At 37.1% G+C, this 72,089-nt stretch overlaps 1 protein-coding gene across 4 annotated transcripts; it reads right to left on the reverse strand.

The window, feature by feature from the left end:
* Nucleotides 1–4,738: 4,738 nt before the first annotated feature.
* LOC106868301 (uncharacterized) lies at nucleotides 4,739–58,332 on the reverse strand. 4 transcript variants are annotated; one of them, XM_089345518.1, is made up of 7 exons: nucleotides 58,014–58,299; nucleotides 46,165–46,207; nucleotides 30,109–30,374; nucleotides 27,847–28,064; nucleotides 23,985–24,114; nucleotides 13,320–14,552; nucleotides 4,739–11,547 (listed from the first exon to the last, which is right to left on the reverse strand). In XM_089345518.1, the coding sequence occupies exons 3-7, from the start codon at nucleotides 30,332–30,334 to the stop codon at nucleotides 10,430–10,432; spliced, it is 2,925 nt and encodes a 974-aa protein (XP_089201644.1). In that variant the 5' UTR covers nucleotides 30,335–30,374; nucleotides 46,165–46,207; nucleotides 58,014–58,299; the 3' UTR covers nucleotides 4,739–10,429. The 4 variants fall into 4 exon arrangements, with proteins under 4 accessions (XP_089201644.1, XP_014768975.1, XP_014768977.1 ...); XM_014913489.3 differs by lacking the exon at nucleotides 46,165–46,207 and having other exon boundaries at nucleotides 58,014–58,332; XM_014913491.3 differs by lacking the exons at nucleotides 46,165–46,207; nucleotides 58,014–58,299 and adding an exon at nucleotides 57,065–57,451.
* Between the last annotated feature and the right edge of the window lie 13,757 nt (nucleotides 58,333–72,089).

Consider the following 72,089-nt stretch of genomic DNA (forward strand, 5'->3'; position numbering starts at 1 on the left):
TCCCCAGCAAACTCTCTTCTTTGAAAGCATAATCTATGTATATATTAAACAGAACAACAAAAGTTATAATAGATGGCAGGGTCGGTAGTTTTCACATTTTGGTAATTTTTCAGACCCGCACAATTACCTAACCCTAACCCTAAACGTAACCCTAAAGCCTAAAACCCTAACCCTGACCCTAAAACCATAACACTAACCCTAACCGTAACCCTCACCCTAACCTTAAAACCCTAACCCTGACCCTAACATCCTAGTGAAAATTGTGCGGGTGTTAATCTGAAAACTTACCCACATTTCTAATGAAGTTCACTGATTTGCAATGTGTTGTCCTGTCTACATAAGCTCTGTAGTTTGTATATTTACAAAACATTGACGAGCATTAGTCATGTAGTGAATGCTTGTGTGTACGCGCACGTGTATGCGTTTGAGAGAGCGAGAGAGAAGAGAGAGAGAGGGAGAGAAAGGAATAGAGAACGGAATGAATGAAGAGAGAGAAAGAGAGGAAGGGAGAATGGAAGACAGTTATAAAATAACATGCGTGCGCGTGTTTATATAAGAAACACACACAAAGTAAATCTTATATCTATAATGTTGATGTGTATGTTGTTGTCACAGATCACATATGTATGGTCATGTGTGTTTTTACGTTTGTATGTTATGAAAAATATGTAAAAAATACTAAGAGAAGACAAGGACGCTGAACATGCAGACAGACAATGGTCGAAGTAGAGAAATGGAGATAAGCCCCAGATGACCAAGTCACGTGGATAGTTAGAGGTAGAGGGATAGAAGAAAGCTATTTAAATGGGAGAGAGGAATAAGAACGAAGTAAGATAGAAGGAAAGAATAGTCTTAAAGCAAGTTAATCTATGACTTTGTATGTATCACTTTCTCTCTCTCTCTCTCTCTCTCTCTCTCCCTCCCTCCCTCCCTCTCTCTCTCCCTCCCTCTTTTACTCTTACTCTCTATATTATATATTGAGTGCATGATCGACATGTAAGAACGCCGGTACAGGTAGAATGGAAGAAATATAAAAGTTGCTAGAAACAACAGCCAAATCTCCCTTAAATCACACAAAGTAAACAGAATTTTAAAAATCTAATTACTGCACTGGAAAGTTCACATCGAGAAAATTCCATTGATGTATATTAAGATATATACATCATCATCATCATCATCATCTTCGTTTAACGTCCGCTTTCCATGCTAGCATGGGTTGGACGATTTGACTGAGGACTGGTGAAACCGGATGGCAACACCAGGCTCCAATCTAATTTGGCAGAGTTTCTACAGCTGGATGCCATTCCTAACGCCAACCACTCAGAGAGTGTAGTGGGTGCTTTTACGTGTTACCCGCACGAGGGCCAGTCAGGCGGTACTGGCAACGGCCACGCTCAAAATGGTGTCTTTTATGTGCCCCCTGCACAAGAGCCAGTCCAGGGGCACTGGCAATGATCTCGCTCGAAAATCCTATGAAGGCCAGTCAGGCGGTACTGGCAACGGCCACGCTCAGAATGGTGCATCTCATGTGCCACCCGCACAAGAGCCAGTCCAGGGGCACTGGCAACGATCTCACTTGGCTTGCCGGGTCTTCTCACACACAGCACATTTCCAAAGGTCTTGGTCAGTAGTCATCGCCTCGGTGAGGCCCAATGTTCAAAGGTCTTGCCTCACCACCTCAGCCCAGGTCTTCCTGGGCCTACCTCTTCCACGGGTTCCCTCAACTGTTAGGGTGTGGCACTTTTTCATGCAGCTATCCTCATCCATTCTCACCACATGTCCATACCAGTGCAATCGTCTCTCTTGCACACCACAACTGATGCTTCTTATGTTCAGCTTTTCTCTCAAGATACTTACACTCTGACGGGTATGCACACTGACATTACACATCCAATGGAGCATACTGGCTTCATTCCTTGCGAGCTTACGCATGTCCTCAGCAGTCACAGCCCATGTTTCACTGCCATGTAGCATGGCTGTTCGTACACACGCGTCATACAGTCTGCCTTTTACTCTGAGTGAGAGTCCCTTTGTCGCCAGCAGAGGTAAGAGCTCTCTAAACTTTGCCCAGGCTATTCTTATTCTAGCAGCTACACTTTCAGCGCACCCACCCCCACTACTAACTTGGTCACCCAGATAGCAGAAGCTATCGACTACCTCTAGTTTTTCTCCCTGGAATGACATAGAAGTTGTTTCCTGTTTGTTTACAGTGTTTATTGCACCTGAACATCTGCCACATACAAAAACTAACTTCCTAGTTAACCTGCCTTTGATAATGCTGCACCTCTTATGTGTCCATAGCTTGCACCGGGTACATCTTATAGAGTTACTACCTACTCCTTTTCTGCATACTGAGCAGGGCCATCTACCTGAAGGGGTTTGTGTTTTATCTACCTTCCTACTTATTAGGATTTTGGTTTTAGCTAGGTTGACTCTAAGGCCCTTCGATTCTAGTCCTTGCTTCCACACCTGAAACTTCTCCTCTAGTTCAGATAGTGACTCCGCAATTAGTGCAAGGTCACCACCATAGAGGAGCTTGCACTAATTGCGGAGTCACTATCAGAACTAGAGGAGATACATATATATGAATATATACTCTTTTACTTGTTTTAGTCATTTGACTGTGGCCATGCTGGAGCACCACCTTTAGTTGCGCAAATCGACCCCAGGACTGATTACCCCCAACAAATACCAGATAAACCAGCCACACCTAGATATGTCTCTGAAAACAATAACCCTCTGCTTGAATGGGCTACGGTTCCCCAGAGCTGACTGTATATCTCTTCCAGGTGGTGCTATTAAATTAGACATGGCCTGAGTCAACTTTGGCCGAAACTTATCTAAGTAATCTAATCTATTCTGTAACCATTTAATCAAAGCACGACAACGTGGGTAGAGGCTGTATCTTAACATTTCTGATGGTCTTAAGTATAAAAAAAAATTATGAAAGATTTGTATAGATCTACATTCAGAGTATGTCTATAAGCTATTGTGTTTAGATAGACCTGGTTTCTATCCTCGAACTCTTCCATTTTGTAGATGCAATTTTGTTTTTAATAAAGCATTCCGAAATTAGAAAAAATCAAAAAACTGCAACAATCTCGGTCTCATGAGTATCGGATAATGGATTTTCAACCGTGCAAAGAAACTGATTGTGGTGATTGCAGTTTTGACGTTGATTGTGGTGAAAGCAGAGACAGGGTTGATGATGACGATGGTCGAGATAAGTATGAGGGGAGGAAGATAAAATAGTATCTCTGTTATGTTTTTACCGGCGTTGGTTTGGGAAATTGGGCGATTTTCAGCATGTGCGGAAATAAACTGCTTGGCGGAGGCCTTTCTCTGAGTGCTTTTCTAGTTTCAAAATGTAACCACATTTGAATCGTTGGCGATTTTCTTCCTCTATCTTCTTTTCCATTGGAGTTTCCTCTGTTTCTGAAGAAGAGCGTTGCTTGAATTGTTAAACCATATTTCTTTCCTTCCCTCTGCATCTGCTAATACTTTACATGTACCATGTCTGTTCTTATTTTTCTGGATTTGCTATACAAAGATATAAATATATATATATATATATAGATACATAGGCGTAGGAGTGGCTGTGTGGTAAGTAGCTTGCTTACGAACCGCATGGTTCCGGGTTCAGTCCCACTGTGTGGCACCTTGGGCAAGTGTCTTCTACTATACCCTCGGGCCGACCAAAACCTTGTGATTGGATTTGGTAGATGGAAACTGAAAGAAGCCCGTCGTATATATATATATATATATATATATGTATATGTATGTATGTTTGTGTGTCTGTGTTTGTCCCCCCCAACATCACTTGACAACCAATGCTGCTGTGTTTACGTCCCTGTAACTTAGCGGTTCGACAAAAGATACCGATACAATAAGTACTTGGCTTACAAAGACTGAGTCCTAGGGTCAATTTGCTTGACTAAAGGCAGTGCTCCAGCATGGCCATAGTCAAATGACTGAAACAAGTAAAAGAAATAAAAGAGATATAAATACATATAATCATGTATACAAATACATAGTGAAACTAATATGTGTATGTAGATAGTGAAACTAATATGTGTATGCAGATAGTGAAACTAATATGTGTATGCAGATAGTGAAACTAATATGTGTATGCAGATAGTGAAACTAATATGTGTATGCAGATAGTGAAAGTAATTGAAATTGAAACCATATAACAGTGAAAGCATCATCTCACATTACAATATATTTATTGTTTCATTTTGACGCAGAATAGCAAAACTTTAGGCAAGACGTAGAAAAATTCTTTTTGATCCATGAACCCTAAGGAAGGCATGAATAAAAATTTGAATGAAGTCGGTTGGGTAGTTCTCAAGTTTTAGTGATGCAGACACACATTCTCAATAATACATATACACACACACACATTCTCAGTAATCTATCTATATATATATAAAATTGAGAATGTATGTCTGTGTGTGTGTGTGTGTGTGAATCCCTAAAACTCCAGAACTACACAACCAATTTCATTCAAATTTTACACATGCCTTACTTAGGGTCCCATTTGTGTTTTAGTCAAAAAAAAATTTTAACTTCTTGCATACTTCCAGCCCACAGCAACATCATATCTCCTCCACTATTTGAAACAAAAACACTCATGTCATTCGAACCGGAATCTCAAAAACATTGTTATTATTAAATTTATGCATTTCTAATCAATTTGGAGATATTTGCTATCGAGTTGCAGATTTTTAACAATGCATTTAGTGATTATTTGCTTTATTTCTTGGGCAAAATTTACAACTTAGAATAAAAGAATACAATTATTATTTCATTCCAAAATTGATGAGCTTTGTTTTTAGTGATGACTTGAAATGGTAAATATTTTTTCTAACTGTATTCGCTTGAAAAAACATACTTTTCTTTATATTAAGCAATTCAGTATAATTACTTTTACGATGTGCCTAAATAAAAATCATCGTTATAGATCCGCATTTCTCAACCTTTTTCGCGATTTGGCTTCCCTTGGACATTGATAAAAATTTATTTCAGCTCCCCTGTGTTGATGAACAAAAGCTTCCCATGTATCTGGGATAGACCGGCCAGCCCATGACAAAAGGGGGCACCCGCAGAACTACCAGCTCACGAACTGCATCTGAAAGTTGGCGCGCCAATCATGCTGCTAAGGAATTTAGATGCTCCGATAATGTGCAATGGTACGCGGATAATTATCAAAAAAGAGTGCTCCCGAGTTCTGTAGGCAACAATCTTGAATGAACCAGCCACTGGCTAAGACATACTTATAACTCCCATGTCTCTTACCCACAAGTTTAAACAGATGCAATTTCCCATCAAACTCTGCTTTCCGATGACAATCAACAAGGCACAGGGACAATCAGTGCAAGCGGTTGGTTTGAATCTGAGAGAGCAAGTATTCTCACATGCACAGTTGTACGTTGGCTGTCCCCATGTTCTTTCTATTTGTGCACCCGAGGGAAGGACGAAGAATGTTGTCTACCAAGAGGCACTCCAATGATAACAACGGCAACTTCAACTGCTCTAATTTCAACTCCGCAATTTTTTCATCGTCCTGCCAGCCAACGTAAGTCCAGTCTTGCTTTGCTCTCCTTACTAACTCACCATGACATTCTTTTTTTTTCTACCAAGATCCGTATCCACTTCTTCCTCTTTTTTATGTCTTCGTCTCTCTCTTCGTGTCGTTCTCTGACCGGGTGAAACCGGGCTCAGCTGCTAGTACATATATACACACACGTTTATCTTTCTTTTACTTGTTTCAGTCATTAGACTGGCCATGCTGGGGCACTGCCCTGGAAAATTTTTAGATGAATGAATTGAATCCCAGTACTTAAGTTTTTTTAAAGCCTAGTACTTATTTTGTCAGTGTCTTTTGCTGAACTGCTATGCTATGGAGACATAAACAGAGCAGCACTGGTTGTCAATTGGTGGCGTGGGGCAAACACACACAAAACCAAGGTATTTTAATAACAAAGACACCAAAGTAAAGTCAGATCCCTCTCGAGCCTAAGTCATTCTGTTTTAATGCCTTCTTAACACACTCACCGGTTTGCTGGAAATCGAACCGGTGAGTGTATTAATTAAAACACAATGACTCTCCCCAGACGAAATAGGATTCAACACATGAATTCACATAAAGAATCTTGCAAGTCAAATACAAAAATGAAATATATATATGATGGTCTTCTTTCACTGTCCATCTACCAAATCCACTCAGCTTGAGGCTATAGAAAACACTCGCCCACTTGGTGAATTCTGTTGCTTCTGTTCCAGTTGAACTTAGAGTAGCAAGCAAGTTCAGTGAGAGCTGAAACAGAATTAACCATGTAATCCAGTCCCTATGGAACAGGTCGCAGTCTCAAATGACTTATAAACACCTTCCACACTGCAACTGATTTTAGAATGTAATATAATACATAAGAAATAGAAGACACTACTTGTTTAACGATTAAAAACTTTATTCTTGTATGTGTTATATATATATGTGTGTGTGTGTGTGTGTGTGTGTGAGGAGGGTGTCAGAACTTTGATATGCATAGAGATAACTCTAGATATGTTTCTACATTATTAAATCTCCTCTCTGAATCACTGTCTTACTAGTATTGCCTTAACTTAAGGTTACTGAGAGATGTAGTATGCATATGCTGTGTGTGTGAATGAAAGAACAGGAGATACATTATGACTCATTAGCTTACAACTGTTTTGGCTACAAGGAAATCTACCCTCAGAATTGAGTGCTATTGTGACATCATAAAGCTTCTGACAACTGGATAATGGTCCTGCTATATCATTCGACCTAACTCATTGTAAAGCAAATTACCACCATGAGTGATATCCAAACTACAGTGGGAAAAGCAAGCCAATGGCTAGAAGAATATTGAGTGAAACCTAGTAACCAGTTGATCTAGCAAGCAAGGCCTCATTTCAGTGAGAGGAGGCCTGCATAAACTTGCTAGCATCCAGTATGTGGAGCTTTCAACTGGCAGCACTTGCATATGCAAATTGTTTGCAAAAAGGAGTGGCTATGTGGTAAGAAGCTTGCTTCCCAACCACATGGTTTTGGGTTCAGTCCCACTGTGTAGCACCTTGGGCAAGTGTCTTCTACTATAGCCTTCGGCTTACCAAAGCCTTGTGAATGGATTTGGTAGACGGAAACTGAAAGAAGCCCATTGTGTGTGTGTGTGTATGTGTGTGTATATATATATATATATATATATATATATATATATATATATAGGTGGAGGAGTGGCTGTGTGGTAAGTAGCTTACTTACTGCAGGCATGCAGAAGCACTGCCTTTAGTTGAAGAAATCAGCTACAAATCAACTTTGTAAGCCTAGTACTTATTCTATCAGTATCTTTTGCCAAACCGCTAAGTTACAGGGGCGTAAACACACCAACATTGTTTGTCAAAGGATGGTAGAGGGACAAACTCAGACACACACACATATATAAATATGACGGGCTTCTTTCAGTTTCCATCTACCAAATCCACTCACAAGGCTTTGGTCGGCCCGAGGCTATAGTAGAAGACACTTGCCCAAGGTGTCATGCAGTGGGACTGAACCCAGGGCCATGTGGCTGGGAAGCAAGCTCCTTACCACACAGCCACACCAGCACCTACATATATATAATATATACATACACACACACACACACACACATGTATGTGTGTGTATATATTATATATAATTATTGTATTTGGTGTGCAAGATTCTTGATGAGAAAACATGTATTGAAACATATTTTGATGTATTGGCATAATGACCCTCCCAAAATTCAAATACACACACACACACACACACATCCATGTGTGTGTGGTTGTGTGTTTGAAACTGTCATATGGTGGTCTGAGCACCCAAAAGTTTCAAGTTCAATCCCCACTGAAGGTGGCATTTAAATAACAGGAGGAAGATACTGCCTAGGTGGGCCCAGCTCCCTTAGGCTGAAACACTCGTTTGACAGTTCTTCCTCTGAAAATTTCTCCTGCAGTCCACCCACCCTGTAGCGAGTTTCCCCTCATTCTCTCCCTCTCAGACGTGTGTGTGTGTGTGTGTGTGTGTGTGTGCATGTAAGGCAAGGCGTAAGTAACCGTCATTACATATTTTTCTTTATTGTCGTAAATTTGACTTACAGCTGTTTCCATAGGTTTGTTATTGATAAGTTTATTCAATCAGTCCATTGATCAATTTCTTCAGAAACATTTCTATGACTCTGATGCAAGTAGCATTAATATTTTAGGTCATTCAATTCTTCTCGAGCAGTCAATGGGCCGATTGAGTAAACATATCCGTAATGAATCTAAAATGACTACTGGAAACAGCTGTAAGTCAAATTCATTACAATAAAGAAATTTATTTACGCCCTGTCTTGTGTATCATGCTCTGTAAAAAAACAGTAGAACTGGGACACAACCATGAATTTACAATACAGGATGGTGATGAACCTTGGACCCTGCCACAAGAATACGCAGAGTTCTTGACTAACCTGAACAATATTGTTAGCCTGAACTGAAAATCCCTCAGTAATAACTGTGTGATAAGAAGCTTGCTTCCAACCACATGGTTCCACTGCTTGGCTCCCTGGGTAAGCATCTTCTATCATAGCCTCAAGCCAACCAAAGCCTTGTGAGTGGATTTGGAAACTGAAAGAAGCTCATTGTGTGTGTGTGTGTGTGTATATATATATATATATATATATATATATATATATATGTGTGGGTGTGCGTGCGTCTTTATGTTTGTCCTCCCATCTTCACTTGACAACCCGTGTTGGTGTGTGTAACTTAGTGGTTCAGCAAAATAGAATAAGTACTAAGCTTAAAAAAAAAAGTTCTGGGGTCAATTTGTTTGACTAAAACCCTTTAAGGCGGTGCTCTGGCATAATAGAATAGGAGCTTTTATATGCATATTCAAAATGTTTCCTTTAAACAAACCTAAACGATATATATCATCATCATTGTTTAATGTCCATATATATATATATATATATATATATATATATATATATATATATATCAAATGTAATTTGTGTATGTATATATATATATATATATATATATATATATATATATATATCAAATGTAATTTGTGTATGTATATATATATATATATATATATATATATATCAAATGTAATTTGTGTATGTATATATATATATATATATATATATATCAAATGTAATTTGTGTATGTATATATATATATATGAGTCTAGGACATTTACCCCCCCCCCCCCCCACAAAGGACAATTACCCCTGAGGACAACAGATGATTTAAAACTTTGTAATATATTGGAGAGGAGATAATTAACTAAGGAGCGGGGCAGTAATTGTCTTAGGGGGTAGTTGTCATTGGGGGAATTGTCCTGATACAGTATATATGTGTGTGTGTGTGTGTGTGTAGGGATAAATTATCAAATTATCTCGATGGGTACCATAAGAGCTCTCAGGTATAGTCCAGGTTATGGCTAACCACATGTGGTAAGAAGCAACAAAGAATGCTTAAGGTGAGCAATCCCACCATAACTCTTCTGATAAGCAAATCCAGGTTCGGTTTGCTTCCCTGGATTATGAATATTTTCAGGAGTGTAAATCCAAAACAATTACAAGGAAACTTGTACATCATATTTTTTCTTTTCATTATACAGCATAATTAGTTAGTTAAAATGACTGAAATATGTTTCTGCTGCATAGAATATGTACAGTTGCATATGCAACCTGCAATATTCTGCTCTGCACCTTCATTCAGGGTCTTTCTACAACTGTGGTCTGATGCAAACTGAGTTTATGTACGGGTAGCTTATATATTTATTTTACTGTGATTTAAGATACAAAAGGAACGTGAAAAGGAGATATTGAAACCTGATATGGCTAGAAAACTTACTTTGTCTCCGACCTCAAGCTTGACCTTTGTTCCAGGATGAAATAGAGCTCTATACACTAAATTAGGTCAAAGTACATATGTTTTAATACACCTTCATCTATGTATTAAAAGAAATTAAATAAAAATAAGTTGATAATTGAGTTTTAGATAATATAGAAGTTAATGTGTCCTATGTCTTGCTATGGTTTATAAAAAAGATATTTTAAGCTGGTGAGAATATCTATAACTACTTAAAAGTTAAACCAAATATTGTCCTGTCATTTACTCCTTAAATTTAGGCACCTCCCATTTGTGTAGCAGATACTGTCCTTATATATATATATATTATTGAATGCATGTGTATGCACATGTACATGCACACACACACACACTATCAAGGAATTTTGTTTCAACTTTGCAAACATAGAAAAGTAGATGATAAAACAACAATGACATAAGATATATATATATATATATATATATATATATATATATATATATATATATATATATATATATATATATATATATATATATGAGTGTTTATACACATAGTTTATACAATGCTCTCTACATTTTGATGTGATGCAGAAGGCATTTGGTTATCAGCCAGTTCTGTAAGTGCATCCCACGAGGATTTCCGAGTGGGAAGTGTACCATAGTTGGGGTCCATGGTCATCGGTGGGTGTGACGAGAATGATATTTCAGACCCTACCAGAGATGAGGGAGTGTATCTTGCTGATGTAGGGGTCACGCTTGGATTTAGTGGTGTCACTGTAGTAGTAACAAAAGGGCTATGTGTTGAGGTCGCATTGTTGCCTGCAAGGGGTTGAGATGTCACAGGGGCAATGGTAGTGGTTTGGGCTGTATAAGGCCCGGGTGTCAACGACAGTGACATCAGCTGTGCAGAAGGGGCAGTGAAACGAAGATTGGGTTCAAGTCTGGGGCCAGGTGTTGAGACCCCAGATTCTGAAGGTGGAGATGTGTGTGTGTTAGTGTCTGTGAGTTCGCAGAGTAGTTCCCATGGTGACTTTGTTGACTTCAATGTCTCAGTTGGTGGGGGTGGAGGAAGACCAGGGTCAGTAACGTTAGTGTTGTTGTTGTAGGCTATGGGTTGGAAGTAAGATTTTGACAAGGCTGGTGGAAGCTTAACAGACTGAGAAGAGTGATCTGCACCTCCATTTCCAACGTTTCTGGGGGGCACTGATTTCACTGTTGATTTGAGCAAGGGTTTAGCAAGGGGTACAGGATGCACATGCTGTTGTTGGTTCATTGCTGCCCCCCTATCTGTCTGTGTACTCTTCTGGCCACTGGTCTGTGTTGACATTGAAGACTTGTGTGATGAAGTAGACTTCTTTGGTGTTTGTCTCCCATGTGACAAAGATGAGGTCCCAACAGATTTCTTTCGTGTTCGACCAGTTGAGTAGCTGGGATCACTGGTTGAAGTCTCTGCAGCAGTTGGTGCAATGATGCTGCCCAGTGACTTGAATGCACGGGCATCCTGCCTTGACATAGGCTGGGTCTGGGCCCCAGAATTGCATAGTGTGAGGTCATCCTGAGCATACGAGTCAAGTGAATCAGCGACAGAGGGCCGGCGTTCTTTCTTGCCACGTCGACTGTACAATGAGCTCCTTGATGCAAAGAGCGACTGTCTGGAGGCAGAGCGACGCAGAGCTGTGAGGAGAGAAATAGAAATGGCACACAGTTATCAATCAGAAATCTGTGCATATGTATATACATACACACATATATATATATGTTAATATCAAACAGTGAGACTGAATGCTCAACACTGCATCAGTGGATAAATGTTTTCTATTCGTGGGGTGGCCCAGAATATCATTGGTTTTATGTTGGGAGAGATATCTCTCAACAATTATTCAAGTTTGTACTTTGGGATGTTGGAGTTCGTTTCCATCTTAGATGAACACCAACATCCCAAGGTACAGACTTAAATAATTGTTGAGCGATATCTCTCCCAACATGAAACCAACAGTAGTCTAGTCACCCCATGAATAAACTATCTCTCTATTTATCTACATATATATTATAAAACAGTTTGATTCAGTTCCATGTGACTTAAAGTTTCACAGGCCTCAAGCAGAAGCCCATCTCTTTTAGGTTTTAGATACTGAATTTAGTAACCTAAAGTCTGAAAGAGATGGGCTTCTGTTAGAGGCCTGCAAAACTAAGTTGTATAGAACTGAATCAAACTGTCTTAAATAATACATATAACTCCTACTAAATGTACTGAGTGTCCTTTTCTTTCATTTGTTTACTCACTGGTGTGTATTTTTTTTTGTATATATATATATATATATATATATATATATATATATATATATGTGTGTGTGTGTGTGTGTTTGTGTGTATTTATGTGTGCATGTGTGTGTCTGTATATACATAAATACACACTATATATACACTGTAGTCTGGATCAATATGAAATAACTAGTGAGACAAGGCTGCAGAAGGTGGAATAATTATGTTGTTAAATACAGTTAATAGGATGAACAGTTTGCTACCTCAAGTTTCACCAAATGAATTGCATAATAATCTTATTCTAAGGAATTCCTGTTTAACAAGGAAACATTTCAGTAATTCTCTACAGTGGAACTGTAAACTTGGTAGAATATTTTAACTCTACCTGTGTACAACAGGCTCACACTCAGTGAGACCATCTCACGCTCTGCTTGCCTTCTATACTTCTAATAGCATTGTAAAAACATAGCATTTCAAGAATATCAAGTATATATATATATATATATATATATATATATAGTTTGGGTATATAGCCCAGATTACAGAATTCTGAGATATCATGTTGAACATGTACTATAAAAGACATCCTACATAACACATGAAAATTAATCATTAGTTGCCTGAATGGTTACGGTATTACACAAGATTGATTATGTTGAATAGTGATGAAACAATTGTAAATGAAGAATTAAAATGATTTGCTAGAGCCAGTCTTTGTTATTAGTCATTTCATACACACACACACACTTTGGGTTGTCACATGAATTCCTTTGTTTTTTTCCCATTTATTTTAATTCTTTTCAATGTTATTTGAATTAACATGAAAAATATCTTTATGTGCTATGTTTTATTTTGCTTTTGTTTTTGAAATCTTAATAAATTTTACCGATTTTCAAATATATGACAAAGGAGTACCATATATAAAAAACAAATTTATCTGATAACCCAATACACACACATATAGAGAGATACATTATATATACATACATATATATTTACACATATATATATATATATACATAAATATATATACATATACATACATATATATTTACACATATATATACACACACATATATATATACATAAATATATATACATATACATACATATATATATGTATATATATTTATTTATACATTTAAAATAAAGTCATATGACTTCAGGAAATCTAGTTTACTCACGTGGTAAGCTCTCCAGGTCGTCGGCCCTTGAAGACCTCACACCCATAACACTGAGTGGGGTATCGGCCCTCTGTTCATCATCATACACAGACCCTTCTTCAGCTTCTGACACAAGACGTCGGCCTTTTGTAGTGATACGAGGGGACTTTGGTCCTCGCTTGCGTAAGCTGCTAAGTCCTGCATCTTTGTTGCGAGATGCAGATCCTTGCTGTTGCTGGGCCTGGTGCTTTGATTTGCTTGCGGGACTGCGATGTCGATTGGGTCGGAGGGAGTGGACTGTGCTAGTACTAGAATTTGTACTTCTTATGAAAGGAGGAGGGTCATCATTTGTGAGATCAGTTCGGTCAAAGTCTTCAATCTCAACATCTGCTTTCGGTTTACTTGCCTGAATTTTGATTGGGACAACCTCTGTTGCCAACCCCCCAACCACATCTGGCTTCAGAACCTGGATTCCAGGATCACCGTCTTCATCTCGTACCTGACCCCCATGAAGCAGTTCCCTCTCCAATAGGTTGATGTCATCGGAGGTTGCAGACGTGCGTACAGGCACACGCCGTATTCCTGCATGGGTTGAGTTCATGGTTCGCATCTTGGGCACCGGTGCCGAGATGACTGGTAGTGGTGGTGGTGGAGTGGGAGGTGTGTCATCATTGCCACCACTCCCACCTCCACCATTGTTGGTGCTGGAGAGACGATGGGCTCGCTTCTCTGCCTCATTCTCTGTTGATTGATACGATGCCTGGAACTTCAGGTTACTCTGCAGAGCTTCAATCATAGGGGACCGAGGCTCATCTCCACTTCCTCCACCCCGGCTTTTGTTTGATGTATCAAAACTGAATTCACTTGATTTTGTTGGAGTCGTTGCAAAAGCATCAACGACCAATGGCTTCTCACCATTCCTGACCCCAAGCCCATCTCTGTTCTTCTCTTCCTTGCTGTCGCTGAACTTTTCGACAACATCGGTATAGCGCAGTGAAGGACTCATGCCAACCCCACCCACAGGGCTTCCATTCTTCTCCATGTTGTTGATATAGCACTTATCCATGTCGGAGGAGTCGCCATCTCGGAGGACCGGATCAGCGTGACCCCCTCTCAGATAGCTGTTCCGCTGGTAGCAACAGATGCCAATGACAGCCAGGAGGAGGATCAGCAGAATGACTCCACACACAGACCCAACAATGACGCCAATCAGGGCAGGGTTTGAAACCGAATCATCTCTTGGTCCTGGGTCATCTGTAAGAGAAGAAGAATTAGAAGACAATCATGTCTGGGTGAAATTTGGGGCAAACCAACATATTTTTTACTTCCTGTTTGTTCAAGTCATTAGACTGCAGTCATGCTGGAGCATCACCTTGAAGAATTTTTAGTTGAATGAATCAATTCCAGAACTTATTTTCTTTTTAAACCTGGTACTTATTCTACTGGGTTTTTTTAGCCACACCACTAGGTTACGGGGATGTAAACACAGCAACACTGGTTGTCTAGCAGTAGTGATGGAGACTAAGACAGACACAAAAGATACATACACATATCTATCTAGACATACATATATGATGGACTTCTTCCAGTTCCTGTCTCCCAAATCTACTTAAAAAGCTTTAATCAGCTCAAGGCTTATAGTAGAAAGATACTTGCTCAACGTGCCACACAGTGGAATCGAACCTAGAACCATGTGGTTATGAAGCAAGCTTCTTACTATGCAGTCATGCCTGTGAGGTGGATGATGATGATGATGATGAGTAATCCACTCCAACAGATTCAAATGCCATATATGCTAGTTGCATTTGCATGTGTCACAGGAAAGCAATTTCTCCCTTTTACATCAAGGAGTGTGTATGTGTGTGTGTTTATAATACAGTCTTGCTGGCGAGACATTTGTCAAAACACTACTATCGCAGAATTCCTTGCTCCAATATGAGTGTTTTGAACATGTTGTAAATGAGAGAAGCTGTCCTTTTGTGACCTACACACTAGCAACCAGCATATTTTGCATTTGGGTCTGCTGGAGCATATTAAGAATAAATATGTAAGATTAGGTTGAGGCATGGCTGTGTAGTAAGAAGCCTGTTTGAGTGGATTTGGTAGACAGAAACTGAAAGAAATTCATTGTGCGCGTGTGTGTGTGTGTCTGTGTTTGTTGCCCACCACTGCTTGACAACTGGTGTTGGTATGTTTATGTCCCTGTAACAGTGGTTCAGCAAAAGAGACCAATAGAATAAGTACTAGGCTTTAAAAAAAGTACTGGGGGTCGATTCATTGTAAAGTCCTGGTAAAAATGAACAAAACACAGGAAAAAAAGCTGCAGCTTATTCTGTCCATTAGTTTGCCTGCAATTATTACTCAAGCAGTATATGCAACTATTATTTTTGTTAAGCAAGCATTATTTTTGACAGAATAATGTGAATGCTAAAGAGTTACCAACAAGCAGTTTTATCAAGATCTACCCAAAGTGACTGAGAAGATACAGCAGAGAAGAATGAGAATTGTTGGTCATTGCATTAGGCACCCTGAAGAACCTCTGTGTCAACTGGTTTTATGGCCGTCAATTGAAGGAAGAATCAACAGGGGAAGAAGACGTCTAACCTATATGGACAACTTGCTTCTGGACAGTGGAATGGCAAATGTTGATGAATTAAAAATATACAGGGGCAGGGGACGGGCATGATGGATGGTGTGCTCACAGGCAATCATTGAAGCATCTGGGAGGACAACCAAACTAAACTATTTGCATATGGGGCATCTACTGCAGTGCTCCACACAATGGTGAAAAGCACATAGAAACATTAAACTTTTTTTTTTTTTTTTCCATATAGAAACATATAGACGCAGGTGTGGCTGTGTGATAAGAATGGGCACAGGTGTGACTGTGATAAGAACCACATGGCTCTGGGTTCAGTCCAACTGCGTGGCACCTTGGGGAAGTGTCTTTTACCTTACCTCAGATCGACCAAAGCCTTGTGAGTGAATTTGGTAGGTGGAAACTGAATGAAGCCTATTATGTATATACATGTGTATGTGTGTTACTGTCTGTGTTTATACCCCACCACTGCTTGACAACCAGAACTTAATAGAGTAAAAGGTGGACTTAAGAATTACATGGGTATTGTGTTCGTACTAATTTTTAATGTGTAATTGTTCTAGGAGTCATGTCTATTTAAAACACAATTAACAGGTAACAGTTAAGTGATGATATATATAACATAGAAAGATAGGTAACTTTCTCAATATAGATTAGTGTAAATGAGCTAGTTTTAAACTCCATATAAGAAGTAAGAATCAAGTGGGGTTGAAAATCCAAATAAGGGAGAACAGAATTTTTAAATACAGGAAACTGAAATTTATATTTGACCGTTAATAATCATTTCAGCTTTTTTTATAAATTAGAAAAAAATGTTTAAGAGCCCTCATAAATGGTTAGTGGTATATAAACTTTGTTTATGTAAATAATATGTCAGAAATATAGAAGGAGATAATTTAAATAGTTAAAGTAGTAAAAATTAGATACTAATAGGTGGTTAATATGACAATATAAGAAACGTATAAAAATTATAAGGGAAATAAATATATGAAGATTAGTGGGTATTTTACTTAGAATGTTCGCTGCTAAAACTATAAAACATCTATGGAATGGTATATAGAAAAAATATATCGAAAAGATTAGAGAATAATTTTAGAGAAAGTAAAAATTATTGAAATTTTACTAGTATAGGGCAGATAATAAATAAGGGTTAAAATGGTCTTGTTTATATTAGCTAGGAGATTGGAAAAAATTTAAATATTCACATTATATGGGTACTTTTACAAGTTTTAATTACAAAATAAATTTAATATCATATATACACAGTAAAATACATGTATACATGCATATATATACATATATGGATACACACACACACACACACACACATACATACATACATATATATATATATATATATATATATATACATATACATATATATATATATATATATATATATATTTATAAAAAAGAAGTTTGAAAACGCCAATATATAAAAAAATGAATTTTAATTAAAAATTTTGTCAGAGATATTTTTAACATGTTTTGGTTCTTGTAAAAACGAACCTTATCAAAAATACATATTTAAAAAAATGAAATTAAATGAAAAGTTCATAATTGTTTCTTACTGGTGTCAATAGTCCACGTGGGGGCATTTTTTGTAGTGGCTATGTTGGCAATGGTAAATGGCAGTGACTTCTGTACATGTCAGCAGCAGCAGTCAATTGACAAGGACAGAGGTCACTGCCATTTACCATTGCCAACATGGCCACTACTACTACTACTACTACTACAACCAACAAAAAATGCCCCCATGTGGACTATTGACACCAGTAAAGAACAATTATGAACTTTTCATTTAATTTCATTTTTTTAAATATGTATTTTTGGTAAGGTTCGTTTTTACAAGAACCGAAACATGTTAAAAATATCTCTGAGAAAATTTTAGAGTAAAATTCATTTTTTATAAATTGGCATTTTCAAACTTCTTTTTTATAAATATATACCCACTCGTATGCCACCTACACTTTTTTATCTATCTATATATATATATATATATATATATATATATATATATACACACACACACACACACACACACACACACACATGCACAACCACACATAAACATACAGATATATATATACCAGTACAAAAAAACTCATACACACGCCTAAGATTAAAATAACTTGATATATATACAGGTATGTATGGGTATATAATGATACGCTTATAATTAAAACTCGTAAATGTACCCATCCATGCTCAGATCTTCCGTAATTGATTACTTTTCACATATGTACAGAAGTATTCCAGTTTATGATCTTCTATATATATACATATAATCTTTTTTATATAATTTTTAAATTTAATTTTATATATATATAGATATTTTTTTAGCAACCTAGATTGGTAACTATTTTTACAACTATTTCTTATTTTGCTTTTTTATTTTTTATTCAAATGTTTATAATATATTTAAATAATTTTCAAATATTATAATTTTGATATATATTTTTCTATAATATATATTTGTTTTTTATACTCTAATAAGGTATGTTTATATCTACATTGCCATATAAATTCAGGCATATGTATAAAAGTTATTTGTTGCTACAAAGGTAAAGGTGATGCATTAGATACAAATAATTACAGAGGTATCAAGTTGTTGGATCAGGTAATGATGGTCATGGAGAGGGTCATAGCCCAACTAATTAGGGAGAGAGTCCGTCTGGATGAGATGCAGAAGTTCATGCCGGGGAAAAGCACCGCTGATGCTTTATTTCTGGTAACACAGCCGCAGGAGAAAGCTTTTGACAGGGTCCCCCGATCCCTTATCTGGTGGTCAATGAGGAAACTAGGGATAGATGAATGGTTAGTGAGAGCTGTACAAGCCATGTACAGGGACGCTGTCAGTAAGGTGAGGGTTGGCAACGAGTACAGTGAAGAATTCCAGGTAGGGGTCCACCAAGGATCAGTCCTCAGCTCCATCCTATTCATCATAGTCCTCCAGGCAATAACAGAGGAACTCAAGACAGGATGCCCCTGGGAGTTTCTCTATGCTGACGACCTTACTCTAATTGCTGAGTCACTATCAGAACTAGAGAAATTTCAGGTGTGGAAGCAAGGTCTAGAATTGAAGGGCCTTAGAGTCAATCTAGCAAAAACCAAAGTCTTAATAAGAAGGAAGGTAGATAAACCACAAATCTCTTAAGGTAAATGGCCCTCCGCAATCTGCAGAAAAGGTATAGGTAGAAACTCCATAAGATGTACCCAGTGAAAGCTGTGGACACATAAGAGGTGCAGCAATATCAAAGGAAGGCTAACTGGGAAGATAGTTTTTGTGTGTAGCAAACACTTGGGTAATAAACACTGAAAATGTGCAGAAAACAGCTTCCATCACATTCCAGGGGAAAAAACTACAAGTAGTTGATAGCTTCTGTTACCTAGGTGACCAAGTCAGTAACTGGGGTGGATGCTCTGAGAGTGTGGCTGCTGGAATAAGAATAGCCTGGGCAAAGTTCAGAGAGCTCCTACCTCTGCTGGTGACAAAGTGCCTTTCGCTCAGAGTAAAAGGTAGATTGTATGACGCATGTGTGCGAACAGCCATGCTACGTGGCAGTAAAACATGGGCCATGACTGCTGAGGACAGATATAAGCTTGCAAGGAATGAAACTAGTATGCTCCGCTGGATGTGTAATGTCAGTGTGCATACTCGACAGAGTGTAAGTACCTTGAGAGAAAAGTTGAACCTAAGAAGCATCAGATGTGGTGTGCAGAGAGACGATATGCTGGTATGGTCATGTGTCGCGTATGGATGAGGACAGCTGTGTGAAAGTGCATAAGAGGGAAGCTGTTGAAGAGGTAGACCCAGGAAGGCCTGGTATGAGGTGGTGAAGCACAATCTTCAAATGTTGGGCATCACCGATGCGAAGACAAGATATGCTGTGCTTTAGAGACTGTAACCATGGCCTATGCCAGTGCAGCATAACCATCCCATTTAAGAGGACCCTTCAATCATTGGGCAATAAACTGCACTTGTGAAGACCTGTTGAAGTAAGTGAAGTCGTTGTCATGACTGATGACAGTATCGCCTGAGTGGCATCGATGCCGGTGGCACGTAAAAAGTACCATTCGAGTGTGATTGTTGCCAGTGCCACCTGACTGGCTCCCATGCTGGTGGCATGTAAAAAGCACCATTTGAATGTGGTCGATGCCAGTGCTGCCTGACTGGCCTTTGTGCTGGTGGCATGTAAAAACCACCTACTACACTCTCGGAGTGGTTGGCATTAGGAAGGGCATCCAGCTGTAGAAACACTGTCAGATCGAATTGGAGACTGGTACAGCCTTTTGGCTTGCCAGCTCTCAGTGAAACCATCCAGCTCATGCCAGCATGGAAAGTGGATGTTAAACGACGACGACAACAATGATGATGCGTACATGGGTACAGGTGTATAAGAATGTCTCTTTGTTACCGTCGTCTATAGGGTGCATGTGTATTATATGTTTCGGTGTCTGATTACTTGTTTGTCCATAATTGTCAGTGTACACATTGTATATGGATATATACACTAGTATATACACGTAATTGTTGTTTTACCAGTTCAAAAATCGTGGTTTTTTTATATATGCATATATAGTTGTACCAGTATCTACATGCACAAACCTTTATATGTATAACTATACATGACACAACAAAAATTTTGTTTTGAGTAGGCATATACATATAATGTGAATATTTTTAATTGTTCCAATCTCCTAGCAAATATAAACTAGACCATTTTTCCCCTTATTTCAATAATTTTTATTCTCTAATCTTTTCGATATATTTTTTTCTATATACCATTCCATAGATGTTTTATAGTTTTAGCAGCGAACATTCTAAGTAAAATACCCCCTAATCTTCATATATTTATTTCCCTTATAATTTTTATACGTTTCTTATATTGTCATATTAACCACCTATTAGTATCTAATTTTTACTACTTTAACTATTTAAATTATCTCCTTCTATATTTCTGACATATTATTTACATAAACAAAGTTTATATACCACTAACCATTTATGAGGGCTCTTAAACATTTTTTCTAATTTATAAAAAAGCTGAAATGATTATTAACGGTCAAATATAAATTTCAGTTTCCTGTATTTAAAAATTCTGTTCTCCCTTATTTGGGTTTTCAACCCCACTTGATTCTTACTTCTTATATGGAGTTTAAAACTAGTTCATTTACACTAATCTATATTGAGAAAGTTACCTATCTTTCCATGTTATATATATCATCACTTAACTGTTACCTGTTAATTGTGTTTTAAATAGACATGACTCCTAGAACAATTACACATTAAAAATTAGTACGGACACAATACCCATGTAAATCTGAAGTCCACCTTTTTCTTTATTAAGTTCTTATTTTTTGTTATTGTGCTACCGATGAGTACTCTTTGACAACTCGGGTTCTTAGAATGAATTTATTGTCTTTCTGTACGAAATGATTGTCTAGCGAATTGAATAAATATTTTATCCCATATTAACATCTCCTCCATTTATGCAAAATATAATAGAATTTGTTGAACTTTGTTCTGTAACTTAAATGATATACTTAATATACTTATAAAACTTTTCATATCTACACCATTTTAAACCAGCAAATCCAAAGTAAAGTATGAAGAATCAATGTTAGAAATCTTTTGCAAACTACTCCAATTAAAGGATGAATCTTCATTCAACCGTTTTTTCATAATATATATATATATATATATATATATATATATACAGTAGATCCTGCTTTATAAATCCACTGATAATAAATCCACCCACTTAATATATCCAAAATGTGTTGGGGCAGTTTTTACACATAAAATCTCTCATTTAATAAATCCAATTGTCACTGCTCCTTCCTAAAGTTTCAACAAGTGGCAGCGAATGAATGAAGCGCTTCTTTTTTTCGCCCTTAAATACTGACAGGTAGGCTCCAGCAGCCATAGCCAAAAATTGATCAATAAATAGGTAGAGTCTATCACACAAACCTGTCATTCAAGCGAAAAAGTAGGCTCCGAAACAGCTTTTGTCAAAATTACATGCCCTTCTCATTCATTGGATGATGGTGTTTACCACGTGACAGCTGGTTGGTTGTGGTTGCTGGAGCCTACTGGTCAGTATTTAAGGGCGAAAGAAACACGTCATTCATCATTCGTGCAGAGAGGCAGACATACACACAAGTTGTTCAAAACATTCAAAATGAAAAGAGAGAGGTAGGATAAATCCATGGCAGTAAAGATTCAATTGTTAAAACGTTACAAAGCTCAGCGGGAAACAGCACAGAGTTTGGGAATTTCAAGAAGTCTCATCCAGAATTTCCTAAAGAATGAGGATGACCTTCATTCCAAAGAACATGATGGCTGTTCATCAAAGAGAAAGCGCCAACAAGAGGGAAATAACCAACAAATAGACTGTACTCTCTAAGACTGGTTTCAATTTATTTGCATGTGAAATGTCCCTGTCAATGGCCCGATCCTAATGCACAAAGTCAACACCATTGCTCAAGCTGCTGGACATGATTTTAAGGTTGGTTTTGCTGTTGGCAGAAAAGATATAGAATCTCTTTTACGGTTCTAAAAGGTAAGCGTTGTCGTTCACTAGTTGACATTTTTCTCTTTAGAGAACACAAACTAAACATTTGATACTTTGCAGGTGATGCAGCTGAAGCTGACATCAACGGAGCCCATCAATTTCATGAGACAACCATGCAGCTTCTGTTGAAATCATATCAGCCACAGGACATCTACAATGCTGATGCAACTGGGATCCACTTTTGTGTATTACCAGGAAATACATATATCAACGAGAGTTGCAAGAAGATTGTGAGAGGCTTTAAGATGGCAAAGGACTGTGTGACCTTGATTGTGGCTTGCAAACATGAATGGAGACAAAGAAGACTTGCTCTTAATCAGAAAGGATGGTTGACCAAGATGCTTCAAAAATGTCAAAACTTTTCCAATTTAGTATAACTTTTCAACCAACGCTTGGATGACAGAAAAAAAATCTATGGGAGATGGCTCAGATCTTGGGATCATCATTTGCAGGAATCTAGAAGACAAATGGTGATCCTACTTGACAATTGCTCTTCTCCTGTAGTCATCGACGATCTCAAGAATATCACTATAAAATTTCTTCCACCCAACACAATGTCAGTGCTGCAGCCCTGTGACACGGGGATAATCAACACCTTGAAAGCCTATTTCAGACATAAAATGTGTGAGAAGATCATTGATGAGATCGAAGACACTGAACGTGACATTTTTGCCCAAGAAGTTGCAAAGTGGATCACCATTTTGGATGCTATGTACATGTTAAGCGTAGCTTGGAAGAAGGTCTCTAGCCAGACAATCAAATATTGTTGGATCAAAGATGGTTTTGTTTCGGCTGAAGAATCAAATGAAGTCATAGATGTTAATGAAGATTTGATCCTGCCTTTACCGCCAACTGGATTGACCAAAAAGCATTTCAAGAACTTGTTGTCCGTAGATGATGGAGCTGTTGTTGCTCCAGAGATCATCATTGAAGAAGAAAAACTAGATGAGATCATTCATGACATTCAGCAATCTGAGAAGAAAACCGAAGGAGATGAAGATTCTGACTTTGATGTTGATGAAGAGTTCCGGAGCCTCAAACACCAGCTGAAATGAGACACTCTCTAACTCAATTAGAAAGTGGCCTCGAAAGTTTTGATTTCAGTGACATGAATCTTTTTATAACTTTTAAGGAAAAAAAATCAATGCAGAGTTGCGATCAATGTGTCCAGCAAAGTAAACCACACTTGACAAATTTTTCATTCAATGATACTGTATATAATGTTTCTATTTGTGTAATTGCATACGTATGTATTTTAATAAATACACAAGTTTAATCAATTGGAGAATTTTGTTCCCTCCGTTAATAAATCCCAAATAGGCAGTCCCAAGATGGGTTTATAAAGCAGGGTCCACTGTATATATATATATATATATATATATATATATGCTAACTTATATACATGTATACACACACAATCATACATATATGTTATACACACATACACTCACACATATACACATGCAATTACAAATACGACTTGAAAGGAAGATAAGTGAAGAGACATACTGCTTTGATATGTGGTTAATAAAATGGTTCCACCATAGTTTACAGCGTGCAAGGGTCGGCTGAGTTCAATGTCCACTTCTCGTGTTGAGAGCTTGGCATCATTTAGCTTAGCATTACACCGATAATTGTTCTGAAATCACAACAATAATAATAATAGTAATAGTTCTTTCTACTAAAGGCACTAGTCAATTACATCGACCCCCACTATTTCACTGATACTTAATTTATCAACCCTGGCAGAATTTGAACTCAGAATGTGAAGATGGATGAAATGGCGCTGAGCTAATGAATCTGCCAGCTTGCTGTCTTAATAATGATAAAAAGAATAGACAATCTGAAGACCGCAATGCAATTTGTAGTGCAGATTGTTTATTTAATGGATCGAGCAATATTTCAACAGATTGTCTATCTTCTTTGGGTTGAAAATGTAAATAGAGAAAAAACAGAAAAACACAGAAATTCAAAATGACATCAGTTTTCACTTTCATAACAGGTAACAATAATAATAATAATAAAAATGGTTTTAAATTTTGGTACAAAGCAGCAATTTCAGGGAGGGGTTAAGTTGATTACATTGACCCCAGCGTTCAACTGGTTCTTATTTTATCAACCCTGAAAGGATGAAAGGCAAAGTTAACCTCGATGGAATTTGAATGCAGAAGATAAGGATGGATGAAATGCCACTAAGCATTTTGTCCAGCACGCTAACAGTTTAGCCAGCTCACAACCTTAAATAATAATAATAATAATAATAATGATGATGATGGACTCTTTTGTCAAAGACAACATATGAGTGTTCAACTTTTGCTGAATGACCTGCACAAATGATTTGTTGATAGTGATTAAACGTATGCACCATACATTAGCTCACTCGCTCTATCAAATGGACATTGCCTGAACCGGTGCATGGTGTACCATGAATCAAGTGTGAAAGTAGAGCAACACGAAATGAGATGTTTTGCTCAAGAACACAATACACCACACAGGTAGAACCTAAAAACCACAATCTTGTGGTTGTGAGTGCAACACCCTAACCGCTAAGTCATGCACCCTCATGAATAATAATAATAATAATAATAATAATAATAATAATAATCCTTTTTACTATAGGCACAAGGCCTGAAATTTTGGGGCAGGGGGCTAGTCAATTACACCAACCCCAGTGCTTGGCTGGTATTTATTTCATCGACCCCAAAAGAGTGAAAGGCAAAGTCAACCTTGGCAGAATTTGAACTCAGACACAAAGACACACACACATATATATGTTAGGCTTCTTTCAGTTTCCCTCTACCAAATCCACTCACAAGGCTTTGGTTAGCCTCAGGCTACAGTAAAAGACGCTTGCCCAAGGTGTCACACAGTGGGACTGAACCCAGAACCATGTGGTTGGGAAGCAAGGTCCTTACCACATACCTAAGCTTGCACCTTTATACATTTAGTACCATGCAAAAGTCTTCGGCACATTAAACTATTGTGAATTTCTACTACTTGCCAACTTATAAGTGGATGTTTCGCTTTCTAATAAGCAAGAAACAATCCCTGTTACATGACGAAAACAGTGAAGTTTGGGGGTAAGAGTCTGATGCTTTGGTAGAAATTTACAATAGTTTAAAATGGCCAAAGACCTTTGCACAGTACTGTTTATATACAAAAAGTGATGGTAACTTGAATGAAGGTGAGATTTTTCAACATGACGGAGCTCCAAGCCATGGATCTCATGCAACACAACAGAGTATTGAATGATTGGCCAGCTCAGACTTAAATATCGAGCAAATATGGACAGGACTCAAAGAGAAGAGTTTCTCAGAAGAATCCACACACTCCTTGAAGAGTTGTGAGAGCTCAGCCACAGAGAATGGCATCTCATACCTGTGAAGTATGCATCTCTTCCCAGGTGCATTGAAGCAATTATTCAAGTTAAGGAAAGCCACATTATTAACAATAACTTCTTGAAATGAACATTATGTAATAAATTTTCATTATAGACATTTTTCTCTTTTAAAACACTGTATCTTGATTGGTTTATGTGAGGTGACCAAAAACTTTTGCATGGTCATTTTTGGTGCTTGTCTTGCATCCTCCTCTCTCATGCAGAACCCCGACTACAAAATATAATGATTAGGTATGGAAATGACTCAAACACGGTCAATGTGTCATCTGTAAAAAATGCAATGAAAAACATCCACTTATAAGTTGGCAATTACTAGAAATTTACGATAGTTTAAAATGGCCAAAGACTTTTGCACGGTACTGTGTGTGTGTGTGTATATATATATATATATATATATACACACACACACACACACACACACACACACACACACACACACACACACACACACACACACACAGAGTACCGTGCAAAAGTCTTTATTTATATATATACATACCAGGCTGAGTAAAATGTAAGCAATGTTTTGAAAGATGAAATTCATCACAATATATTTCAACAATGCAGAAATTTTATTCATCAAAGTAAGTACCTTTACAATGAACACATTTTTGCCAATGAGTTACAAGTTTGTTTATTCCAGTAACATAAAAATCTGGAGTTCTGCAGCTGACGAACTCTTTGAATGTAGTTTGAGTCTGATTTTTGAACTCCTTCTCTTGCAGGAATTCAAAGGTACTCGAAAAAGTGGTAGTCGGTAGGAGAAAGTTCTGGAGCATCATTAATGAAACGTGTGGTCAAGCATTGTCATGAAGTATGATTGACCCCCTTCTGTTGACCAGTCTGGGACGGAGGAGTAGCAGTTTTACGTTCACTTTGGCAATTTCATGGCAATATGTTTCTGCAGTAGTGGTTTACCTGGGTTTTAAGAAGTTATAGTTATTAAGCAGTACACCATCAAACAGTCACCATAACCTTCTTTTTGAAGAGCTTGGGTTTAGGGAAGGTTTTTAGTGCTTCATTTTGGTCCAACCACTGTGGAGAATGTTTTTTTTTTTATTATTGTACAGAATTCACTTTCCATCGTAAGTTACAATACAGTCGAGAACTGGATCAGTCTGGTTATGGAAAAGTGATGAGCAAATTTCATATCCATGCGTTTTCTGATTTTCATTCAAATTGTGTGGTACCCATTTGTCCAGCTTTTTTGATTTTCTGACTGCATGCAAATGGTTGCAGGAAGTTTTCTGACTAACTTGAAGCTTTTTTCCCAGTTCTTGAGTGGTTTTACGTCGATCTTTCTCAACGACGGTCTTTAATTGACTGTCATCAATGACAGATGGGCATCCACTATGCTCATGATCTCCACTGTGAAACCATTTAAACCATTTTCAAGCTGACCACTCACTGGTCATTTCTTCACCAAACATTTCGTTGATATTCAGTTTCAGCTGCTTTACATCCTTTTCTGAAGTTGAATAGCAAAATTGCTCGAATATTGCACTTTGAGAGTTCCATTTCAGATGAATGCAACAACAGTGAAATAAATATCAAAGTTAATTTATTGATGCATTTAGGCAAGTCTATGTCTGTATTATCAGACAATTGCAAAAAATGTTGAAAAAAAATTTTAAACTCTTCAAGAATCCAGTATAAATTCTTCATGGTTCAAAACATTGCTTACTTTTTACTCAACCTGATATATTATATATATATATATATATATTTCCATCTCCCAAATTCACTCACATGAAATTAGTCAACCTGGGACTGTATACTAGAACTGAACTCAAAACCACTTGGATGCAAAGCAAGCTTTTCATCCGCACAGCTCAGCCTGCACATTTAAAATACTTGACCACCACATATTCTGAGGTGGTCAAGGTGACAACATCATTAAAACTCAAGCAAACTGGCTCAAGATTGACCTAGGGCTAAACAGCGACAATCTCCCTCCATTGTTAAACTCACCAGATTCACTTTAAAAGATATTCCACAATCACGAATTTCAAATGCCTTGTACTCGATTCTGAGTAGCTCCTTGTCACTCTCTGTCCGGAAGCGCAAAGCACACTTTGTAAGAAGGCTTTTGGATGCACCAGGTTTTTTAAGATGAATGGTGATAGTCACTCCAGACGGAATGTCTATGTAGCCCGTCAGAGAACACACGCTGTAGTCATCCATGAAATCTGAAAATATTAATGAGGAGATTAACAAAGCATTTCATTTGGTAGCAGAGAACAACAACTACAAAACAGTCATCACATAGTATACTGTACAGTACATTACTTAGGGATAAACATACAAACATATATCAACTGGCACTCTGTTGGCCATTATAATGAGGGTTCCAGTTGATCTGGGGCCATGTTAGGACACACAAAAACTGGCATTCCATCAGTTCCAATGACAAGGGATCCAGTTGATCCAACCAACAGAATAGTCTGCTCATAAAATGTGCAAGTGGATGAGCACTCTGCAGACACACATACCCTTAATGTAGTTCCCAGTGAGATTCAGCATGACACAGAATGTAATAAGAGTGGCTCTTTGAAATATAAGTACAACTTATTTTTTGACAGGCTGGTGGACTGGGCCAATGTGAAATAAAGTATCTTGCTCAAGAATACAACATACCACCAGGGATTGAACTCATGACCTTACAATCACAAGCTGAAATCCCTAACCACTAGGTGCCTTCTAAATTCAAACCTACTGCTTCAAATATCCAAATCAAATGTTGTAAAATATCTGCTTCAACTTGGTTATGTCAACAGGCTTGAAGTTTGGGTCCCACATCGATTTGAACTCAGAAGATAAAGTAAGATCAAATATTGCTAAGCATTTTGCCCGGTGTGCTAATGATTCTGCCTTGATCCAAACAATTATTGATACACTACAAAGCTCAGGTGAGGCCCAACAAAGGATTATTGTGCTTACTTATAGAACTAGATCACATCCAGAAAAGAGTCCTCTGACTGACTGCCGTGATGTCCCTCACAGACACACTCATTCTTTCGCCTACAATGACACTGGCACCCATGTTGAGTGTAAAGATTAACTTTCAGTATTAATATTGCTTCTGCCATTAATAATTAATTTCTAATAAGCCTGCTGGCTATTTGTGCTGTATCGTAGCAGTGAGATTTAATTGTCATGCAGTGATCAGTGCTTCCCACTGATGAGTTCCAATAGAATGTGGTATGGGAATTCTAGTGACCATGAGGGACAAATTTTGTCTGCTACAATTTATGTGCTTTTAAGCAGATCTTAAGGATCTTCCAAGGCTAATAATGCAGCATTCGGTGTTTTGACAAGGCATCTATTTATGTTAAGTTGGATATTAATTGGTATTAATATTGTTTCTGTTACAAATAATTAATTTTTAATAAGCCTGCTGGCTATTTGAAACACCAGCATCTGAAAAGTGAGATTTGACTGACATACAGTGACTGACATGTGGGAATACTGGTTCCATCACTAATAATTAACTGTCTCCACTCTGTTAATTGTACTGCTACTGTAATATCTTCTGTTCCTTGGAACTGACTCAATTCACGTCGCCTCCACTCAAGCACTAATGTCTCACTCATCTCTTCTCCTCCCCTTTCAGTGTCCAATCCCATACCAAACTACACTAAATCACTATCCATAGTCCTTCCTTCCAAGAATGCCATCCCTTCAGTAATCCCTTTCAAGAGGAACTTTATTGGCATCAAAATCTAGACAGCGTTTTGCAACCCTTTTTATGCCTATGGACCCCTTTGATTCCTCTTTTACTCAGATGGACCCTGATAACCATTCACTGTCTAAATAAATCCTATTATATTTTTATAATTAAATATTATTAGAAATTGTTTGACAATAATTATGAAGATATTTTGTGTATTGCAGGAATATAACCAATTCATTGCATCTAAACTTTAAAAACAAAATCTTCTATGGACCCCCCCCCACCAAGGGTCATATAAATCTTTGTTGAGAACTGCTGGTCTATAGTGATTGCAAATGTCAACAACATTAATTGCCACTACCAATAGCAACATCAGCAACACCATCCCTACCAACAAGAACAACATCACCACCACCACCACCACTTCTACCACTAACAACTTTTCCTCCTCCTCCGCCGCCGCCACCACCACCACTTCTACCACTAACAACTTTTCCTCCTCCTCCGCCGCCACCACCACCACCACGAACAACAACAGCAGTATCTCCACCCAAACTTACACTCAGTCTTAGTTGCAGCTGCACCTGGTCGTGCACACATCAAAACAGCAACAGCAATAATAATAATAAAAATAATCTTCCTTGTCATCATCATTTCTAGCAGCCAGGGGATGGGCCGAGCATGGCCACCCTGTTTACATCCAAGTACAACTCCTGGCCTCTGCTGTCGTTCCTTTTGATGTATTGTAGCTGGGGCAATCATGTCAGCATAGGGGACGTCCAACATCACTCTGGGCTATAGAGATGTGCTGAGACAGCAGGAAACCCTGTAATGATAAAAGGGAACAGAAGTTACAAGTTAAGAAAAACAAAAGTGACTGGTAGATGCTCCCTAAAAGGAGTTTGTAGGTATTTATTATGTAGGTCATAACTCTGGCCGTGTGAGTAAGATATTTGCCTCCCAACCACACTGCACCTTGGGCACGTGTCTTCTACTATAGACCCGGGTCAAGCAAGGCTTGCTGAGTGGATCTGGTAGATAGAAATTGATATATATAAAATTTTCAGGATCTGATAGAATCGTGTATTTAAATAGCAAAAGCACCAAGATAGAGTCAAGGGTAGTGCTCCAGTGCACAGACAATGGTTACTGACATTTACATATTTACATATTTACATATACATATACATATTTACAAAAGTAAACACAAATTTGTCATTCCAGTTATTCATACATTCACAAGTATTGACAGAATATGCACAAATAGATATATCTATAGACACACATTTCCAAACACAAATATAGATGAGACATCATGCATACATTCACAATATAAACCAATCATCTATACTTTCACATTACATCTGATTCCACTTATGCTCTATTTTTTTCCTCCAAGCATCTGTCCATCCCATTTTCTAGTGAGAATGTTACTACGTTCTACCCACCAAATTGATATCTGACCAGGTGACTGACTGGTTTCTGACCAAAAGGTAATTTACATCACAGAATTCCAAAGAACCTTGTTAGCTTGTCATTTATGGGACTCTGTCTATCGTTTTCTTTATTGTGAGGCTGAACATCTTGAGATCAGTCTCCACTACTTCGTCCCATACCTTCTTCACTCCCCTCTTCCACATGTTCCATCCACATTTAGCAATCGGCACTTCTTTATAAAACTGTTCTTATCTGTATGCTTTACATTGCCACAGTCTTCTCCCTTTCACACCACATCTGATTCCCCCTAGGCCTTATTCTTTCCTCAAAGCATCAGTCCATCCCATTTTCTGGCGAGAATGTAGTCAATATGGCTTGTGTACCCACAAGAAACCAGCCAGTCACCTGACAGATGATCAGGTAATTGACTGATTTCTTGAAGTTAGACCAGAAGGTAACTTACATCACGGGATTTCAAGAGCTTTGTTCACTCTTCATTTGTTGGACTCTAGCCTCTATGTACACCTTGGGATACATTGGGTTCCTGCTCAACATGTCTTTTGATGCCACCATTCATCATCAAGGTGAGGGCTTCATAACATCAGTCCTTTTGTTCATCTGCCAGGCCACATTGCAGAACATATGTAAAGATAAATATTGCTGTTGTATTTTCCCAGACTAGTTTAAGCTAAATTATCATATCACACACTCTAACTACCTTGATCACTTTAGTTTATCTTTTATTTGTTTCATTCATTAAACTGCAGCCATGCCTTGATGAACTTTTTAGTCAAATGAATTGAGCTCAGTACTTATTTTTTAAGTCTCTTTCTACCAAATCCACAGACAAGGCTTTGATCAACCTGAGGATACAGTAGAAGACATATGATGAAGATGCCATGCAGTAGAACTGAACCGGGAACCATGTGAGTGGGAACCTTCTTATCATGCAGCCACATCTGCACCTATTTACCCATTTCTCAGCCTAAAGTATGCACACACCCACTACATCACGACTGCCTACCTAAAAGAATTTCTATCTTTGTTTATGGCCAACAAGGAGTCCAGCTGAAGCTCCCCTCCATCTTACCTCTTACACACTTCCATTCTAACATTCCAACTATCTCACCAGACCTGCTTTTCATTGTCTCTACATTGATTATGTGTGTGTGTGTGTGTGTGTGTGTGTGTGCGCTATTGAGTAAAATATCTGACAGGCAGGCTGTCTACTAGTTTTAATATAAATGAGAGAACTTTGTAAATAGTGAAACAAGTCGGCAGCCATTATGATGCTGTTATCAATAACATATATTTACATTCTAAATGTATTCAGTGGCTTTCTTTCAAAAATTGTAGAATGCTTAATCACAGGATAAATATATCTAATATACACTTACACACATATACATACAATGTGTGTGTGTATACATATTTGAAAAAGGAAAAAAATGACTTCACTGGTAGTTTTAATCAATTTAACTTTTAACAATATTACAGTTTGGTTTGTAAATCTTAAGTTCTTTAACTTTGGTGGAGAGATTTTTTTGGAGAAAGTGCAGCAAGGTTTGTATGCATAATGCTTGGGACTTCAGAATGGTCTGCACATAACCATCTGTCATTTCTTCTGTTGACTTTTTGATCTTGGTCAAAGTTTTTCTCGTTTGAGCAAAACCAAATCAAATCTTCTGCTGGAATTTTTAGTTTGTTTAAGAGCCTTTTAGACCTGATGTAGTGATTTTCTTTTGCCTTTTCTGACATAAATTGACCTTTCTTCATCATACAAGACTTATATCTGATGTCTTCATGGACAACATTTCTGATTGTTCCTTCTGACACATGGAAACCTTTTGCAATTGACCTCATGGATTTTCTGGGAATGTAATTGATGGTCTGTTGAACTTGCTGGATACATTCAGTTGTTCTGATGAGTTCAGAGCATTTAGAATGCTTTTTACACTTTGATACTGGTTACTGTGCCATAAAAGTACACCAATAATGTGATGCAGAATGGTTGGTTGTCTAGTCAACTGCTGTCCCCCTCCACCCCTCGCCAGCCACCTAGTTGACTACCTTTTATCCGCAACAGCATATTTAACAATGTGAAACTAAGTACATTTAGTTTTGTATCATTACAACATCCCCCATTCACTTGAAGCAATTCACAGACTAATAAAACTGACAAATGAAAATAGGGTTTCTTCTCACTCAAAGAAAAAAATAAATAAACTGTTTTATTGCAAGAGCAATAAGCAACATGCACTTCAAATAACATGAACAGTTTTATGGTACAAAGTGTTTTTTAGTGTTCTGGTGTTTTCACTGTCCTGCCTGATCTTGGGATTCTTTTGTGGGTTGGTGTTGAGCACTTCTCATGTGTCTGACCATTATTTTGTGTTTCTGCATTGTTATCAGGAGGAGCATTGGTGATTTCTTTTCTTGAGTCAAGTTGAATAACATGTTTCATGGAGTTTGTAGGGTCTGTTAGATGGTTGCCTGTCTCTATATTGTTGGGCAATCTGGCAGGCATTTCCATCTGAATGGTCTGTTCATACTGTCTGTCTATGCCTATGCCAGTATCTCTCAGTTCCCTTCTGTTTCTCCACAAATCTCCATGGGTTGTTTTCACAATGTAAGACCTCAGTTCTTTACATTGTTTTGCTATTTCTCCAGGTATCCAATGTTTGTTGTTTATGTCAAGGACTCGTACAGCTTGTCCTTTGTGCAACAGAGGCAATTTCATCTTTGCATGATGGTCATATGCAGTTTTCATTTGTATTCAAGAAGTTTTCTCTGTCTTTGAGCTTCATGAGAGTAGCTCCAGCGTAATGGTACAAGTGTTGTGATTAGTCAACCCAATAGGATCTCAGCGGGTGATGGCATCTTTAAGTTTAATGGTGTGGCTCTTAGATTCAACAATGTATTGTTTACGTCTTCCTTGCTTATTTTTAGATTGTCTTTTGAATTGTCTGTACTTGTCTCTCTGTGGAGGCGCAATGGCCCAGTGGTTAGGGTAGCGGACTCGCGGTCATAGGATCGCGGTTTCGATTCCCAGACCGGGTGTTGTGAGTGTTTCTTGAGCGAAAACACCTAAAAGCTCCACGAGGCTCCGGCAGGGGATGGTGGCAAACCCTGTTGTACTCTTTCACCACAACTTTCTCTCACTCTTACTTCCTGTTTCTGTTGTGCCTGTAATTCAAAGGGCCAGCCTTGTCACACTGTGTCACGCTGAATATCCCCGAGAACTACGTTAAGGGTAGACGTGTCTGTGGAGTGCTCAGCCACTTGCACGTTAATTTCACGAGCAGGCTGTTCCGTTGATCGGATCAACTGGAACCCTCGCCGTCGTAAGCGACGGAGTGCCAACAACTTGTCTCTCTATGAATATGTTTGACTGGGAGTACCTTGGTGATGATGTAGTGTGTTGAATTCTCCATTTATGTGTCATTTGTTGAAATGGTTTACCAGTATATTGAGGACCATTGTTGCTAAAAATTTCATCAGGTCTTCAATTGTTATGAAACCAGGAGTTGAATCCATGATGTGATCACAATGTATTGTGATTAATTTCATTGCCTTACATGCTGGTAATCCGATGACTGGTGGTCCATCCACCTCTACCACACAGAATTTGGCATCATTGAATTCGCTGCCGTTTGAGTGAAGCTGAGAATATATTGCTTCAAAGCATTTGATTTCTTGGCCATAGTATGCCATCAGATGAATGTTTTTCTTTGGTTTTAGCATGACTGCAGTTCGTGTTGATTTGTACATCTGGCAATGTGTTGCCTGCTGCTCCTGTATCAGTCTATAATTTTATTTGTCGGACCTTTTCTTTCTGTGGACATATGATAGCCAATGCTTCATTTTGCATGCTTGAAATTTGTATGCAGTGGTAGGAATAACAGTTCTCTTTGTCTGAGTCAGTATAAGCCTTGTAGCTTGATTCTATATCATGGAATTTTTCGTGTGCTTTTTCCAAAGCCATTTTTCTGTCTTGTTTGTTCTTTTGACGACAAAATTCTTTCCAGTGTCCCTTTTTGTTGCAGGAATCATTATATGCAGGGCACTTTCTTGGTGGGTACATTCGTCCACAATTTCCACATCAACACTCGACAGCATCTACATTGCTTAGTTCTGCACTTGCAAGTTGTTGTAGCTGACTTTTTGCTGCAAGAATGGCTTCATATTTTCTACCCTCTGTTAGGGCATCTTCAAGTTTGTAGTCTTTCTCTTTCCCAAGCAACTCCTTTTGGAAGGCTTCAATGAGAGGTGAAGCAATCAATAATTCAACGATCAGTTGTTCAAGATCTTTTTCTTCAAACTCACATTTTTTTTACTATTGTTCAGGCTCTTGTAACAAAGTTGTCAATTGTCTCATCATGCTACTGTCTCCATTCCATCAGTTTAAGGCGATGTACGCTGAAATTGATGTTTATCTTGACTTGTGTTTCGAACAATTCTCACAGTTTATTTGGGCTTTCCTTGTCAGCATCTGATAAGCCAGATTCATTCAAATGTTTGAATGCCTCTTAATATTTTTAAGGCTATTTTCCTTGGTTCTATAGTTTCTTCATCTTCATAATAGTACATGATGTTTGGTTTGAATATTTGCAGGGCTTCAGCTGCATTGTCTGTGTGCCATTGCATTTCAGGAATGCAAGCTGTCACTATATTATTGATGTTTTTCTTGTGCAATACAACACCGTATGATTTGGTTATTTTCTGTGGCATAACATGTACTATGTAGCCAATATGATAATAATAGTTTGTATATAAATTTGTAGCAATGCTTCCAGCTAAACATGTGTATTCTTCTTGTTCTTTTGTGTCACGTCGCGTTCAGTGATGATACTGGTACATTGGTAGCGTTGAACAATGTCTAATCTATACTATAATGGAGAAAGCTGCTTATTAATTAGGCATGTAACAATTACTAAAAGAAAGCAATTATTAAAGGGTTGACCATCTGGAAATATTTTTATAAATTCATCTTCTAAGAAATTTCCTATAATTTTGATTTCCCAAGTTTATTGAATTTTTAAAACTCCAATTTCATGCAAATTTAAATATTCATTGCGTCCAATTCATTACAAATTTAAATATTCATTGCATTCACTGCGAAGTATTCCATTTTAAGTTTTAATTCGCTATTAATGTATACATAATGTAAAAACACTATTTATTGAATGAAAATTTTTTTTAAATACACATATAATTATTGAACGCTGGATAGCTGTGAGAAGAGCCTAGAAAGTTGGGTAATTACTACTAGAAGACCAGAAGAAAAAAACAAAACAAAAAGTTACTGACAAGTATTCGAAAATTGTACCTTATTCACAGTTTCCAAACAACTTCAACAGTGACACACATACACATGCGCACAGATAAACATGCACACAAATGAAAGGCAATGAATGCGTATGTGTGTGTGTGCATGTGTGTATCCATGTGTGCTTGCTGTTCACTGACAAAACTTCATGCTGCATCACTTTTGTGAAGTTTTGTCAGTCACAGTTTCAAAGTGACGAAAATATTTTGACACAAATCAAGTTTTAATGTTGAAGTGAAACTAATGGTATTTGTGTGTTCTTGAATGGTTTACAAACATTTTCCACGCTGCAACTGATATTGTTTCAGCACATGATCTCAGATCAAGTCACTTGCTATGCAAGTACATCTCCATAATTTTTTTAAATCACTGTGGATAAATGCCAGTAATGACCTTCTCAGGCTCTTCAATATTTTAATTTCTAAACAGAAACAACCGGGGGCAGGGAGTGGGGTTGCAAAAAATTCATAATTTCTCAAATTTTCTTTTTTATAGCTTATAAATGTATTTATGGGGATAAAGAAACGAGGAAGGTTGTCTTTGGATGTGCTAGAAACAACAGCCAACTCGCCCTTAAATCACTTTTCCCTCTGAAAATATTAACAATTTTAAAAAAATTTTTGTACCGGAAATGCTCTTCCCATGGTCTTGAAGTGCAAAAAAAAAAAAAATTGGCCAAAATAGGTCTGGAGTGGGATGATGAGGGAGTGGGGTGTAAAAGTTATGAGGGGGAAAATGTCAGATCATGTGATTTTTCTGAAACTCCTTCCTCGCAAAAATTCTTTCCCATAAATCCCTATATACACTGAAGCCACAATATCTAAGCGGTAGTTGTAGAAAATTTCATTAAAAAGTATCCATTTTTCTGGATGTTATGAGGCAACAAAGTCGGGGGCGTATACATCTGTAGCAATGTCCTTTTATTTATATGATTTTTTCATTTCATGTTTATTTCATTCATTGTCTGCAATGTTCTCTCTCTCTCTCTCTCTCTCACACACACACACACACTGCTAAGCTTGCAGATGGGCTGCTGAATTGAAATCTTTTATGTTGCTTTGAGGGGAAGATTAAACTTGACAAACTGCCTCTGTTGTTGGACTACCGTGATGTTTGTTTAAAAGATTATGACTGATAAAATAATGAAAGCAACATTTACTAAGCAAGTGAGCACTATTATACAAAGGAATAATTAGATGTAAAATATAAAAATGATTAGAAATGGGAATAAAATGCGAAAATATTATCAAGGGGCGAACAGAAAACTGCCCAGAGGGCAGTCCTTCTGCGTGTGATAATAATGTGCTGGTAATCCAATTAGCTCGATTCACATGCGAATTCTCTATGTTATAGTATTATAACATATATCATATTTTTGTGTCGACCGTGCGACGCGTTAAAAGGAGCCTGTTTCCATTCGTCACCATTCTCCTTTGGTTCGCACGGTTGTTCTCTACATATATATATATGTAAAAAGGTTGAATTAGATTTGTCCTTTAATTTGGAGGTTTCCAAACTAAGATTTCTAATATAGATTCTACTGGCGTAAGTTTGCAAATATGAAAATAAAACTTGTATATGGTGTGTTGTAAATTTATGGAAAGGAATCCCATAAAACTCAACAATTTTGTTAAAAATGGAGAAGAGATGTTAAAATATATAAGAGAATTTTAATTCATGCAGATGATCGTTTGGTACAGAGATATAAAAATCATGCAAATTCATGGTTGAATAGAAATAATTAAATTGAATTAAATTAATTATATATCACTGTATTCTTCAGTGTAAGAAGTATAAACAAATTTTTTACAAAGAACTTGAGAAAGGAAGTAGCAGAATAGGATCTAGGAGATTCATATTTATCCTTATGAGAAAAAAAGATGTGAGTCCAGTTAGGTATTGACTAAAACTAAACACTGTAATGGTCATTTGAAAATATAAGTGAAAGAGGTTTTAGAGACGTTCCCTTTACAGATGAGTAAGGAAATTAGAAATTCTAACTCCAAATAAGTCGTGTAGGATAAAGATTGTATAGAAATGTCCAATGGAAAGGCATGGCTATATTTGAATTAAGATATGACCTGACATTTAGAAACAATACTAAGTGTGGTGTATATTTTTAAATATTTTTATACATGAGAATGAAGTTAATCGAGAGGAGATTAGTGTATAAAGACTACTGGATTGTTAACATAAATAAGTGTTTGAGAGGTGAAAAAGGGTTAAAGAAAATAAGATGCGTAAAATGGATTTGTGTTTGAATAAGAATATTCATTTGTATGTATTAAATATAAGGTAGAAAAATAAGTAAAAACAGAAAAAAATAGTTCTTAATATTACAATTTAGATAGTAAATACTTGCTACGGCTATAAAGATGAAGAAAGAGCACTCAGAGAGTTATTTCATGTAGGAAAACTGCAAAATAACAATGTAGGGGTGATAAATGAGAAATAGAAAAAATATGTATTGATATGTAAGGCTATACAGTAACTATGTTTAAGTATAAATAAAAATATGCGGTAAGGAACTAGCTTGGCATAATGTGAGAGGGATATATAGTGTGGTATTAGGTTAGTAATTAATATTCAAGTAACAGAAGAGTATTGTGTATTATGAATATAAGAAAAGGTACAAGTATTGGGGTGCACATAAGTATACAAAATAATTTATATATATATAATGTCTGCACATTCGTATACATAGATATAGGAATTCTAGTTGTATCTTGATTAGGGTATACATAAAGGAAGGAACACTGTACAAAAATATACTCATACTGGTGCAAAGAGAGACAAAAGGCACATACATGCAGATATAAGTACACACACGCACATCTAAAAATAGTAGTATATATATGTGTGTGTGTATGCAAAACATACGTGTATGTGCACACGTTCATATTAAAATATACATATTAGTGGCAACATATAGTGAATAAACACACAATAATAATAATAATAATAATGATAGATATGCACACACAGATGACATATAAGGTCCATATCTAGATAATCACACATGGTTGTAGGCAAGTAGGACACCAAGAAGTACTATATATATTTGCTTATATCAGCAGATATAGTGTTAATTATAGGAATTTTTTTTTTTATTATAAAATAGATTCAATTTCTTATTGTTAAAAGAAGAGATTATCCTAAAGAGATTTGGAGAGACTGAAAGTTCAAATCTAATTTTTTTATTATTAAGTATTTTTGCATATTTAGAGTTTTTAAAGTTTTTATTAATTATAATTCTGATACATTATTTACATTTGACGGATATTTGTCCTCATCTTGTTTGTTGTTAACACACGTTTCGGCTGATATACCCTCCAGCCTTCATCAGGTGTCTTGGGGGAAATTTCGAACCTGGGTTTTCATTCCTAACGATGTTACTATTATTATATTATTATTATTATTATTACTATTATTAATCAGGTCGCTGCCGTGAATCGAACTCGGAATCTTGGGGTTAGTAGCCCGCGCTCTTAACCACTACGCCATATGCCTGTGGGGAATGAGAACCATATGCCCGTTAGGAATGAGAACCCAGGTTCGAAATTTCCCCAAGACACCTGATGAAGGCTGGAGGGTATATCAGCCGAAACGTTGTGTTAACAACAAACAAGATGAGGACAAATATCCGTCAAATGTAAATAATGTAAATAATGTAAATAATGTAAATAATTCCTCATCTCTTAAATATAGAACTGTATTATAATTCTAATCTAACAAAGTTAGATTTTAGATGTTTGGCAAAAGGTATTATGATCCAAGAAGTGTTATTGCTGTATATACATACATATATAAAACTCTTGGAGTGGTTGGCGTTGGGAAGGGCATCCAGCCATAGAAACCATGCCAAATCAGACTGGAATCTGGTGCAGCCTTCCCGCTTGCCAGCCCTGGTCAAACTGTCCAACCCATGCCAACATGGACAATGGATGTTAAATGACGATGATGAACAACAACAAATATATATATATATTGTTTGCTTTTATGTTTAGTTATAATAAAAGCAATTTTACATTAACCTGATGGCTTACGCTATACTTTTGTAGAGTACAAATTTATTACTCTTAAACAACAATGTTGTTGACAGTAACTTTGAAGTTTCCGCCAGCTAAGCCATTGTCAGCAGTCCAACAATAGCTTAGCTAGCCAAAACTTCAAATCATTCAACAACATTCTTGTTTAAGAATAATAGAAATACATACATATATATACATACACACACATATATATATATACATATATATACACACACACAAACAAAAATGAGGTAAGAAAAATATCTCAGAGTGGACAGTTGCATGTATGTGAATGTCAAACAAATGTAAGTACATTAAATGGTATATCAATTACCATGCAATGTAAGTTCTTGATTTATGTGTCATAATTATAAAATGGCAATTAAGACCAACACCACATGTGAAAGGAGAAATAATCTCAAGATTCAAGAATGTCTCCAAAATTGACATGCCACTAGGAAAAAAGACAGGCTTATTGTCTGAAGATAACAATCATGGACATGTGTTTCTGCTTCAATAGCCATCAACAGCATCACAATTGGCCAACCTTATCTCCAGTAGCCAAGGGACTTATATTAAAAAATAGTAGAATACATTATGCATTATTATTATAACTAGCAAGACCCGTCAATATTTCATGGAATAGTAAACCTATTGGGTTATTCCTGAAAACTTTATCCAAAAAGCCTGAAAGCATAGCTTGTGTTGTATCTGTATCAAAAGATAGTTGCTCATCTGCTATTTGTTGAAAAGTGAACGAAATTGGAATACAATGATTACTTAATGCACTTTATATACTTTATGCACAATTTTATAGACTTAATACACAGCTCTCATAAAATAAATATTCACTCTTATTTTTCCATTTTCCCCAAAAAGAGAAAAAATTACATTTTAAAATGTCACAAGTTCATATCTAGAAAACAAAAATTTTATTAAAAAAAGAATTTCATATGTAAAATATAGGGGTCACAATTCCATGGGGGTAGAAATTTAATGCAACATGGCATACTCTGAAAACCACATTGTTGGTAACTTATAAGCCAAGGTAATGGGTCAGAGCCAATACACATTTCAATTTGTGTACACCTTTCAATCCAATACTTCTTTGCAGACTATGTTCCTCATGTAAGTTCTCCCTCTTTATTTTCCACTTGTTTGTCAGTCTTGATAACTTTAACTCACACCAGATAATTTGCGAGCCCTTGAGAATGCAAGGAATATATATAAATATCAATAATAATAAAGAGTATGGAGACTTGTACATCAACAAAATTTATTTTGTATTTATGTACAGCATATTATAACGACCTACACATGTTTCTACTTTATTTTCTTTCTTGTTTCATGCTGTCTTTTCTGTTCCTCTCCAAGAAGGATTCAGCTGTGATCAGTGGTAAAGTCTGTTAGATCTAAAACTGCTCAAGATATGCCATGTGTCACAACTGTACTCCTGCAACCCAAGGAATTAAATGCAGTTCACAAGACAAGCACACGTGTGTGTATACATATAGGTATATAGGTATGGCTGTGGGATAAAAAGACTGGTTCCAACCACATGGCTCTGGCTTGTTCAGTCACACACACACACACAATGTGTGTGTGTGTGTGTGTGTGTTAGTATGAGTATGTCAATGTGTGTATGTCTTTGTGAATGTGTTTTACTCCCACCACTGCTTGACAACCAAGTGTTGGTTTGTTTATAGCTACATAACTTAGCAGTTCAGCAAAAGAGACTGGTAGGATACCAGGTTTAAAAATAAGTGTGTATACACACACACACACACAATTCCTGTTCCTTTGTCATTCTATTAATCATGTTCTGTACTTGCTTAACAATTTATTCTGAAGCAGCATATATACATTGAGCTCTAACATCAGGTTATTAGTATTGCTATGACTAAGTGAAATTATGAAATAAACAGAAAGGAGCAATTAGATGTGGAACACCATTCATCAGCTATAACAGCCAGAACCAATGTAGTTTCTGAACACTTGTGGCTGTGCCAATGATGGTAAGACATCACTGAAATACTGGATGTTATAACACACAAAATCTGAGAAAACAAAGGACAACAACTTATGAGTGAGATGGAAAATTAAGGACAAATATACTAATTCTATAATAGAATGACAGAGGCAGTATTAATACCAAAAGGTAAAATATTCACCACTTAAAAGTGGATGCTGTGTTAGAATACACAAATACTGCAATATCTACCAAGATAGAAAACTCTCATATAGTTATATGGTGCACAAAAGCACATCATAGCTATTACCAGTGGCAGACAATCACCACTACTTTAGCTGCCTGTTCAATGTTAAAAGATCAATTTTGTTTTTTGACTTGGCACAAAAGAATAGAACAACCATTAAGGAAGGTAGTGCAAATGGAAGAATAGAGATTTGAATCTTGGTGGCGTAGGAGGTAGATGAAAGAAGGTATGAGAAAGGGAAAGAAAATGTTAAAAATAGATGAGAAAAGAAAGTGAAAGAGTCAATGACAGCAGGTGGTAAAAGAGAGAGAGAGAGAGAGAGAGAGAGAGAAAGAAAGGAAATGAGAGAGAGAAAGAAACAGGTAATAAGAAGGTAAATAACAAGATAGGAACATTATTTGTAAACAGTATTAATGAGAGCATGTGAACCAGACGAAGATTAGTGTCAGAAAGTTCACATCTCTCTCTCTCTCTCTCTCTCTCTATATATATATATATATATATATATATATATATGTATATGTATATATATATGTATATGTATATATATATGTATATGTATGTATATGTATATATATGTATATGTATATATATGTATATGTATATATATATATGTATATATATATATATATGTATATATATATATTATTTCTCCACGTGCGGTTAACACAACCCCACTATTTACTGACTTATATATATATATATATATATATATATATAGGTATGTATGTATATATACAAGAGGGGAAGTCAAAAATAATCCACACCATAACATATCTTTAATGGCTGTTCCATTAGCAATGTGCACCAAAGAAAAACAAGGAGCAGTGATCCAACTTCTCTGGAAAAGGGTTTAACAATCAACAGTGCAAGATGCAGAGCATTGCTGGCCAACAATCTGAAACCAGCAATGCCAAAGCCTGTTGTTGAAGGAAGTTTTGTTGTTGCATGACAATGCACACCCACACACGGCCACCCAGACCATTGAAACCATTAACCAATTGGGTTTTGAGGTGCTGGAACACCCTGCCAACAGCCCAGACCTCGTCCCTTCCAACTATCATATCTTTGGACCGCTCTAGGATGGTTTATGAGGCTGTCGATTTCCTACGGATGAAGATTTGAAGGAAGCGGTGCATAAATGGTTACATGACCAACTGAAAACCTTCTTGGAAGGAATGCACAAGCTTGTGCACCGCTGGATCAAGTGCATTGAAAAGGAAGGAGACTATATAGAAAGATGAAGTACTTGTTTATCCCCTGCTTTTGTGTAAATACATTGAAAAAACAAGAGTGCGTATAATTTCTGACACTCCCTTATATATATACTGGCGGATGCACCTGATAATTCCTGGGAAAGCGGGGCTTATCCCTTGGTTCCATTCTCATAATTGTTTCGCTAATCCAGTAACAACAATACAAAGTATGTAGCCCTTAAAACGGTTTTTGTACATTTATTGATGGAGACTGGTACATCTTCAAATTTTTTGTCAATTATACAGCATAATTAGTTAATTAAAATGACTGAAATATGTTTCTGCTGCATAGAAATATGTACAGTTGAATATGCAACCTGCAATATTCTGCTCTGCACCTTCATTCAGGGTCTTTCTACAACTGTGGTCTGATGCAAACTGAGTTTATGTACGGGTAGCTTATATATTTATTTTACTGTGATTTAAGATACAAAAGGAACGTGAAAAGGAGATATTGAAACCTGATATGGCTAGAAAACTTACTTTGTCTCCGACCTGAAGCTTGACCTTAATTCTAGAATGAAACTGAGAGTTCCATACACTAAATTTGGTCTAAATACATATTTGTATTCTAATATAGATTCATCTATTTATTAAAAGAGATTGTATATGTTTTTCTGTCACAACATATGAATGAGAAAGGAAGGTAGGGGTGATTGCAAAAGGTGAATATTTGTATGTGTGAGTGAAAAGAAAATTCAAATAGCGCTTCAGCTCTGAGTATATGTGTGTGCGTGTACAAGGGAAGTATGTGTATGTTTATATGTGTGATTATTATGTGCCTTATTTATATATAAAATCCTACAATTGGCCTTCATTTTTTGAGGCACAGGCCAGCTCGTTTATTGTAAAAAAACAAATCGTATTTTTTCATTGACAACTCACTTCATCTGATTGAAAGATAGGAGTTTCTTCCTTTTCAGGATAAAGATTATTTTTGGAGACTTTCCCCATTATGCACCGTTTTAGGTATTTATACTGCAAAAGTGCCTAATATCTCCACAACCACTTATCCGATTTACACGAAATTTGTTTCATTCCATTCATATTTAGATTTCAGGGGGGGGGCTCTTAACTGATAGTATTTTCCCATTATGTGCCAGTTTGGCTGGGTAACATTGCAAGTAAGCAAGATTCAATCTGATTTTTAACAGTATATAGATAGGCATCAGATGTGTGCCAGAAAGATGACGGCACTGGTATGGTCATGTGAGGACAGCTGTGTAAAGAATTGCTGATTTTTAACTGTGGAGGGAACCTGTGGTAGAGGTAGACCCAGGAAGACATGGGACGAGGTAGTGGAGCATGATTTTTGAACTTTGGGCCTCATGGAGGCAATGAGTAGTGACTGAGTCCTTTGGCAATATGCTGTGCTTGAGACACATTATGATGGGCAAAAGTCTTAGTGACTTTAGCTTGCCAACAAAAAAATACAAGTTGTTTTTTACAGTAAATGTTTCTATTTTTGCTTTTGTTAAGCATAATATTTTAATCATTTAGAAATATTTTTAAGTGAATGTGATTTCAAAAATAGAAGCTGTTTGTACAATAAGTATTTATATTTTAGTTTTCTTCAATATTTTAATCTTTTTAAAAATTATTTTCAAGCAAATACTATTACAAACATTTTTTTTTTTGGCATACTCTCTTTACTCTTTTACTTATTTCAGTCATTTGACTGCGGCCATGCTGGAGCACCGCCTTTCGTCGAGCAAATCGACCCCGGGACTTATTCTTTGTAAGCCTAGTACTTATTCTATCGGTCTCTTTTGCCGAACTGCTAAGTAACGGGGACATAAACACACCAGCATCGGTTGCCAAGCAATGCTAGGGGGGACAAACAAAGACACACAAACACACACACACATATATATATATATATATATATATACATACATATATACGACGGGCTTCTTTCAGTTTCCGTCTACCAAATCCACTCACAAGGCTTTGGTCGGCCCGAGGCTATAGTAGAAGACACTTGCCCAACATGCCACGCAGTGGGACTGATCCCGGAACCATGTGGTTGGTAAGCAATCTACTTACTACACAACCACTCCTGCGCCTATATTCACAAAATATTCTAAAGTGAAAATGACTTTAAAAATACAGTATTTTGTAAAAGACCCGTTCACAACCTTGGTGTGAAATAATTTTTTTCCATAGGCTTTTTCGTGTGCATTCAAATGTATCTCACCTCCAAAGATTTGGCTGTTATTTCTAGCACGCCCTGCTACCACATAGCAGCTATTTGCGATAAAGGACCCGAAATAACTGTTACGTAGTAGCAGGGTGTGCAAGAAATAGCAGCCAAATCTTACCTTTTCTGGAGAAAGGAGCAACTTACGTGTGATTTCAATGTCACCTTCGTTGAAAGAATGCAAAATAAACTGGAAAAAAAAAAAAGAAATCCATGAAACAAAACTCTGTTGGTGGGAAACTCAGAGTTTCTTAGGAAACTCTGAGGTCCCCACACCCCTTCCCTCCTTTGTTTTCTGGAAGAAAGTAGCTTGCGGTGTGTTTGGAGGTGAGATACGTTGAATATACTAAAAAAAACCTGTGCCAAAAATTATTTCACACTGAAGTACGAACGAATCCTTTATGAAATATTTACCCAAGATTGGGACAGGCACGTGAATAGAAGGATCACTAGATGGAAAGGGACAAAAGCAGGAGATGTCAAGAATTGGATGCTCATGTGAATACAAACAGAATAAAACAAGTTTTGCATAAATCGGACAATGGGTTATTGAGATACGTGATTTTTTTCAGGTACCTTTATAAATAGCCAAACCAGCATATAATGGGGAAAATGCTTTGAATGTAAGGTACCATTGAAATGTGAATACACACAGAATAACGGAAGTTCTGTGTAGAACGGACCATGGATTCCCGAGATACACGCTTTTTGCAGGTACCTTGAACTATTGGTGACCCAACGGATCATGGGTAGTCTAGTATATATATATATATATATATATATATATATATATATATATATATACCGTAAATCCTTGAGTATAGTCTGCCCTTGAGTATAATAAGCAGGGGATTTTTAGGGGACTGTATCTCTGAAAAATCTAAACCTTGTGTATAATACGCACCCTTTTTTAAAACTCGAGTCAAGGAGGTCTATATAACGTACTTGGTTTGTAAATGTATATACGGTAACGTCCTTTATTATTATTGTATATATAACATAATGCAAATGTGTAGCTTTTTTGTGCACTTTGTTTGCATTAAATAAAGTAATAAAAGTAATAATGTCAGTGAAAAATAAATATTAAGTAAATTGCCTTTTCCATATTTATCACTATCAGTTACAAAAGCAAAAGCAAAAACATTTATTCAAATTCAACGTCACTTTCAGCATCAAATAACTGTTCCATTTGTTCCTCCGTAAAGCCAGAATGAATTCAGACCACGTGTGAATTTGGTCCTTGGTAAAAGCTGTTTTCATAACTATATACTCAACCCAGTGTAACTGTCCCTAATAGCTGTCCTCAGATCTTGATACTCAACCTGGAGCAATAGATGAAGAATTATACCACAACAACACAGCAACATGAATGTGCGTTGAGGTGAAAAATCAACCAAAATATCAAATTTCTGATAAAGCTCTCTAGTACCAGTAAAATATGATGTTCCACCTGTATTGCATGAATGCCCTGTAATAATGTAGCAATGAATGATGTATATAAACTGACATAACCATGCTACAGAGTTATTTTTAGTTCTGTACTTACTGTAGTTTTCTTTTCCCATGCATAATATTACTTTGGGGACTAAATCTGAAAAATTGCACGTGGAAAAGAATGAAATGTATATCTATATGCTGGATACTATGTAAGCATTTTAATTTCAGTTCCCAAGATTTATTAAGCAGGATATTTAAAGATCTCATAATTCTGCACAACAAAGAGCATGCCCATACCTGTTATTTGAATACATCAATGCCTTTCTTATAATACTCCAGGTAATCCCAAATTGATCTTTCCTATCCTTTAATTCCCACGTTTTTTTTCTGCAAATGATATAGCACAAGCTTTATTGTGATTTCTGAAGGAAGAAAGATGATTACGTAATAGTTAAGACAAAAGATGTGTGTGATTGACCGTTCATGCTTGGCAAATATATCATTTATGTTCCACAGAAGGTTCTACACTCTTTAGATTTGTCACTTTCGGAATAATATGGAATAATGGGGTATCTAGGGTCAGGCGGTCAGAAAAACCTCCTCTAGTGACTATTGTGGACAAGGGAGGTAACACTTTGCAAAGTAGTGGTCAGAAATTGATTGTTCCCCGCACACCGGAAGGTTTGTGTGTGTGTGTGTGTGTGTGTGTATCGCCTCATTCTCAGAGAAACATCCTACAGCATCCACAAACTCAAACAATGAGTGCAGCTGTTACCATATGGCGTTTGGTAAATTCTGTAAAAAAATTTTATTTCTGTGGCTGGAAATGTACATTTCCTTTGATGTCAGAATAAAGTGAAAGAGAGAAAATTGACAGGGATGTGTGTATGTGTTGATGAGGGGTGCGAGAAAGAAAGTGTGTATTGTGTGTATATGAGAGAGAGAGAGAGGGAAAAAGAAAGAAAGAGAGAAGATGTGTGTTGCTTAGTGTGCGTGGGAGAGAACAGCATACATTTTTTTATTTGTTTTTCTTTGCATCTTTTTTGAATGAGTGTGTGAGTGATAGAGAGAGTGAGAAAGGGTGTGTCACTATATGTGTGTGTGTAACTGTGTGCCTGAGACACCATTTTTAAATATAAAAATGCTCATTCGCCTGAGAAACATGTATGCATATGTATTTATGTATGTATGTGCATATAGCAGATAATGGGTATACGTATATGCTTGTGTGACTGATCCTAGCCATTTTAAACATACATGACAACACCTCACTCTATCTCAGTCAATCACTCACACACACTCACTAAAAAAGATGCGAAAAAATCTAAATAAATAAAAGAACATTATGCTATCACTCTTGCCCTCTCTCTCTCTCTCTCTCTCTGTCTCACACACAGCAACACACTTTCTCTCTCTTTCCAACAACACATACCTCTCTCAGTCAATCACTTACACACACATCTACATACATTTAAATGCATGCATACATACACACATATCTATATATATATATATATATATATATATATATACACACACACACACACATACCTAGGTTCCTAATCCAAAACAAGTTATAGATTCAACATTGGGACAGTCCCAGGTATGTTGTTTGTATAAGAGAAAAACACAAATGAAGTTTAAAAACTTATCAGTGGAGAAGTGAGTGGTGGAGAATGAATATTAACATTGATTCCAGTATAAATGCACTAATTGGTAACTGATCTGATTGTAGTGTAATTGGATATTATGGGTCTACCCAAGTCCAATTGGACTGTCCTAACTCTGGAAGCATTGATAATTATAATGTTAATATTATACATTTTATGAATGAATCAATGAGTCACTCAATTAGTCTTGATAATTTGTCTAACTTATATAATGATAATAACGGTCCTAGGAGCCTGGAAACCCCTAATGATGCAACTGTCATAACAGAGATCTCTGCCCACTTAAAAACACCTGCTTAACTAAGATTACTGTTTATAAGTGTGATGTAACAATTGATACAAACACATTCACTTGTATAGACTCAACCAGTTGTAAATTCAAATCTAGATTACGTAATCATCTTTCTTCCTTCAGAAATCACAATAAAGCTTGTGCTATATCATTTGCAGAAAAAAAACGTGGGAATTAAAGGATAGGAAAGATCAATTTGGGATTACCTGGAGTATTATAAGAAAGGCATTGATGTATTCAAATAACAGGTATGGGCATGCTCTTTGTTGTGCAGAATTATGAGATCTTTAAATATCCTGCTTAATAAATCTTGGGAACTGAAATTAAAATGCTTACATAGTATCCAGCATACTTTTGCTTACTTCAAGCCTGTTAAGTAATATGTAGTATTACCCCATAGTTTACCTCTCTTACTTAATAATTCCTTAATTCCTTAAACCTTTATATTCGACACAGTAAAGAACAGCTGAAGTCAACTCTGAAGCAGGTTAGCTTTGATCTAACTTTTGAGATGACTGTTACCACCCGTTCCAACTACCAACACAATATAAACAATAGTGCAATACTGTTTGAAAGAGAAAGAATAAAATAAGGTCAGACAGCAGCAACCACAACCAACTCTGACATTCACATGTGGCCAACGCAGTTCTATTATTAATGACCTGTAGGGACAGTATTTTGTTATAATATACTACAAAGTATATTAAATGCTTTAATAAGTCTGTGTTCTACTGTGTTAGCAATGCTATTACATCACTTGTTAAGGTTATCTGTACAGATTTTCTATAGAAGTTATGACCAGCACCAATTTTGTTACGTTTCATATCTGAGTATGCCTGATGAGATCAGAGATGAAAAATGGGTAATGGGTGTATATGGAATATTTCTTTCATCAGCACCCATCCAATCTATATCTATCTATCTATCTATATAGATATGCAGGGCAGGGAAATCATCAATTAGTAATAAAATTAATAATTAACAATTCTGCCGGGTAGCTTCATATCTATCTATATATATAGATAGATAGATCGCTAGCCCCTAAACCATTTTTTATTTCTGTGCTCCTTTCTGTGGAAGAGCGTAGGCTCGAAACATCTGTTTGTTGTTTACACACCCACCTTCATCTTTTGTTTTTTTTGTAAATTCTCACTATATATATATATATATGTATATTTGGAATCCTCTGTTTAGTGGGTTAATCCACTACTCAGGAAGAAACTATTCTAAGAGTGCGTCTGCCTTATCTTTGAAACGCCTAGTTTAGAATAGAGGCAGCTGATGAAGGAATAATTCCATAAGTGGCTTGTTTGTTTTCCTGTGTTTGTTCTGTTGTCTGTAAACAAAGTCCGTTTTGTCTTTATGTTCCTGTTCATTTTTCTAATGTCCTGTACCTGAATATGCATCTATATACACATGTAGATGTAGGTGTGTACATATATGCATGTAAACATGCATATGCTTATATATCATTTGTATTATATATATATATATATATATATATACACACATAGACATTGTTGGCAGTGACATGTCCTTCAGATCCAAGGATTGATTTCTCCTTCTGGATGAATATTTGGACCATTAATGTTGGTGACAAATGAGGCTAATCCTCACACAGGACACGCCTTGTTAAGGTTATCTCTACAGATTATCTATAGAAATTATAGCCAGGACTCATTTGTCACAATGTTTCATATCTGAATATGTCTAATGTAAATCAAAAGATTGAAGATAAGAAAATAAATACGTAATGGGTGTACATGCAATATTTCAGTTCTTGCTTCTTCTTCAGCACCAGATGCAACCCATTGGCCTCAATAAACTCATTGCTTAAATAATCACTAAATATAGTGGTGTAATGTTATTGGATATATCAGTTTTACATATTAAACACGTCCCTGGCAGCTGGTTTGTATAGAAATTCTGTAGAGGTAACCTTAAAAAGTGATTGAATGCCACTGCTGACATGAGAGGAAACAGTATTGACTTTAACCCTTTAATATGTTTGCTGATATATTATGGTTGCATAACTAAATATGGTGTCCTTACAAGTATTTAGTATATATATGTGTGTGTGTGTGTGTATAAATATACAAATGCAACAGATGGATTGTGATTCACTATAGCCGTTTCAGAAATGTTCCTTACTGATGAGCAGAAGTGTTACATCATGGATGAAAACAATTTTCATCAGGTGAATACAGGTAAGAATTAGTAATTAGAACTTCTCAAGAACAAGTACATATTGCCAGATGACTCAGGTGGTCCAAATTCGGTCAGAGTGAAAATTTTAAGTAAGTATCAAGTTTATAATGAGGAACTTGTTAAAGGGCCTGGATCAGGGCGGGAAGTAGATTAAGAAGTATAAGGAAGTGGGGAAAGAAAGACTGAAGAAGAGAGAAGCGAGTGCATGATCTTGTTTGACCCCGTAAAGAGTTATAAATAAAGATAGTTTCTAAGGAGTTCCTTGTCATAAAATTGATGCTAACTTAAACTTTGCACACTCTGATCAAATTTGGATTGCCAGAGTCATCTGGCATTATGTATTTGTTCTTAAGAAGTTCTAATTGTTAATTATTACCTGTCTTCACCTTACTGGCACTTGTGCTCGTGGCATGTGAACAAAACATTGGACTGACTCCTGTGCAGGTGGCACATAAAAAAACACCATTTGTGCGTGGTCGTTGCCAGTACCGCTGGACTGGCCCTCATGCTGGTGGCACATAAAAAGCACCCACTACACTCTCAGAGTGGTTGGCGTTAGGAAGGACATCCAGCTGTAGAAACTCTGCCAGATCAGATGGAGTCTGGTGTAGCCATCTGGTTCACCAGTCCCCAGTCAAATTGTCCAACCCATGCTAGCATGGAAAGCGGATGTTAAATGATGATGATGATTCATTTGATGAAAACGTTTTTCTTTTGTATGATGTAACACTTCTGTTCATCAGTAAAGAACATGTTTGAAACTGTTGTAGTGAACCACAAACCATCTGTTGTTATTGTCTATTCTTCACCTAACTCGGAACCGGCAATTCGTTTGGATCTGGAGTCTATAGACAGCAGTACAATAGGTGCAGTGAGTGTACCCATGCATGACCTTGATGACTCATTGTGTATTCAGTCAGCCATTTGTGAATGTATGCATAACTGGAGAACAAATTCGTGTTTACTTTAGTGAGTATTCATTGTTATACAATGGTTTCTACACAATAGTGCTATGACTGACTTGATCTTTGTGTTTTCTCTATTTAAAATACCTGATTCTCTTGAATCCTGGAAATTTTTTACATAAACATACATTTATATATATATACACTAGACTACCTGTGACACATTGGGTCACCAGGAAACTCTGAGTTTCTCAGCAATGGAGTTTTATTTCGTGTTTCTTTTCTTTTCCAGGTTATTTCGCATGCTTTCAACAAATGTGACATCGAAATCACGTGTAAACAGCTCCTTTCCTCAGAAAAAGAAAGATTTGGCTTCTATTTCTTGCACACCCTGCTGCCACGTAACAGCTATTTCGGGTCCTTTATCGCAAATAGCTGTTACGTGGGAGCAGGGCATGCATGAAATAGCAGCCAAATCTTTGAAGGTGAGATACGTTGAATGCATTTGAAAAAAAACTTATGGAAAAAAGCTATTTCACACTGAGGTTATAGACAGGCCTTTTGCAAAATATCTACCATATTTTTGAAGTCATTTTCACTTTAGAATATTTTGTAAATATGCTGAAAAAAATTTTTGTAATGGTATTCACTTGAAAATGATTTTAAAAAAACATTAAAATATTGTCTGTTTATTTTTTCATTGCCAACTCACTGTATCTAATAGAAAGATAAGAGTTTCTTCCCTTTCAGGATGAAGATTTTCCCATTATGCACTGTTTTGGGTATTTATACTCTGCAAACCTCTAATATCATGAAAACCACTTTACTGATTGATATGAAACTTGTTTCATTCCATTCATATTAACATTTCAGCGTAAACTTCATAGTATTTTCCCATTATGCACCAGTTTAGCTGAGCAACATTGCAAGCAAGTAAGATTCAATTTGACTTTTAATATTATAGAGATATATAAATATGCATATATATATATATATATATATATATATATACAAATACACACTTACAAATAAACACTGCTTAAAACTGAAAGTGAATTAAAGCACTCCCACAAAAAGGGGAAATCAGAGAAAGAAGCCAGGGCTGTAAAAGATATAAAGACAAATTCTAAAGTCTTTTAAGAGTCTGCTTCAGTATGCTCATGACTGGGCCATTGTATGAAGAAAATGGCTCACCAACTCCAGACCCCCAGAGAATAAGTGAAAAATTGAATGTGCAATGCAAAAACGTTTTCACAACTCCATTGGGTCACTTGTATATATGCCTGATGAGTTATTCAGCAACACAACTCTACACAAAGAGATGACGACTATTGATTGCACTGAAGCAGAGGAAACTGATGTAGTATCAGCCATTGATGAAATGAGCTTATACTCAGCCACAAGCCCTAATGGATTCCAAACAACCCACTTAAAGAAATGCAGGGGTCACTACAGATCCTCTTACAAAGCTTCCTTGCAACTGGGAGACTTCCCAGAAAGTTAAGGAAAAGCATAATATATCCTATCCATGAAGGAGCTAGCAGAGTGGATGCTAAATATTCTAAGCCTGTCTCTCTAACCTCACATGTCAGCAAAGTCATTGTCAGGAAGAAGCTGATCATGCACCTAGAGGATAACGACTTGCTCCCTGACACCCAGCATGGCTTCCACTGCCCTACAGAGCTTCAGACAAGAAACGAGCTGCTCAAATGTGAATGTGATATATTGCAATTTTGCAAAGGCTTTTGATAAGGTTGATCATGGGATAGTATGTCACAGGCCGAATGGAGTCTTCTTGAAGGAGTCAGTAATAGCAAGTGGAGTGTCTCAGGGAATTGTCTTGGGGCTGTTGCTGTTTATGGTAGCTCTTTCAGACATGCCATCAGTTATACAGGCAGTCATGCTTACTTGCTGTGCCAATGATAGAAAGGTAGTAAAAGCAGCCAAGGAACCTTCCAATGCTGATCCTCTAAAGAAAGACTTTGATGTCATATATATAAATACAGGCTTATGAAAACAATATGCAATTTAATACAGGAAAATTCCAAGTCATCTGCTATCAGTTAGCAGCTTGTGCTAACATGCTACAACAAAGACATTTTGGACACAAAGGACTGGCAATCCCAGAGTCAAACAGTGCATGATCTGGGAATTGATATGAGCAACAACACCTTGTTTCAAGATGGTGGCAAGGTGCAGGTGAATGGCTCAATGGATTCTGAGAACCTTCAGAACAAGGGTCAAGTACACTATGCTGGTTCTATGGAGGATATTTATATTGAGCCATCTGGACTACTGCTCTCAACTGTGGTCACCCTATTGTGTGAAACTGATAGCAGAACTTGAGGCAGATCAGCGGTACTACACCAGGAAGATTGCATCAATGGAACAGCTGAGCTACTGGGAGAGACTGAGAGTTACGACTATTCACATGAGCAAAGACAGGAGAAATATGGAAAATAAGACAAGGTAGAAAATGGTAAAATAATTTTATCATGAAGAACATTTTAGTATATTCTATACAGGGAATAACTGTCTCTGATCTATAAACTATATATGTACAAACACACACACACACACATATATATATATATATATAGCTTATAGATCAGAGACAGGTATTCTCTGTGTAGAATACACTTTGCAGTGCTCAAAAGATTTTAATTTGAGCAAGTAGAGTAAATGTAAGGACAAGCAAGTTAGGCATATCAATATATACAAAAAATATTAAATACATTTAATATAATTTACATTGGACGGTGTCCTCATCTTTGTTGTTACCCCAATGTTTCAGCTGATTTACTCTCCAGCCTTCATCAGATGTCCTGGTAAAATTTTGAACCCAACTCTGGGTTCTCATTTCTAAGGTATTTTTTTGCTGATGTTATTATTATTATTATTTATTCAAGGCACTGCCTGGAACTGAACTTGCAATCTTGGGGTCAGTGAATTTCAAAATTCACTCTATAATTGCCCACAGGCATATAGTGTAATGGTTAAGAGTGCAGGCTATTAACCCCAAGATTGTGAGTTCAATTCCAGGTAGTGCCTTGAATAAATAATAACAACATTAGTAAAAAAAATACCTTAGGAATGAGAACCCAGGGTTGGGTCCAAAATTCGACTAGGACACCTGATGAAGGCTAGAGAGTAAATTAGCTGAAACGTTGTAGTAATAAAAAAGATGAGGACACATATCTGTCCAATGTAAATAATGTACAGAATTCCTCATCTCTAAAATATAGAACAACATTTAATATAAAAAGTGTACATATGTATACATATAAAAAAAAGTCCGACTCACACAGAATAGAAATGATATCAGGAATTAAAGGGCTTAAGTAGGAGTTTTATGAGTCCAACAGCTGTTTCTTGGAGCTTGGTGGTCTAAAATAATGATTGTAACTGGATTCCATCATTGGATAACACCAGCCTCCATCTTCGGGGAAGAATTTTACATTTGAGGAATTGACAGAATGGTGTTTAAAGTTCCTACTCAACGCCTTTAATTCCTGATATCATTCCTATTCTGAATAAGTCGGACTTTTTATTTGTATACATTTGTAGTAATGCCGTGTGCATGCATAGTCTCACGCATGCGTGGAATTAAACAAGCAAGCGTTCCCGCTCAATTCATTCTCTTTCTTGCTCGCCAGCAATAGAGCATGGACGTGTCAAGCAGTGTCTCTGACATTCCAGCCTGGAGACAGTCTCTTTACGTGTATAGCTGTCACTCTCCATCTTTCGGACTTACACTCGACAGCTCACTCACATCTACATAACAACGTCCCAACAACTATGCTCACACACATAGAAGCTGTAACAACAAGAGCTAAAGATGTATATATTTACCACCTGAATAAATGTTGTTTAAGTTGATAGTCTGGAGTTCAGCGTTCCGTTATATTCTATAATTTTATATAGGAAAGTCAGGTATACATCTAATGATGTATAACCAACTTTCCTATACATTTGTACAAGTTTTGCATTAAATGTATTTAATACTTTTTGTATATGGACTTGCCTAACTTGCTTGTTCTTACATTTACTCCTATACACACACACACACACACCATCATCATCATCCTTTAATGTCCGTTTTCCATGCTGGCATGGATTAGACAGTTTGACCACAGTTGGCAAGCTGTACCAAGTTCTAGTTTGATTTGGCTTGGTTTCTATGGCTGGATGCCCTTCCGAATGCCAACAACTTCATAGTGTGTGCCAGGTGCTTTTAACATGGTACTACATGAGCGCTTTTATGTGGCATCAGCACACAACTCTTGTAAGCCAATCTTCTTCGCCAGGAGGATTGGCCTTAACACTTCCCGTCAGAAAGGTTCAGCGTCGTGAGGTCGTCAGCATTGATTCACATCACATGACCAAACCACACTGCATCTAATTCTTCTATACACAAACACACACATAAATGTATAGTCATATATACATACCTAAATAGACAGTTACGTACACACATACAACATGGCCACAGTCAAATGAGTGAAACAAGTAAACGAATAAAACACTATACTCACACATGGTCTGCACCATCACGATAGACATACCTCTAGATCGTTCATACGTCACAAACAAAGAAACGGTTCACTGACTTCTACGGGTTAGAGCACCTACCAGAATCGACAGTAACATGTTCTTTAAATTGAATTTAAACTTTCTTGAAAAGTGAGTGTGCATTAGAGAAAACCCGCAAGATATAGGACGGTCATCGCTGGAATGTAGGTGATCATAAATGAGGCACAGAATAACTAGGAAAAGTTTTGAATCTGACTCACACCGATAGATCGTTTTGTGGTGAGTGTGCGCGCGCGCGCGCGCGTGTGTGTGTGTGTGTGTGTGTGTGTGTGTGTGTGTGTGTGTGTGTGTGTGTGTGTGTGTGTATATATATATATATATATATATATACACACACACACGTGCAATACATTACAAATAGGTATGCACATGTACAGGTGTTGTATGCGTACGCATATAAGGATATGTGTCACATACAGAAGGGACATGTGTGTGTGCGTATGTATATGTCCCAGAATATACATACATATGTATACATATATATGTGTGTATATATACACACACACACACACATATATGGCTACCCATAAACCGGCCTCTCCCATTATATTAACTGCTCTACATCTTAGAGTGTGCTTCTCCGGATTTATGTTTTTCTACAAACGATTATATATATATATATATATATATATATATATAGAGAGAGAGAGAGAGAGAGACCAACCTTATATATATACACACACACATATTCATATGTATGTGTATATATATATATATAAGTATATATACATGTGTGTGTATATATATAAGTATATATATCCCTATATATATATATATATATAAACACACGGACACCTGTAACTCTAAATGTACATATGAACGTTAGGCCCATTAAACAACACATCTATATACGTTTATAACTATATATATATGTATGTATACTATACTTACTCCACTGTGTAGAAGACATCAGTATGAGGTGTGTTGGTAATTATTAAAGTTTCTCCCTTTATCAAGTAATTGTAAAAGTCCAAATCACTTTACTAAGTCAGCCATGTTGGTTAAGGTATGTGTTTGTGTCACTATGTCTTTGTACCTGTGAGAGTGGGTGTGTGCCAGTTACTGCTTGTGTACCTGTGTGCGTATGTGAGTGTATATGCGTCTTTGTGTATGTGTGAGTGAGAGAGAGAGAGAGAGTACCTGCGTACACATTTTTGTATAAATACCTGTCTTTCTGCGTGTACCTGTTCTCTATGTGTGTACTTCTGTATGTGTAACTTTGTATATGTGACTATATCTCTTGGGGGCTAATACAGAATCGCACCTCTACCGCCACATTTAGTTGACAAATACATTTTATGAATAAACGGATAAAGAGATAAATAAGAAAGACAGACAAATAAATAAATGGATGAAAAAGTTCAAAATTTAAAATTGGGGGAGGGGGTGAAATTTGAGCACTTTATTAAACTTTATAACATTAATTATTAAACATTAATGTTTGTTTCTTATAAAATGGTGTATATTTAATTGACATTCAATTATTATTAATGATTATTTAAGGCAAACACAAATAAAACGCAAATTCTTTTCACTTTAATCCTTTTGTCTATATATAATTTCTATTTGCATGTTCGTCAATTCGCTACAATCTCTTTAAAGTAAACAAAATCAAGATTTTAAATTGGGCGGGGGGAGGGGATGAAAAAAAATTTTTTTTGTGCATATTCGTAATCTATGACATGTAATACGTAGGCATTCGAAAAAAAAATTTCAATATAAATGCATTTTTCAAGGAGAGGTGCGATTCTGCATTAGCCCCTATCTAGGGCTATTGTGTATGTGGACGGGCGGAAGTCTTTCCCACTAAAACCCTAACCGTAAATACAGAAATGTTTTGAAATTTTTGTCCGAATCATGATGTCCATATTTTTCCGCATATTTTGAAAAAAAAAAAAAATTCTGAAAAAAGTTAAAAATGAAGGAGATGGGGGTGGTAATTTAGAAATGTCGATTTTTGCCAATTTTTTGCAGATTCGTATTCCCCGTAGCCGAAAAGGGTGGTGGTGCGATTTTTGACTTTTTTTTTTCCGAATCGGCTCCTCTATAACCAAAAACGTCGGATTCCGTAAAAAAAAAAATCAATATATATCCATTTTCCCAAAAGTTATGATGGAAAAATCGAATCTTGTGAATTTTCCGAAAGTCCTCTCCCTCAATTCGTTTGTGCAAATTTTTTTTGTCATATTCGTTTTCTACACAGTTGTTAACACCCAGCAGGCTGGTTTTTTTTTGTTTTTGTTAATGGGTGAAGATCTTTATATTAACCACTTGGCTTTCCCAACGACTTAGTCTTGCTATCGCCTGTTGTAAGCCCGTGACTGAGATGGCTTGCTTCAGTAGGTACCTTTAAAACCTTGTGGTGTGCGACCAGTTGCTGTAATAAAAAAAATTCCCCACAAATCGTTTCAATATAGTTTTAACAGAAAGATTTGGAAGAATTAATAAGGAAGTTCTCCAGTAATTTTCTTTCATGTAAATGTGTAATTAAAGAATTTGTCAGCAAAATCTTATAAAATGAGAATGTTCTAAAAGATGTACGTGTTTATGTCATATATGAAAATAAAATTCACAGGGTACTTGTGTAAATGTACCTGTTATATGTTTGTTTGTACATACATATGTATGCATGTGTATATATAAAAGAATATATACTCTTTTATTCTTTTACTTGTTTCAGTAATTTGACTGTGGCCATGCTGGGGTTTTATTCAAACAAGTCGACTCCAGGACTTATTTTTAAGCCTAGTACTTATTCTATCAGTTTTATTGTTGAACTGCTGAGTTATGGAGACGTAAACACACCAACACCGGTTGCCAAGCGATGACAAGTGGGGAGGACAAATACAAAGACACATGCACGTAGATATGTACACACACACACACACACACACACACATATATATAAGATGGGCTTCTTTCTATCTCTGCCTACCAAATCCACTCACGAGGCTTTGGTTACCCCAAGGCTACAGTAGAAAACACTAGCCCAAAGTGCCATGCAATGGGATTGAACCTGGAACCACAGAAATGATTGAGAGGAAAACAATGTAGACAGAATGAAAAAAAAAAAAACCAAGAGACAAAAAAATGTGTAGGGATTAACAGTTCAACAGGATGAAATATTCTTTTATTCTGTAACAGGTTTCTGCCCTAAGGTTGTGGCTATGCTGAAACACTGCATATCTATCTATCTATCTATCTATCTGTCTGTCTGTCTGTCTGTCTGTCTGTCTGTCTATTTGTCTGTCTATATGTATGTATGCATGCATATATATATATATATATATATATATATATATATATATATATATATATATATATATATATATGCATACATATATATATATATATATGGGAGAATATACAAATAATAACAACAGACGAGGACAGGTGGTGTAAATAACAAAAGTATATATTAGTATATATATATATATATATATATATATTTGAAATGCTGCACTGATGAGGTGAAATAAGTAAGTAAATATAACTTTACTTTATGTAGCTAATCTAAGTCATGTGGATTCTTTATTTTTCTTTTTGCCTATGTAAAAAAAGTGTGTTACTTTCTGGGAGACATTTATTGTAGCGGAAAAAGTATTTTAACTGCTATTTCTAAATTCGGTGTGTGGCGAAGCAATTAGCTGACCCCTGATTATAATTATGATTATAATTATAAAATATTTGTATAATGTTACCCCAAAAGGTTATTTTAACATACCAAACTACTTGGTAAAATTATTAATTATTAATTAATTGATTAATTAATTAATTAATTTTACCCTTTTATTATTATTATTATTATTATTATTATTATTATTATTATATATATATATGTGTATATATATATATATATATATATATATATATATATATATATATACATAAATATATAATTTAGAGAAAAGAACCAAAGTTCATGAACTCATCCATGAAAATCCACAGTCACACCATCATCATCATCATCGTTTAACGTCCGCTTTCCATGCTAGCATGGGTTGGACGATTTGACTGAGGACTGGCAAGCCAGAAGGCTGCACCAGGCTCCAATCTGATCTGGCAGAGTTTCTATAACTGGATGCCCTTCCTAACGCCAACCACTCCAAGAGTGTAGTGAATGCTTTTACGTGTCACCGGCACGAAGGCCAGTCGGGCGGTACACGCAACGGCCACGCTCAAGATGGTGTATTTTACGTGCTACCTGCACAGGAGCCAGTCCAGCGGAACTGGCAACGATCTCGCTTGAATGACTTTTCATGTGCCAGGAACGTGAAGCTGTGGCACAAGTGCCAGGAAGGCGACGCTGGTAACGATCACGCTCAAACGGTGGTGCCATCACGATTCCGCTTTCGCTTGCCCCAACAGGTCTTTGGAAGCAGAGTTTAGTGTCCAATGGAGGAGACACTGGCATGGGGGCCAGTCGTCGAATTTAGTTCGATTTCGATTTCACTTGCTTCAACAGGTCTTCGCAAGTGGAGATTAGTGTCCAATGGAGGAAAGGTACGCATAAGTGGGCTGGCAACATCCCTGGCAGAGGCCTTGCATTTAGGTCTCACTTGGCTTGCTGGGTCTTCTCACGTACTGCATATTTCCAAAGGTCTCGGTCACAAGTCATTGCCTCGGTGAGGCCTAATGTTCAGAGGTTATGCTTCACCACCTCATTCCAGGTCTTCCTGGGCCTGCCTCTTCCACAGGTTCCCTCAGCCGCTAGGGTGTGGCACTTTTTCACACAGCTATCCTCATCCATTCTTGCCACATGTTCATACCAGCGCATCGTCTCTCTTGCACACCACATCTGATGCTTCTTATGTTCCACTTTTCTCTCAAGATACTTACACTCTGTCGGGTATTCTTACCGACATTACTCATCCTTCGGAGCGTACTGGCGTCATTCCTTGCGAGTTTACGCATGTCCTCAGCAGTCGTGGCCCATGTTTCACTGCCATGTAACATGACTGTTTGTACACATGCGTCATACAGTCTGCCTTTTACTCTGAGAGAGAGACCCTTTATCACCAGCAGAGGTAAGAACTCTCTGAACTTTGCCCAGGCTATTCTTATTCTTGCAGCTACACTTTCAGCGCACCCACTCCCACTACTAACTTGGTCACCTAGATAGCGGAAGCTATCAACTACATCTAGTTTTTCTCTCTGGAATGTGGCAGAAAATGTTTATTGCTCCTGAACATCTGCCACATACAAAAACTAACTTCCTAGTTAACCTTCCTTTGATATTGCTGCACCTCTTATGTGTCCATAGCTTGCACTGGGTGCATCTTATAGAGTTTCTATTTACGCCTTTTCTACAGATCGAGCAGGGCCATCTACCTGAAGGGGTTTGTGTTTTGTCTACCTTCCTACTTATTAGGACTTTGGTTTTAGCTAGGTTGACTCTAAGGCACTTCGATTCTAGTCCTTGCTTCCACACCTGAAACTTCTCCTCTAGTTCTGATAGAAACTCAGCAATTAGTGCAAGGTAATCAGCATAGAGGAGCTCCCAGGGGCATCTTGTCTTGAATTCCTCTGTTATCGCCTGGAGGACTATGATAAATAGGAGGGGGCTGAGGACAGAAACTTGGTGAACCCCTACCTCTACCTGGAATTCTTCACTGTACTCATTGCCAACCCTCACCTTACTGACAGCGTCTCTGTACATGGCTTGCACAGCTCTCACTAACCATTCTTCTATCCCTAGTTTCCTCATTGACCACCAGATGAGGGATCGGGGGACCCTGTTAAAGGCTTTCTCCATGTCAATGAAAGCCAGGTACAGAGGTTTATCCTTGGCTAGGTATTTCTCCTGCAGCTGTCTTACCAGAAATATAGCATCAGTCGTGCTTTTCCCTGGCACAAACCCAAACTGCATCTCATCTAAACTGACTCGCTCCCTAATTAGTTGGGCTATGACCCTTTCCGTGACTTTCACAACTTGATACCTCTGTAATTATTTGTATCTAAACCTTTACCTTTGTAGCAATTGATTATGGTGCTGCTACACCAGTCATTGAGTATGGCTCCTTCGTGTATCACCTGGTTAACAATATGGGTGACTAGGCTATAGCCGACACTGCCAGATATTTTGAGCATCTCTGTGGTGATTCCTGATGGGCTGGGGGCTTTCCTTGTCTTCATACCCTTAATTGCTTTATCTACCAAAGTACTGTCAATTCGGATAGCTGGTCTCTCTGTTGGGTCGATATTCGGCAGACTCTCTTTCTCCCATTCATTCTCTTTATTGAGCAACCTTTCATAGTGACATCTCTAAACCTATCTCTTTGCAGCCTCATTTAATGCAAGTGAATCATCATCCCTGCGCACACATTTCTCTCCTATAACATCACGATTCTCTCTCTCACACACTGTCTTGCAACACGAAATACCTCAAATCTTTGGTCCTCACACAGCAGAACATTGGCAAATTTTTTCTCATCTGCTTCCCCTTTGGCTAAATAAACCTGTCTCCTAGATTCCCTTCCGGTAGTCTGATATAATTCCTTGCTACCACTGTCCTTCCAGTCCTTCCAAGCCTGTTTCTTTTGTCTAATAGCCCTGTCAATAACATTGTTCCACCACCACGTTATTTTCGGTCGAGAGGGGACTTTGCACCATCCACAGATCTGGTCAGTGGCCCTCAGCAGGTTGTCCTGTAGAAACAACCAGCTGTCTTCTACATTGTGTGAAGCTATATCCCCCTCTATTTCGTCAAAGGCTTTGAGTAATAAGTCTCTAAATCTCTGTCCATTCGCAGAATCTTTGAGCTTCCAGACCCTTCTCCTCCATGCTGGTCATCTTCTGGGCATCCATTTAGTCCTGATCCTGAAGTCACTAACTACGAGTCTATGTTGTGGGGTACATTCTTCGCCTGGAAAGGTTAAATTCTTTGTCTGTCTGTTCCCAATGCATTCTCAAATGGCTTCACCAAATCAAATCAAATTTTACAAGGTAAAAGTTTCTGCATTAGGTATGCTATTCAGCACACACACACACATCTACACTCACATATACATATGTGATGACTGACAAGCGTGAATGTGTGTGTCTGTGTGTCTCTCTTACTATATATAGTATTTACACCCCACAACTCAACATGTCATCTTTTACATTTCAATTAAAACAATATAACATTTCATATACATAATCTTTTTATAGTCAACTATAGTACAAGACATTTTATATGAGTGTGTATATGCCTGTGTGTGTGTTTGTGCGTTTGATACATACGTGATAGTAAAGGACACATATATGTGTCTGTGAGTATATGTGTGTGGGTGTATGAGCATGTATGTCTCGCTGACTGTGTGTGTGTTTCCACGTTAGGTACGTTATTAAATATATACACACATCTACACATACATATACACGTTACGACTGATATGTGTGAATGTATGTCTGTATGCATCTCTTTTACTATGTGCATGTGATTGTATGTGAGAGTGTATGTGTGTGTAGCGTCACATTTAGTATATGAATGTGTATGTGTCTGTGAGTGTGTGTGTATTTGTGTGCCCATTACATACATTATTAAACACATACATACATCTACACATACATATACATATGTGACGAGAACGGCTGCAGGTGAAACTCTTGACAAAAATCAATTAAGTGGCAGGTCCAAGGTATATAAAAATACACATCTACCATTCAATTAACAGTTCATAATTATCGCAGCAGTGGCAAAAATATAGACATACTACATACAAAGTACTGCTTACAGATATATAGACATACTACATAGAACTGCTTGCAAAAATAGAGATTAATGTATATGTTCATAACTTTTGTTTAAGATATTGAAAAAATATGCCGCCAAAGAAAAAACGTAATCTCTCCAAAGACACCTATAAAACAAGGAGGAACGCAGAAAACCGAAGGTGAGAGTCTCAAGTGATAAGAGACATGAGACTTTCTCAAGATCTGCAAAGGCATGCTGCAACATGTCAGATGGAGTCTCAATACAGAAGAGGCATGACACTTTCCAAAGATTGCCAAATGCATGCTGCAGCACGTCAAATACGGTCTCAACAGGGAAGAGAGAGGAGACTTTCTAAACATCAGCAAAGGCATGCTGCAGCACGTCTGATGGAGTCTCAAGAGAGAAGGGAGATGAGACTTTCCCAAGATCAGTTAAGGCATGCTGCAGCAGTTAATGCTGAATCATTAAAACAATGTTTAGCATGCCAGATTACACAGAAGTTCTATAGAATAGCTCTCAGAAACAGGCCATGTACAAATTTGTTCTTCACAACACCTGGAGCTGCTCTCAGATATGATCCATCTCATTCTTATAAAAATGAGAGAGAGAGAGTGAGTGAGTGATGAAGTTTACCCAAACTTTCAATGGTATAGCAATATATTATATATCATCATCATCATCATATCATTTAATGTCTGCTTTCCATGCTGGCATGGGTTGGATGGTTTGACTGAGGATTGGAAAGCCAGGAGGCTGCACCAGGCTCCAATCTGTTCTGCCAAGCTGGATGCCCTTCCTAATGTCAACCACTCCGAGAGTGGAGTGGGTGCTTTTTATGTGCCACCAGCATGAGGGCCAGTCAAGCAGTACTGGCATCGACCACACCCGAATGTTGCTTTAAAAAGCACCCACTACACTCTCAGAGTGGTTGGCATTAATGTAAAGTTACTCCATATAAATTGCTCTCACAAGAAATAATTATGCAACATAACTGTCTGACTCTCTTGAACAAAAACAAAAATTCGACCTCTGTACGCAACTGGTACGTAATTTATTGACCCCGAAAGGATGAAAGGCAAAGTCGACCTCGGCAGAATTTGAACTCAGAATGTAAAGACAGATGAAATACCACTAAGCATTTTGCCCAGCGTGCTAACGTTTCTGCCAGCTTGCTGCTTTTGCCCTTAATGATATTGCAACATAGAGGTAGTTGTATATAAAGCAGAGGTAACATCAAAGGACCCCAGTGGACAGTCAGACATGCAGAAGGTTATTTCAGAACCAGATTTAACAACAAATCCTCTTTTAATATCCAAAAGTGACAAAAATATCACAGCCCTGACTGAGCATGTATGAAGGAAAAGCACCATGGATTACAATTTAAGTACAAAATCTTAGAGAATTGCAAGCCTTATTTTAATGGCAGCCTAAAGTGCTATATATATGTTTCTCTACCTGCTTAAACTGCAGAAATGAGATTTTCAGCCTGTGCCCACACGAGAGAAGGTACATGTTGGCTTACCTACAGACCTTACCATAATTATGAACGCTAGGACTGCCCAGCAAGATTTTGACCAAACCATATACACATGAACAAAAATATACATATGCATCCAAACACAGGGTTAAAGATTTGGGTGCTTCCTTATTCTCCCTCTGCATCCCCTACACAAATACCAACCCTTTTATCCCCTACATATATTTATCCACCAGGCTTTTGCTATATCACAACTCACTTATTTTCTTTTTTTGTGGGACCTAGGAAGATAACTCTGAACAATCCCTCACATAATTGTCTCCGCTTCTTCGTTTCTTCCTTTTTACAGTAACTGAAAGTGGTGACACTTCTTCACTGCCAGTAACAGAGAGCAGTTGCCATATTGTTTCCATCCCTGCCATCCCTGTACATGTATGAGACAACCATATCATTACCTAACATCTGATTGGAAAGATTGGCTGCAATGGATCTATAATATGTATACTTTGATTAATGTGTGTGTGTGTGTGTGTGTGTGTGTGTGTGAAATTCAAGAAAGATTGCAAAATATTCTTTATAACAATTCTGTTACTGCAGTGTCATGATATGAACGGGACACCCTTTGTTTTCAGATCTAATAATACAAACTTACAAACAAAGACTACATCAAGTTGAAGTCTCATTGTTGAGAAATAATCTAAAGAATGTCTGTTTGTCTTTGAGCCATAGTTATGCCGGTGTACAATAGTAAGCTTTAGCATGACAGTTGCACAATGCAAACTCTGTGACAATAGCCAACATAGTCTGAATATCTTTGCTGTTTGTATAATAAATTTAATACTGTGTTCCATTTCTCCTTCTTTCTCAGGACAGTCCAGGAACTGGTCATACTGGACACCAACCAAAATTTTGAATTCGAGAGTGGTGGAAACTAACTCTGGTGAGGAATCCATTCCAGGTACTGTCAACTGTAGGTATTTCAAGTCCTGTAGTCATGATTGAGGTCACTTCTTCTTCTTCTTCTCCTTCTTCTTCTTCTTCTCCTTCTTCTTCTTCTTCTCCTTCTTCTTCTTCTTCATTTTCTTCTTCTTCTTCTTCTTCTTCTTCTTCTTCTTCTTCTTCTTCTTCACTTTCTCCTTCTTCTTCTTCTTCTTCTTCTTCTTCTTCTTCTTCTTCTTCTCCCCTCCCCCTCCCCTCCCCTCCCCTCCCCCTCCCCCTCCCCCTCCTCCTTCTTCTCCTCCTCCTCCTTCTCCTTCCCCTTCTTCTTCTCCTTCTCCTTCTTCTTCTTCTTCTTCTGCTGGATGACAGACTCTGGTGATGATGTTATTCAACGCTTTCTAATCAATGGTTTTGGTCTAAGCATGTTTGAGGGTGAGGCACTGAAACTTCAGGTCCTGCTCAGTTTGCTTCACCCAGGTCTACACTGGATTCTCCCAGTGTGTGGGTCGCTGGTACCACAAATCAAGAAGTCTGTCAGAGGATGAAATCGGAAAGGGAAGAATACTGGAATAAGATGGTATCCGATCTTGAGGAAGCCACATCCAAGCATTTACTGGCCAAATGAAAAGACCAAGTCAGCTGATGGAAACATCAGGAAAGCTGATGGCCTGTTTGTATGGTTGCTGGATGAGTGCCTTCAGTTTTGGGGAGGAACTCTTTCTTTTGATTTCTTGATGATAGAAGTCACTACCCACTACCCGAAGAGGAAGTCATCAAGGCCAAAGTCATCATTGCACCAGAAAGGAGCTCAAAGCTGCTGCAAGTGACATGGAATAACTCTGTTGTCTGTCTAAGTGTTCTCCATTGTCCTCCTTATCCATCTGAAAATAATGGTTAATGGACATTTACAAAAAGAACAGGAGTCATCCAGGAGTGGATGACCATGCAGTGAACATCAGTTCATGTTACATTTGTAGGGATTTGAATCCCAACTGCAAAATTATCAGTTCACGATCGTGAGTAAGCTATAATTGGATCATATGAGTTTCATGTGATCAACCTAAAAATCAACCAATGAGCTTGAAGCTATGCCATGAACAGCGTTTAGAATGTTTTTGAGATTCGTGCCCTTTCTCCTTAGTTAAGCAGTTTGGCACTGAAATCACAGCAGAGTGATGTTGGCATTTAAGGAAGACAGATCTTTGTTCTTACATGACAGACTAAAGAAAAAAAACCAAAATTTGTGGCAGTCTCATATCTTTTGTCTTTCATTTTCTAGAGAGAAATTGGCCAAACAAATGCAGTTCAGTCAATTCCTAGATACTATTCTTGTAACCAGTGAAGATTTAATAATTTATATATATGTACATTCTCTTAATAAAATCTGTTCAAGCTGATCTTACATTAAAATACTCAACATGAATCTTTCTCGTGACAACTTAACATTGTAAGACATATAAAAAAAAAAAGACCAGCAGAATCCATAGAACAGTAAATGCTTTCCACTGGCATTGCCCTCGGACCATACTGAGAATTTCCTGATGTAACCACATCTAGAATAAAGAAGTTGCAGAAAGGGCTGGGTTGAGTATTCTCTGGGATATCATTACTGTGAGATGGTAGAATATGTTTGGCAATGGGATACGCAAGATCATGAAGAGAACAGGGCAGCTTCTCTTCAGGGAAAGCAAGAGGAAGAGATAAGGTAGACATGTGAAAACAAAGTCGAAAACTATGTCTGAGGACCTAGCAGAAATGGTCTTGTTTTAGGAAAAGACTCATGAAGGGTCATCACAACAGCATTATAGATGTGTAACTGATTATGTTAAGATTGAATTATTTAATCTTCATGAGACAGTGTAACATGCACCATAAAAATCAACAGAAAGAAAAACGTTATTACTTACAGATTTTATTTTCCTGTGAATTTGACTTTACGGCTGATAAAAGGCTGAAGTAGTTAGCTGTTTTACAGGGTGAGAGCAAATAACAATGACAAAACTTGTGCACCTTTGGTAAGAACTGCATCTGTGCAGATGTTAGGAAGAGGATGTTTGCTAGAAATAGAAAGATGTGTGGAACCTGAAAGTGAAAATGACTGTCCCCTAATATTCTGAGAGGGTTTGTATTTATACATGTTACAAAGATGAATGAACATTGAACAAGTCATAACAAACTTCCATTGATATTTCTTCTCTTTCTTCAGTATGTCTAATCTTCAACTGGTTCTAATGTTGCTCGTGCTCTCCTATTTAACCTTTTATTATGTACATCTTACTGCTAATTCTTTTTGTCACTCTACCATCCTCCCAACCTTGTCTCCCATTCTTATATATTTTGAAATGAACATTAAAGTACTTTGTTGTGTTTCTTAGGTTTTCCCTATAAGTTCTTTTGTAGATAACAATTTATCAAAAATTGATTTTATCTTCCAAGCAAACATTAGCTCTGAGGGCAACTTGCCTGAATAGGTGTTCAGGTTAGGTGTTATCCTGTAAATCATTAAGAATTAAGGTAGAGCTGCATCCTTGCCTAATTCATTTCCTGATTTTTTTAGTGCTTGCTTAAATGCGTCTACAAACCTTTCTGCTTGTCCATTTGATCTCGGGTGGTATGGCGGAGTAGAGATGTGATTTACTGCATAACTCTTACAAAAATTCTGAGTTCTGTTATCTGATACTATGGTGTCCGGGACACCGCATCACATAAAAAGTTCATGAAGGAAACTTGTTACTTTTGAGGTTGGTTGATTGCATTGAATTATCTCCGGTCACTTGGTATAACTGTCTACTATGATCAGATAATACACACCGTTTACTTGTCCAGTAAAATCTATATGTAACCTGGACCACAGATTGTCTGTCTTAGGCAACAATTGGAATTTCACTTGTAGTGACTTTACTGCGAGAGCACAAACTCTGCAGGATTTCATCAATTGTTCAATAGCACAGTCCATAGTAGGCCACTACACATAATTCCTCATTACTGATTTCATCCTTGAAATCCCTGGGTGGTCCATATGAAATTCACTTAATACACGGCTGCCTCTACAACTCTTTGTGCATACATCAACACATCATCACACAGAGAAAAATGGTTTGCATTTGCGTTATGTATGTTCTTATTTTCTTTTACCTTCAATGTTTCTTTCATCTTTGCAATGAATTTGTCTTTCTCCAATTTTAATTTTATATCTTGAACAGTTACTGGCAGCTCCCAAATGACGTTACACAAAATGTTTTTTTATCTCATTTTCTGCTCACAATGTGGCAATCACAGTATCTCTGAATAGTTCTGTCCATTTTGGAATTAGCCTTGATAAACAATCCACAGGGTCTAACCTCTTGGGTGGTATTCATCTTAAAGTTGTAGTTCAACAATATTGTACTCCAGCATTGTAACCTATTTGCAGTATGGATAGTAATTCCTTTCTTTGACCCCAAAATTAATGATAAGGGTTGGTGATCAGTTTGTAGCCAAAAACTTCTACCTTGCAAAAATCTGTGAAATTTCTTCATGGCAAAAAATGAGCTTCTTTTTCTGTTTGACCATAGTTTTTCTCTACCACTATCAGGAAACATGAGGCATGAACCACCGCCTTCATATCACTGTTTTTTTTATATTTGTGCAGCATTATTGTTCCTATGCTGTATTCAGTGACAAATCCATTATTAATATTGTTTTAATGTCATCAAATGCCTTTTGACAATTATTTGATCAATTCAATTTCACATACTTTTTTTTTAGCAAATTCATGCATATTTGGTATATAATTTTGATAATAATTTACTAGACCTAGCAAAGCTTGTAAGGTCATTATATTAGTCAGAGGTGGCATATTTTTAATCACATCTGTCCTCAACGGGTCCCGTTGTCATCCATTCCTGTCCATAATTTGTCTTAAATACTTAATTTTAGGTAAGAAAAATTCACATTTTTCCTCACTCAGTGTGAAACCATAATCTCTTAACTTTTCAAAAACACATGCTTGACATGCTGATTACGAGAGTCACTTTTAATGAACATATCATCAAGGTATTGCTGGTGTGACCTTTAGACCAAATGGTAATCTGTTATATTTATATAGTCCTTTATGCATATTCACTGTTAAGTATTTTGAGCATTCCTCATCTACTCTAATTTGTAGGTACGCGTCAAAGAGATTCAGTTTCGAAAATATCTTGCCCCCCCCCCCCTCCATTTAAATTCACAAGAATATTATCCAGAGTAGGTAATGGATACTGACATGTTTTCAGACATTCGTTGAAGCCAGTGGAAAAATTGGCACACACCCTGATTTTACCATTCTTATTTTTAATACAGACTGTTGAAGCTGCCCATTTTGCATATTCCACTTTTTGGATAACTCCAGTTTTCTCTAATCTGTCAAATTCTTCATTGACATGTTTTATCGTAGCAAAGGTTTCATTCTTTTCGGTTTGAACACTGGTATTGCATTTCCCCTAATTTGGAAACATGCCTCAGACTTAGAACACAAACGTAATTTATCCGACAACACTTCAGGAAAAGTATTTTTTTATTTGTTCTTCAATTTATCTGACACCTTATTCTTACTGGAGGAAGAATCATTAACAGATTTATGGGGAGATCCATCCAGTCAGTACCAAAGAACTTTGTTGCATTTTTTTAACACAAACATCTTTGCTTTACAGGTCTTACCCTGAAATCTAATGCTGCTTACCGTTTTGCTTACGAAGTGTCATCTTTCACCTGCGATGCCTCGTCCACTTTTCGATGTTTTCTTTAATGTAAGTTTCCCAATTTTCTTCCATGTGTCAGTATCAATAATTGTAATGTTGCTACCTGCATCTAGTTATAGTTTCATGTTTGT

Source organism: Octopus bimaculoides, chromosome 29 (genome assembly GCF_046866305.1).
Source record: "Octopus bimaculoides isolate indiv1 chromosome 29, ASM4686630v1, whole genome shotgun sequence".
Taxonomy (NCBI): domain Eukaryota; kingdom Metazoa; phylum Mollusca; class Cephalopoda; order Octopoda; family Octopodidae; genus Octopus; species Octopus bimaculoides.

Excerpts from the sequence above, each read along its gene's own strand:
- LOC106868301 (XM_014913489.3), bottom strand. The coding sequence starts at position 30,334 with ATGTTGGACGTCCCCTATGCTGACATGATTGCCCCAGCTACAATACAT. Across the intron at positions 24,115-27,846 it reads TATCTTTTAAAGTGAATCTG|AACAATTATCGGTGTAATGC; the intron begins GTGAGTTTAACA and ends TTGTGATTTCAG. Across the intron at positions 11,548-13,319 it reads CGACCTGGAGAGCTTACCAC|CTCTGCGTCGCTCTGCCTCC; the intron begins GTGAGTAAACTA and ends CTCTCCTCACAG.